The sequence below is a fragment of the Diadema antillarum genome, unplaced genomic scaffold (genome assembly GCF_040938485.1).
Source record: "Diadema antillarum isolate AM-2024a unplaced genomic scaffold, OU_Dant_1.0 seq00001772_RagTag, whole genome shotgun sequence".
Classification (NCBI taxonomy): domain Eukaryota; kingdom Metazoa; phylum Echinodermata; class Echinoidea; order Diadematoida; family Diadematidae; genus Diadema; species Diadema antillarum.
The window spans coordinates 32108-104196 of NW_027272453.1; the positions used below are offsets into that span (position 1 = coordinate 32108).

Consider the following 72089-nt stretch of genomic DNA (forward strand, 5'->3'; position numbering starts at 1 on the left):
CATGGCCAGATAAGGTATATGCAGTATACTTTGCAGTGTTTTCATTTTTGTGTTTTTTGTGAGTCATCCGTTATTTGCAAAATGAAGAACTCACAAAAATATTACCTCCTGTAATGCAAGTGTGGTGTGAATTAGAAGTTAGATAAATTACCTTTTTTTTTTTACATTTGATACTACAGTGAACCTTGCATATTGGTAAGTCAACATGCACGGAGCTGGAGAAAATATGTTGACTTACGCTAATGTCAGCGTACGCCAGAATCAACAAAATAACAGGACGAAAATTTGGGACTTTCATTACCTTGGCTGACATGGTTTGTTGACTTTCTCCAATGATGACTTGCATAATGTCTACTGTACTTTTTTCTCATTTTGTCCACAGTGTGACAAAATTGTCATACATGCACAAGTCCCAATTTGTTAAATATTTCACTCTCAAAATATGCGGGTATACAGTGATTCTAACAAAGAATTTGACAAATACATCATGAGTGATGCTAAGGCAACAGTCATTTACTGTCTCTCTCGTAATGAAGCAAAAATCCAATGATGCGTCTTCACCTAATCTTAGCAGCTGCATGCTCAGCGTCACCACTGTTCTTTCCCCTTGGCTTGGGACCAGATAACGATAGTGCAAGAGCCTCCACTAGAGAACGGAACAAAAAGGTTAAAAATGCTCTGAACAATATGATGCAATATCGAAAGATGGAGAAATAAAAGAAAAAAACAAAATGCACACACACTTGCAATAAAGCAAAGGTGTATAGTCAATGAAAAGTACCCTAATTCCTCCTGAAAAGTAAGAAGTTGCTCTTTGTACAAATGGGGTTATAAGCCTTGAAGGCACGTCTTGACCATTTCTAATCAAAGATAGGGAGGCCTAATATGTGTGATAGGGTATTGAAAGAAGAATAATGTTCCAAGATAATTAAAGTCACATTTGAATCTGGCCCAATTATAAAAACAAAAACAGAAACATAGAGGAAAAGAGACATAAAAAATTCATTTTAGATATTGTTCTATTGTGCTCCCTGTACAGTGAAAGTGGTAAGTTTCGTCTTATTAACTTTCAAATGAAAGATTTTTCAGCCATTTCTGCTCTCTGAATAAGACTTGAAGTATCCATCCATGACCAAACCAGGAGGAAAGCCAACGCTGCCCCCCCCCCCCCTTGCCCACTTCAAAGAAGTAAATCTGGACCACTGCTCTGTGCTCTCTCTATCAGGTTCACTGAAGAATGTCATATCTCCAATGTGGCATACAGTCAAATCAACATGAGTCCATCTTGACGGGAATAAGTAAAACGCATCTCTGTATATGCTAGATATTTTGCGAGGTTTTTATTTTTATGAATTTCGTGAGTCAGATGCAATTCGCAAAATAAGAGACACACGAAAATAATGACTCTGTTCCTGGTATAAATATGATGCACAAATATACATTTCACCATTCAGTACAGTACTCCATGATCGCGAAGTTAACCACTCTCGAAATCGTCAAGAAGTCCCAATTCCCCCAAATTTTGGCTTGCTAAGTGCATATATTTGGCGTATACAGTAACTTGGACGATATTTGATCTCTGTGTGTACAGAGAAATAACACACATAAGGTTATGAATATGAATCTGGACTCCTTTCCATAAACATTGCCGACTGATCAACATATGCCTCATGCCACTGACGTATGCGGAATTGACATGAAAGAGATGAAAGGGGGAAGTACTCACAATGGGGAAACGTGCCCCTTCTGATGATGTTGGCCAGGAGAGTTGACAAGAACTCGTTGCAGTTACTGAACTCCTCCTCCATTTTGGCAATGCTATCCTCACTGAAATTGCAGATATCAAATACAGTGGAACTTTGTTATAAGTAGGTCGAATATAACAAGATCTTCTTGTAACAGGGTAATTTTGTAGGTCCCAACTCTTGATATTTCTTTATTTTTGAAACCTGATATGAGAAGGTATAATGTCACGGTTTTTAGGTGAGCATTGTTTAAATAACTGGTTTCTCCCGTCACAAATTCACAAAATGCGACATTAAAGGAAGGTTTGCCAAGTCTCTCTCCTTTTCTTTTCATCCGTCACATACAATTTCTTGATACACTCGTACATGGCAATACTGCAGTTTACCTCTTTTTCTTTTCTTTTTTTCTACTTTTTATGAAAGAAATCTTGTGCTACACAATTTGCAATTTGAAATGCAAACAGCATGCAGGAAGTTTCATGGGAAGTTTCGCTGATAACTTCTCGAGAAGCAGGGATGCCATTTTTTCAGGCAAAAGCTCGAATTCAGGCCTTGGCAGTTTCAAAGTTCAAGCTTTTTAATGTACAAAGGAGCTTCATGTAGATAGATTTCAGGCCCTCTCTTTCACTCCAACTGGCATCCCTGGAGAAGAGAGACTAATCAGCAGTCAGATGCACTGACCTGATGGCCTGCAATCCTGCATCCCACTTGGTCTGGAAGCGGATGGCCATGTTGAGCACCTTGGCCACCGCCTCCCGCACGAAGGCCACCTTGTGGTGGAGAAGGCACCGCTCAGACACCTTGGCCAGGTAGCCCCGGTGGGCCCCCAGAATCTGGTCTAGGTCTGTGGCCTCCTCTACGGCTGCCGTAAACTCTAGGCCGGTGCTGTACAGGATCTTTAGAGGGGAGGGAGTGAGGGAGCATTGGTGAGGAAATGGTCATGAAAAAACAACATGTATATATTGCAGACTTCAAAATGGGCCCAAAAAACCTTGCAGAGAAACCCCGACAGATGATCACCTATTTCCATTGCCATGAAACAGTGGTGCATAGATTCTTTCCTACAAAATGTACAACGTATGTATTTGCTTCACCACAGTTCAGGTAACAAGCATGTTGCTCAAAGAGATAAGAATACTCTTCACCATTTTGACTATTTTACAGCTATTCCAAGAAAATGTCTTTCTGGCTTTTCTACAGTGCTTATAGAGCAAACTACTAAACACTGTAGTACTCACAGTTTTCTTTTGTTGTACAGAAATTTTGTAAAATCGAACAAATAAGCAATGAAAAGTAGAGAGTGATAATGTTGGGGCCTGAATTTCTACTTCGCTGTAACTGGAATTTTTTTTTTTATAACCATGTTTGTTATAAAAGGAGTGCACTGTAATGGAATGCCTGTACACAAATATACTTCAAAATAAAAGAAAAATATGCAAAATAATCCAATCATTATTTCCTTATGAAGCAGATAAATTAATAACTCAACACAGATAACCCTTTATTTGCCCAGGCACTTGGCTTAACTTGCCTACTTTTTTTTTTTTTTAAACCATGCAGCATCCCCTGCAAACTTGATCTAACTGTAAAATTAGCAAGCCCACTCGGGTGCAACAATGTGCCTCAGTCCAACAGGAAAGCCATGGTGACACAATAAGGGATTACGTAATCTCTATTCATTGAAAAATACAGTGCACTCCCGCTATAACGAACACGGTTATGATGAAATTCCAGTTACAACGGAGTAAAATTCAGGCCGCAACACTATCTCCTCTGTGTATTTCTATTGTTATAACGAAATTACGATGTAACGAAAGAAAACTGCCGGTCGCGAGGACTTCGCTATAGTGGAGTCCATTGTACTTTCAAGACATCTGTGGCAATCAACAAAGAAGGCGCAGTAAGGGTTCAAAGAGTGCCTTCACGCTTCCATGGTCAAAAGATAATGATCAAGAATACCCACCCTCGTCATGAGGTAGTTGTGCACTGCATTGACAAAGTGCATGAGGCGAAAGCGAAGGAGGTGGAGTCGGTGGACGAGGGGCAGCTTCTCTCTCAGCTCGTCGTCGCCTTGGAGACCGCGAAGTAGGGCAGACGTGGTCCTGCGGTCACCAAAGTCCATGCCGCTGTGGTCAAGGCTATTGTCCCTCATGGACATAGCCAGATCTAAACATTGCAAAAAAAACTAGACATATCGCTACGGCTACTGATATGCCTCCGCCATAATGCATGGTTCTCCTAATAGGTCTATAGTACAATGTCTTGACAATGTGTGATGACAGTTTCACACAACTGGCAAAATATTAAAAGGACAGGTTTGACACAAATGTGCTGAATGTACACTTTCCTAGAACTAGGTTCAATTGGATGAATGATTAAAATGTCAGAGTGCAGGTATTTGGGGAACTGATGATTTTTACTTGACTTTTGACCCTTTTATAAGTTTATGCATTGAGTAATTTTCAAGGTATTGAGGAAAAGTATAATTTCAGTATCAAATGGGAAAATAGCATTATCTAAACCTGGCCTTTGACCTTTGACCTCACAGTTCCAAAGAGAATCACTGTTAGGTTGAACATGCATAAATATGTAAGTTTCATGATGATACCTGGAGTTACTTTCGAGATATGGAGGAAAAAGTGCAATTTAGCACTTTCACTTGACCTTTGACCTTTGACCTTTTGGCAAGAAACTTCCCCAAAAATATATATTGGGTAATACATGCCATACATCAAGTTTAAAAAAAAAAAAAAACCTTCAGGCATATTGCATTCTAAGGAAAGTAGTGATATTTTGAGGAGTTGACCTTGACCTTTGACCCCCTGACCTTTGACCCACGACCCCAACTTCCCTAGATAATCACTGCCCATCAGTACAAGCATATGTACAAGTTCCATGAAGATACCTTGAACCATTTGCGAGATACGGAGAAAAACATGAAATTTCAATTTTTTTTTTTTCACAAAATAACCTGTGACCTTTGACCTTTGACCCTGTGACCCTAAAATCCACACAAAGTATTATCCCCCAAGGATATACCCTCATACCAAGTTTGATGTAAAACCACCACACGGTTCTTGAGATATCGACAAAAACAAAACGGGACGGACGGACGTACGGACGGACGGACGGACGGACGGACGACCCGAAAACATAATGCCTCCGGCCACTTCGTTGCGGAGGCATAACAAATTCAAGACTAAGCACAAGAACAAATGAAAACAGAAAACTTTATGAAAGTAAAAGAATTAAATAACACTCTGACCCTATCTTTAGCCATGAAAACTCAGAAACTGAAGTGTAGTAATTGATGACGCTGTGTTAAATGACATAAAATATGAAAATAAGGGTGGCACACACTGACCATACTGGAATATCTTACATAATTATGAAACAAAAAATGTATAATACAGTACCGTACCGCAAGATATGTTCCTGGGTCATACGAAGAGCTCACAGTTTTATTCTATCTACATCTGACTTGGCTTGCTGCAAAATGGACAAGGCTGTGGCTTAATTGAAAGCATTATTGTTCTTTGTGTGGACTTCAAACACTGAAGTGATGTTTCACATTCGGCTACCTGTAAGGTAGTGAAATTGAATGAGGTAAAATGGCTACATTGAAATAATGCACCCTCAGGGTTACAGGAGAATGCACAGTCATGTAATAACTTTGAATGGAGACTAAACTTCAACCCGAGTTGCTGCAGACCTAACCCACCTTGGAACCGGACTTGCTGGAGACAGTACTGGGCCCTCTTGACTTGGAGCAGGAACCGGAAGACTTGGTTGTAGACCTCAAAGGAGTGGCGGTTGATGATGATGTCAATCGGCCAAGGTACCTAGACATGGATGAAGTAGGAAAATCCATTTGATATTTTAAGTTACATGTGCACCCACCCTAATGAGACATGGAGGCTGCTATATGATGCCATTGGCAATTGTCCCAAGCCAGACATAGGACATGTTCCTAGTGGCTATATATTTATTTGTAGCAATACAATCAAACAGTAGTTCTGATTCTGACATTTCTGGCATGCCGAGAGTCGAATGATGTCTGATTTTGGGGGGTTGTGTTTGATGGCAAAGTTTCTAGCTCTATAGAGCTTGGGATCAGGATATGGATCAAAATCTGACCTTAATCTGGATTCCAATATACACATGGCTCCAAAGCCTACGAGTTGCCATATGAACAAATGCTGTGCCAATGCAGTACAAGATCTCACACAGCAGACTGCCAAAAACTGACTAACGTACTAATCAACTCTTCAGGCCTATTTTCTCTTCTTACTTATCGCAGGTTCATTGCACTGATATGCCCATGCACAACCCACCAAATACTAGGGGCCTTGCTGCTGGTAGGGGGCGCACTTTACCTTGTAATGAAGAGTCAGGCTTTCCAGAGCTCTAATTGGTTCTCCTTCCCCCTTGCCAGCCATCCTGTGTGGTTCCACGCTGATCATTATTCTTTGTAAAGTAAAAAACAGAAAGGACGCACATTTGATTGCTAGAAAGCACTTACAAGATACAGTGGACTCCTATTACAAAGTATAACAAAGTCCTCGGGATCAGCGGTTTTCTTTCATTATATCAAAATTTTGATACAACTGAACAGATAAACAAAAAAACATGGAGCATATAATGTTGCAGCCTGAATTTTTACATCGCTGTAACCGGAATTTCGTTATAACCGTGTTCTGTTTCAATATGTATGAGGCAATTAGAAGCTCTGAAAGATGATGATGATGATGATGATGTTGGCTACGATGATTATGATGATGTCGGCTACGATGATTATGATGATGTCGGCTACGATGATTATGATGATGTTGGCTACGATGATTATGACGATGTCGGCTATGATGATTATGATGATGATGGTGATCAGGTGGTGATGGTGGTGATGATGATGATGGAGGTAGTGGTTATTGTGATGATGATAATTATGGTGATGACGACGATGAGTAACCTTTTTCATTCTCATGGGCAACATGTTTACCCAAAATTTTAATAGGATAAGATTGTTCGTCAATCTCATCATATGTTTTAGGCAACATGTGCCGCATCAGCAGTCCGCTTGAGGGGATCCAACGACCACCACCGGAAGATAAAGAAGTGAGGGACTTTCACTCACCTTGCTGCCTCATCTGGGTATCTGGCACTCAGCGTCTCTTGGAGATGATAGTTTAGATTGAGGGCATCCATCCAAGACTCCTCCCTCCGCAGTTTGTTGAAGAGGACGGAGTAGAAGTCATACATCACATCGCCAGCTTCAAGCAGAAAGTAACGCTGGTTATGTGTCCAAAGAATGATAACAAGAACTTATCTTATGTATAAGTTTGCTTTTCGAATGGTCACACGACCTCAAAGTTTAAGTTGTACATGCATTGGGTCTGTTTTAATAGGTCACAGTGAGAGTGCAAGGACTTCCACGTGTATCATGGTTGCATGCCAGGGATGGGAGTAACAGTTACCATGCTCCCGTCACAAAGTGTGTCTGACATGAAAACAAATGAACAAACAAACAGAAACAAACAGAAACAGAAAAAGTTGATAATGACACAGGGAACAGATGATTAAATTCTTGAAATGATCCGGACTATCGTCTGGATCCCGGATTTTTTTTTTCTTTTTTTTTTCCAGCATGTGTGTATGGGTGGAAATAAGCGGCTTGATAGAGGTCTGCACTCTCTGAGAGCTTTTCTATGATATTACATGTATGTTCTTATTTCAATGTCTTTTGATAGTGTAAGATAACTGCATCCTCTAGACATGGTATAAATGTATAAATGGATGAATTCAACATACAATGACTGTATGTCTGGATAAATGAATGAATATATAACAGAACAAATGAATAGCTGTGGACAGATCAAGCAAATAGATAATTAATCATCTGATAATGACCAGATCAAGTATAAACAAACAAATACATACACACAAACATGATACATAAAGTAGTGCTACATATTATACACATACATAATAAATGAATAGATTGATTCACCAATCAATCAATCAATCAATCAATCAATCAATCAATCAATCAATCAATCAATCAATCAATCAAATATCAGATGCATTGTAATTTCAAGGTCCCTTACCCTGAGACAAAGCAAGTGATCTTGAAGCCTGAAGTCCTGTTTGAGGACCGAGGCCAGCTGGGTACAGACTGCCTGGCAGCGTTTGACGATTGTAGGGTACAGGTGGCGATACAAGATCAGCTCCAAGGGTTGGGACTGGATGGGCAGGTTGGAGTCATCCTTGGACCTGAAAGGGGAAGGCAAATCATAAAACATTGAGACTGGAGAACCAAGAGGGCTTCATCAAACTACAGTGACAAAAAGTTGTAGATTAATCTCTTTTATGCCATACTTTATATGCTGCTTTGAAGTTTTTGGCATGTGCTCTCATAACTGTGCCCTCTATCTATAAAATGATTTCATTTTTAATTCATGTGTCATCTTTATGCAGCAAATTGCTGTTATCATCTTCCAAGACAACAGCCAGAAAGATGTTGTTTGCACTGTCCACCATCCGGAGTATCACACAACAGTATTGTGATCAGGGCTACAAACAAAAACAACAACAAAACCTACATCTAGAAGAAAAAAAAAAATTAATCAAACATTTTTTAACTAGAAATGTCGCTATGGCGACTGGTATGCCTCAGCCATAATGCATGGTTCTCTTAATAGGTCTATAGTACATGTGGACAACGTGTGATTACATTTTAACAAAATTGGCAAAATATTAAAATGACAAGTTTGTCACAAATGTGTTGAATGTTCACCTTCCTTGACCTAGGTTTAATTGGATGGATAGGAGAGCATGCATTTGGAGATTTAAGAACTTTAACTTGACTTTGATCCACTCATAAGTTTATGCACTGAGTAATTTTTGAAGGTACATGTATGGAGAAAAAGTGTAATTTCTGTATTGAATAGTAAATTGTTGCCATTTTCATCTGGCCTTTCATCTGACCTTTTGACCTTTGAACTTTGACCTCATGACCCCAAACTTTCACCAGAGAATCTTAATTGGGTAATACATGCATACACTATAAGTTTCAAGAAAATATCTTCTGGCAATGCATAGATATGGAGGAATTAAATAGTGAAATTTGGCGTATTTGACCTTGACCTTTTGACCTTTGACCTTGAGCATGTGCACCCAAAAGTTGCACAACTTCACCCCCTAATACACATGTATACATGCCAAGTTTCATTAGGATTCCTCAAAAGGTTTTTTAGTTACGCTTGCCACAAAATTCATTACGGACGGACGGACGGACGGAAGGACGGACAACCCGAAAACATAATGCCTCCGGCACCACTTCGTGGCGGAGGCATAAAAATGCACAGCTAAGAATGCTGTTGCAAATTTTAGAAATTGAACATACCAAGGGTATTCTCCATTCCAATAGGACATTCTTACTGTTGATGCAGAGAAACACATGACAGATATCCCAAGAGCATTGGTGGCTACATATGATGCCAAGCTATTAAAAGCGATGTTATACTGTATACGCCATATATTTCGCGAGTCTAAATGTTCGCGAATCGGGACTTCCCGACAATTTCGCAAGTGGTTAAATTCGCGATCGTGGAGTCCTGTACTGAACGGAGAAATGTACGCGTACGCCACATTCATATCGGCACTAGAGTCAATATTTTCGTGTGTTTTTAATTTTTGTGAATAGCAGCTGACACGCAAAATTCGCGAAAATAAAAACCTCGCGAAATATTCGGCGTATACAGTAATACTGACATGAAAAAAGTAGAAAGCAAGCAAAAGTTTGCATACATTTGACTGGTACAATAAATTGTAAACAGACACAAAACTAGAAGCACTCTGATGGCTTTCTACCTAACCATGTCCTCGGATCTAATTCAGGCAGATAAAAATTGAGCCTTTCCAAACTTGTAGATCTCGTGTACAATGTTGACACAGAAGTCTACCTGAATGCTTAGTCATACTGTATATGCCATATATTCAGCGAATCTAATTTTTCGCGAATCGGGACTTCCCAACGATTTTGCGAGTGGTTAATTCGTGATTGTGGAGTACAGTACTGAATTATGGGTGCACATCTAATTCAAGTCGGGATCAGAGTCAATACATTTGTGTGTTTTTAAATTTGCGAATAGCACCTGACTCACGAAACCTGCAAAAAAAACGAAAACCTCGTGAAATATTCCGCACATACAGTAAATCATTCTATGCCAGGATATTCTGCCCTCAAGATTGGGTGGGTAGTACGCGTAATTTTTTGGAGGGCATTTTATTTGCTTACCCCTTGTATGCCATGCCTTCCACTGGTGAGGAGCCTTGAAGCTCCCCAACGCTAACCTCGCTGATCCCCCTGGCGATCAGCGGGTCGTTGTAACCGCGGAGAGACAGCTGCCGCTGCACGACTTCCACCACGCTGGTTTCTGTGGACAGAGAGGGCGGTGTCTCCTTCGCGCCCCTTGGAGTCATCCGAGGCTCTGGTAGTGACTGTTTGACTGGTTCCACGAGTGGATGACGGAGACGCTGGGTGTCAAACTTGAAGAAATCTAGTCATGAAAACAAGTTGAAGTATAATCATGAGACTGAGAAGACAAGCACCGAAAAAGAAAATGAGTAACTTGTTCTCTGTACTTCTACATGGCAGAAATGATGTACAAATATTTGTACTTGGTATCAAAGCATAATGCGAAAAAAAAAAAGAAATCAAGCATCTCTCCATGAAGAAAAATATTAAATATTTTGGCCACATTTGATCAAAAAGTAGTTCCAACAGCTTAATTCCTACGAAAAGTACCTCTTTCTAAGGAGAATACTGATTGCATAATCAGTTAATATTCATATCTTCAGAACAAATCATACCCTTCAAGAAAAACCACAAAAACAAAACAAAACAAAACACAGAAGCATCCCTATAGCACCAATAATCGGAGAAATTTAGTTTATCTTTCAGAGATATTTCAATATGGTGAAATGTGAATGGGATTGTCTGAGCTGATTTCCTCAGACACACTCCTATTTTTTTTTTCCACCTGATGTATAAATATGCTAAGTCTCTTATCAGCTATCTGTCATGATTGTCAAATCATTGATTTTTTTTTGTCTTTTCGCCCAATATTACAATTTTGTAATTTGTTAGTCTTGGTGGAATTGAACAAATAAATTGAAATTGAATTGAATTGAACAATACCTCCAGTTTCTGCCGGCCCAGCTCTGTTCAGCTTGCCTGTAGACTCCAAGATCTCCATTGACTTCCCGGCAAGTAAGACGTGGGGCAGGACCGGCTGCAGAAACTCTGGCACCGCGTTGGGTGGCTCCCTCCGAGACGATCGGGAGGACCCCCGGGCCGAGCGCGACCTGTGATTGGCCGGCTGTGAGTGGACCGTTCCATCTGTCTCTTCCGTCGGCGGGAGGGACTGCAGGCTGAAAGCTTTCTTCCAGTAGTTCTCAGACCTGATACGGATCTCTTTATTTCTGAGGGTGAGTCAAAGCAAATGCAAATACGAAACAAACATACGAGAAAAAAAAAGAGTAATATCTAGTGGTACATCTGTTGGCTGTTAGGTCTTCTTCTCCTTCCTCTAATACCTTTAGGCACTGGCTGGGTGCCTAGAGATACAAATATTAAACTCCCCAGCAGGCAATTGAGTATATGAATATAAGAACGACCCAAGTCCAATTTTTGGCCAAATTCAGTTTGACATGGGAAATTGTAGCTTATGCATGGACTCATCTTGTGTATAAATGATAAATCCTAATTACCCCCGGAAGTGCCTGAAATAAATGAGTTAAATCTTATATGAATGTAAGAATGAAGGACTTGGGTCATTCTTACATTCATATTATAGCGCCCTCTCTCATCCTCTCATCTCTATAGCAGAATATCATGTATATGAATCAAAGAACGACCCAAGTCCATATGAATCAAAGAACGACCCAAGTCCATCACACAAAATGGCCTCTCCACAATTAATGTTAATGTTAATTGTCATAATAATATATGTTCTAATTTGCATATACAATGTTGCCTTCCCATCACAGTTAAATAGAATATTATTGGACAAACAAAAAAGATATGAAGTTTTTTTTAGTTTACTCGAAATGGTCTTCCATGGACTTGGGTCGTTCTTATATTCATATACTCAATTGTATCATAGCAATAATGCATGAAATACTAGCACAAATCCATATTATAATGAGGTACTACCAGTCATCATACAATGAACCCACTTCAGTTTGAAATCTCCTTACCCTTCCAACCATGACAATGAAAAGGAATATCAACATCTTCATGACTATAAAATCCTTTTGTTTTTGATGTACCTTAATTGCATAACTGCAACAACAACAAAATAATAATAATAATTTTGAAGTTAAAAGTTGTAGTTCTCACATTAACTGTATCAGGCTATCTGTAACATTACCAGCAGTGCAAGCTTATGAATTACTTTGAAAGGATGAATTTCTAGTATTCCACCAGAAACACAAATAAGTCACTGAACTGCAGTACAGTACTCTGAGCTGGGAGAACTACCATGGGTATGCAGTGAGGTATAAAGTGCAATAAGATATTGGTAACACTGCTGAGTACAATTTAAAGACAAAAAAAAAAAGTAAAAACGGCAATGCAACCCATTAGGTTGAATCATAATTATCCTGAAAATATAACAGATAACAGATTCACTGGGGTGACAAAACCTTGTATCTCAAATTTCAGTGACAATTACTGTTTTAGATTAGTGGTCAGATAATCAGTTAAGGTGATGTCTTGTCCAAATCCTAGCTGTCTTACCCTCAAAGTGAAGCCTCCATCACAAGTCAAAGGAAAGACGATCGCATTTGATAAAGTGCTCTGACTGCCATCTTGTTTGTTTGTTTGTTGGATGGTTTTGTTTTTTTGCACTCCTGAACATTTGACAGTTTTGAGATATGAGGTCTTGCCGCCCTGGTGATATGCTTTTTTTTTGACAAACAACAAAAGAAAGATTTTAAATTATGCCTTGCCCACATAGACACCTGTGATGGATGAGACATTGTTTGCCTGCATTAAGTATTAAATGTTATAATTTGTTTCAGTGATTTCCTGTTTCCATTTGGGCAGTGAGGTAACGAGGAAGGGGGGGGGGGGTATTTTTACCTCCATCAAAGAAGGACATGCTGTAGGCATTATGTTGTCAGAATTTATTTGTCTGTGTGCAAAATAACTCAAAAAGTTGTGAGCGGATTAGATAAAACTTGCAGTAAAATTCAACAATGACACAAGAAACTGATGATTAAATTTTAATAGTGATTTGGGAATTTTTACGAATTTTTTATTTGGATTTTTAATTTTTTGGCAGAAAGCTGCGCACATTTGAGGTTTGCATACATGTACATATGCACACTAAAGCGGGTTCTCTGCTCGGGTGAGGCGCCGCGCAGCTGGAAGGTGATGACATAAACAGAAGGCTTCTATATTGGGATACTGGGCAATTTTCAGCATGTTCTTATCACTGGAAACGAACTGCTTGGCGGAGGTCTGCGCCAGCCGATTGCTTTTCTAGTTGAGCACGTTATTGAATGTGAGGATGAGGTAGAATCACTGCCATGTGGATACCTGTGTATGGCAAACTCCCTGGCTGGGTCTGAGAGAACACCGTGGGTCAGCCACTTGCTGATGAAGCTGATGTAGGGTCTGGTGGTCGCTGACCACAGGTCCCAAAGAAGGTCCAGCTGATGAGTGACCAACCACACAAACAGATCAATAAACTCTGACATCGAAACATAACAAACTATTAATACAGTATTACAACATAACTACTGTTCTATGGTAGTGCTGCACTGTAAAGTTTCACACATGGGAATATCTTTTCCTTTACCCCCCAGTGCACATTCCTCATTTATGTTGGTCAGTACAGAAGGAATGTTATTCTACTCCAAGAACATCTGCTCACATACACATAAGTCAATAACAATAAATCCTGTGGACATAACATCAAACAATAAGTAAGTCGCTTTAGCTGGAGCCTCGACCCCAAGCACTGCATACCACACTCACTTGTGGCCGTGATAATTAATGCTCGACTAGACAACACTGAGTAACACTGAGTGTAATGAAAATGAGTCCTACAGCTGCAACCGAAGGTGTCACAGGTACCAGCATGCAGGATCACTTTGTTCTGTTGGATACTCAGCCATTTCAAAACCCGATTTTCATCAAATCAACTTTGAATTCCTCTTGGAAATCATATGCTCTTTCAAATTTCATAACGGATTTTACATAATCTGAAAAAAAAAAAAATCATCATCAAAAAATGTTTGCAACCTGTAGCCCTATCTCAACCAAAACTATACCATTCCTTTAGTACACTGGGGATTATGGGGCATAAAAAGGGAGCTACGTATCTGACCAGGATCCTACCTGTTTCTCCGCCCCAAAGTCCAGGCAGTAATACTCCTTGATGGCAGCCTGTAAGACCTGGAGGAGGAGGAAGACCCGATGGGAGGGAATCGTCACGGCAACCTCTTCCACCCCTCGCCGACAGACATCGTAGGCCAGGTGGAGGCGCGGCCGCCACGAGCCCAGCCAAGCCACGAACATGGCGAGGGTGTACGTCTCCTCTGAGGGAACAAAACGGTGACAGGGATGAAAGTGATTGAAAGTGATTTCACACAAATCAGAAAACTTCTTGGCATCCTTTAGTAGTATTCAAACAGAGGATTTAAACCTCCAGAAGATCACTAGTTTTCAAAATACCATAAAAATCTAATGTAGATTAGCTGCAAGGGGTTATGAAAAAATCAATCTTCTTTACCTTGGGCCACAACTTTCTTCTCCTCTTTTATGAGGTCCTCTCGGAACGATGAAATGAACTCTGCAAGGGCTTCGGCAAAAGCCTCATAGGTCTGACACGTGAAATAGCCAGGCGTGTCCGGCGGTTGTCCAAAAACGTCTCCATTGCGCACTGCGGTGCTATCGCGGACAACGTCCGGAAGAGAGTTCAGCGGCTTCCCTGGGGCTGTTTCCAGATCACCCACAGATGGTATTCTACCAGAGGACCGCACTGGCCCGGGGACATCTTTGTGGGTGGACAGAACAAGAACAGGGGAAATTAGACTGAGTAGCATGTAAATCATGTGCACGATACAGCATTGCATTAATACTACAAGCAGACTTAATCTCATCTCTCTCACTGGTAATCAACATATTTACACAAAAATTTACCATATATCTATATGTGTGTGTGTGTATGTGTTTGTGTGTGCTCCTAGAACATAATGAATTTCATTCAATTTCATTACATTTTCGTTTTCCATTTTGCTCTTCTATGACATAAATGGTCTGTGAGTGATCTTGATGAATTTTTACAGAAATATCAATTACTTTTTTATTATCATATAGGGTCATATGGCTGTAGGTATGTACAATTTCAATCTTTTGTTACTGTAAATGTGGATATTTTCGTGCGAGTAATTTCTTGCGCTGTGCAGAATAAGAAGAATTTCACGTGTTTTTAATTCTGCAGAATCAAGACATTACACTGTAGTACATTAACAAGCAATAACATTTGCGGGCTTTTATTTTCAAGCTAGTTTCTGGTCGCGCAAAATGTGCGAAAATTTCCACAGCAAAAAAATTCTACTTTTACAGTATTCTATCATTTATAACATTTTCAAACGCATACAATGTACAATGATATCAAGTCTTATATTCCACATACTAAGAATGTTGCAATAGGATTGGTCCAGAGCTGATCACGTGATGAAGCGTAGTTTTGCCCATCACATCACCTGAGAAGAAAAGTTTGTTACACTCTACTTTGATAGTCCCTTTTGTTTCGCTAATCTCCACACAGTCCACATAGTCCTAACGCAACATGAGTACGCGCGAAATAAAAGTGCGTTGCACTGTGGACTATCATGTGACTTAGGTTACTTGATAGTAGACAGTGCAACGCACTTTCACTTCGGTGCCGCGCGGTGTGCGCAGCAACTTCATTGTTTTGTCATCTACGCGCACACGTAGCCTAAGCCCTAAGGATACCTAAAGACAGCTAAAACGGTTTCAGATGTGGAATAAAATGGGAATTTCTAGGACCCTAGATGTGGAATATGAAGCAAATAATCAACTTTTAGTTTCAGGCAATGAGACAAACTATCACCTTCAACAACGTTGATTATTTGCTTAATATCAATAAGAGATATTTTGTGTGTAATTGTCACCTATTTAGTATGATCTCCGTAGTACTGAATAAAAGCCATAACTTTAATATCAAAAACAAAACAAAAAAGTATTGTGGGTTTGTGCGTGTAGAAAGCGAGAACAAGAGAGAGAGCATGTGTGTGTGTTGAGAGGGATATACTACACATCAAGTACATACAAATTTCCAAGCAGTTTACAGTATCCAGTCGTGGATAATGTAATGTGGTATGACTTACTTTGTGGGGAGGCTTCCTCTTTCTCAGAGGAGACAGAGCCCAGCCGCGTGAAACTCCGTGACCTCTGACCTTGGCAGTAGGTCATGGGGAGCGCCCTCATGCGGTCGATGAAGGACTGCAGCCGCAGGAGCTGGGAGCCCAGCTGTGCCAGCTCTCTCGTCATGCCTGTCAGGGCAGCCTGAGGGCAAGATAAATGGACAGATCGATGCAGTCAGAGTAATGGAGAGGGGTTTTCAGACTTAACCCTAACTTACCTGGGGGGGGGGGGGGGGGGGGGCATAATGGCCCCCCCCCCCTCGACGAATTCCGCGACCATTCCGCCGCGCAAAACTTTTTGACCGCGCCGCTCGCTGACGTTTTACTTTCAAGTCTCGCGCAACTTTTGAGACCAAATTTGTTGCGCCCGGGCATATCGTTCCGAAGCCACGCCCCTTCAAAAAATTTTTGTCAACCAAAAAATTGCTCAAAAACGTTAATTTGTGTACAAAGTCAATACAAACTGTGTTTTTTCAATTAATTCATATAAAGATTCATATCTTAAATTTTAATGGCTGAAATAAATTTATTTTAGTATAATTATGCTTCTAAAGATGTGTATGACAAATTCTGCTGAAAAAAACAACACAAAACAAAAGTTCAAAAAAACAATGAAATACATAAAAAAAGATAAAACAATAAAAACATAAGAAATTAATTTTTATACTGATATTTTTTTTTTACGCACAAATGTTCGGAATGTCTCTAGGAATATACTAGTATACACCAAAAATCAGCATTCCATAAGCTTTTATAAGCCAGTTACAGACGAAAATGAGGTTTTTTGCATTTGCATAATTAATTAATCTAAAATAGAAAATGCAAATTTATTGAAAATTTAACTTAACAGTCTTGTAGATTACATCCGGCTTTATGTTCATGCAAAATTTTGCGGTGACGCGCGATCAACGGCCGAGATCTGAAGGGGGGGCCATAATGCCCCCTCCCCCCCCCCCCCACCCCCCCCCCCCCCCTTCCCCCGGAATTCAAGCTTGCTAAATAGCCCAGGTAAGTTAGGGTTAAGGAGGAATTCCCCTTCAAAACATAAACTTGTCTGTCATCATGCTTCGGAAAATCATTTGAATATGTGTCTACAGTTACGTACGCTTCGAGACACTGAAATTCATCCACTGAGTGAGTACTATATATATAAACTACAATGTAACCGATGATCAATGCAACAGCTCTGTCACAGGTTCCAGAGATTATGCTAAGCTCCACCTTTCTTATTATGTTTTTAGATGTCAAAGTGCTGAGACACTTACTAGGACCTCTTCTTTTCACTTTGTTTTTATATATCTCAGCCTTTTCAAAACTGATTAAACTATGCCATCGCTTTAACTATTTAAACACAAAATGCCTGAAATCACATTGATAAACGTACTGGGGTCAAATGGGAAACTTGCAGGTCATCTCTTGCTCTGTACACATTCTCCTCCAGCCTGTAAACAAAGGACTTGCCAGCACCAAGCAGCATCCTATCGATACAATAAAAACAAAACCAATAAATAACACGGAAGAAATGCATGAGTACATATTTCAAGGTTTGCAGTGGGGAAACACTACTCAGCAATGTACCAAGATAACCAAATTAAACTGACACACAAATATGAAGGTGCTCTTTCATCATCACTTTTATAGTGTATGTGGATGTGTCTAGTTGTTTGGGTTTTTTAGTAGTATCGGATCCCTTTGAAAATCAGCACCAGCTGACAGGGCTTCCAACCCAATAGTGGAAATAAATTCACATGATATGATATGATATTATATCATATCATATCATATCATATCATATCATATCATATCATATCATATCATATCATATCATATCATATCATACCATACCATATCATATCATATCATATCATATCATATATCATATCACATTATATATCATATCATATCATATCATATCATATATCATATCACATTATATATCATATCATATCGTATCATATCACATCTTCTGAGATCACGTTCACTGCCGCAACTACATCAACAAAAGCGATGAAAGGATGTTCTTGGTCGTTGTGTGCACAGTGGAGAACTGCCGACGCTCCACTCACCATACGGACTCCCTGATGATCTGGCTCTCTGTCACCTGAACCCTCTGGCTGCCGGAAGGGAACGCTTGCCTTGACTCTTCCACTACTTCCCTGCAAAGCAGTGAAGGAATAAATAATTGGCTGTAAAGGCATTGTTTAACAGTGGTTCCAGTTTAAAGGAATGGTATAATTTTGGTTGAGATGGGGATTCAGGTTTTAGCTTTTGGCGAGAAAATTAGCAACTACTTATATGAAATACCAAAATGCATACAATTCTATAAAGAAGACTTAAGATGAAAATAGGTTTTCAAATGGCTGAGATATCCAAAGACAAAGTCCTTTTTAATAGAATTGTATGCTGTTTAATTTTTCATATGGATGGTTTCTTATTTCCTCAAAAAAAAAGTGAAAACTTGAATCCCAATCTCAACCAAAACTATACCATCCCTTTAATAAGATCTCGCTGCAATGTGCTACATGCTATCAGTGCCTTAGTTTGATATTGTGGGAAACTGAAAGTGAAGCTGTGAAAAAGATTGCCCTTGATGTACAATACTTTTAATATTTCAACAAAGTGGCCTTTACAGTTTTACCATGCTCAATATTTTCCCAGAGCAAGAGTTTGAGAATCCATTCTGTGAATAAATGGAATGCTAGCATGGTCGAATTTCTTTACAGATCCCTCACTAGTGAAAGAATAACTTCAAAAATGTTTGTACAGCCAAGATGCAAAATAAAAATTAATTAAAAAAATACGAGTACAGAACATGTTTTAGCTTCATGATGTATTGATAAGATTGGTGCTTCTTGGGCTAAAGCAGCCAATCAGCAAGGATACATATTTAAAAACTCAACACCTGTCAAATATCTAAATCCAAAACTATTGCCAAATGTTGTATGTTTTGCTTACTTCACGACAGTGTCATTTTTTTGAAGGTGTTGACTACATCCAAAGCTTTTGAAATACTACATGTATGTCAAGCTAAGATAATACAGCACTCACCAATGCCTGGCCATCCTGTTGCTAAGGTGGTTGCTATGCACTGGGATGCCCTCCCTGTCTCCGTCCCAGTATTGGTCCACCACCAGATCGGCCAGCTCGATCCAGTCTGCGCTCTGCAGCCCCGCCCTGTCCCTGAACCTTCCCAGGGAGGTCGGGCGCTGCAGACCTGAAGCGGCTGGAGCAAGACGCTCTTGGCCGGCAACATTCTCTCCGTCGTCCTCCTCCTCCTCTTCCTCTTCTTCAGACCACTCCTAGAGACCAGAATGAACAGGGCAGGCAATCATCATTGATTTGTACTGTGAAGTACTGTTGGGTATCGGAAGTCATGGGTGATAATGCAAAAAAAATGTTCTAAATCAACAGTGGGGGTCATTAAACTGGAACACGCACACTCTGCAATCAGGTTTGTTCATTAATCAAGCTATCCCATCCCTTCAAAAAAAAAAAAAAAAAAATCTAAACAATGACACTTTGGCTGAGAAAATGCACAATCGTTTCATACAAGTAATGTATGGTTATAACAAAAACCAATTCAAGTAAATACAGGTGTACAAAGTAATGTGGGCAGGCGACTACTTGATTCATTCATTAATTCTTGAACCTGCAGCCTGGCTGGATTCACAATTTGAATGCAAGAGGAGGGGATACCTACAACACTTGTAGTCACCATGGCTTCAAACTGTATGTGTTACAACATCAACATGCATGGTAAAGTCTTGCCTCAACAAAAAAAGAAAAAAAAAAGGAGAGACAAAATCAACAACAACCTGCAACAGATATCTCTGTTTTCTTTGTTTGTTCGTTTGTTTGTTTTTGTCTCTTTCTTCTTAAAGCACTAATTTAAAAGTGCAAAATGAAAAGGTCCTTGGCTCACCTCATCTGAAGACTCTTGAAATGATCTGATTGGCTGCAACCCTTCCAGTAAGAAGCTGGCCCAGTCAAACTTCTGCTCAGGTGCTTGATTTATTATCACAGGCACAGAATAAGGAGAATTGTTGAGTGAAATTCTACACTACATTCAAGTTTATGCCAATGGACAGAGAAAATTGGATGAACAGAACGGTTGGGGTTTCATCAAGATCACACACACTATTGACAAGATAAAATGATATGAATTCCAAAGCTTCCTATATTTCTGTCAAACAGTAATACTGGTCAAAACTACATTTTGCAAATCAGCACAGGAAAAAATGTTGCAAACTCACATCTCAGTTGCAATGTGCACAAAAATATCATAAAGATCATCAAGGTTTGATTCAACAATTGGGAAAAAAAAATCACCCAACAGCCCTTTCCTATTCATTAAACAGATTACTTGGTACAGCATTCATCAATTTGAATAAATATATGCAGTACCTGCTCGCCACAACCAGCACTCAACATGGCTATTGGGCAAAAGCTTGGTAGTCTAGTGGATACGACACCTGCCTTACACTGTATGTTCAGGAGGTTGTGGGTTAGAATCCATCCTAAGTATGTATGCCCATGATTTTTATCATAGCTACTTCTAAAAACACTGAATAATGCTTTACATCTACAATGTATTGTCAATGAAGGGCAATTTGTCAATCAGTTGCATTTCCTTCCAACATACAAGGCATCACTGATAGAATGAAATTTCTCTAGAATTATACATGAGGAAGTTGAAACTATACCTTCTACTTTCGGCGGCCTCTCGTGCAAAACTGTGTTTGACGGAGAACGCGACAGATTGAGCAAGAAGGACAGAACCGCATAGTGAGCTTCACTCTGTAGAGATCATGACATCAAGAAAAAGGAATGGAACCCAAAATCATTCATTTTGTGTGTGTGTGTGTGTGTGTGTGTGTGTGTGTACAAAATGACACAATGAACAGGAATAATATAACGTGAAGACACAAGCCGTATATATCATAATAATAATAATCCCAGAAATGAATGCCCTTTAACCCTTACCAGGCTGGGCTTTTTGGGGTGTTCTGTGGCCGAGGGGGGGGGGGGGGGGGGGGGGGTTGATTCAACCCCCCCCCCCCCCCCCCCCGAGATCTCGGCCGTCGATCGCGCAATCGCCATGAAAATTGGCACATGCATTACCTGTGGCGTAATCTACCACACTACACAAAAAGAAATGGAAATTTTCATTCTAACAATTAATTATGCTAATATATGCATAAAATCCATACATTTTGCTATAAATCAGAAAGTAAAGTTCCTAGAATCCTAATGTTTGGTGATAACATTCTTTGTAGCATTCTTAACAATGTACTTGAAAAGAAAGTCCAATATCAAACTTAATTTCTTATGTATTTTATTGTTTTATGCATTTCTTATGTATTTCTCTGTTTTTCAACCTTTTGTTTTATCTTTTTTTTTTCGCAAAATTTATGACAGAACCTTTTCCAAGCATAATTATGCTAAAATTAATTGATTTCAGCCTAGGAAAGTGAAAATAATCATATCTTTATGAATAAGGTGAGAAAACTCCATTTGCATAGACTTTACACACAAAATCACGTTTTTGAGCCATTTTCGGTCTGACACGCATGTATAAAAGGTTGTGCAGCGTCATAACGGTATGCGCGATTTTCGCGAAAATGGTGTCAAAAGATGCGCGAGACTTGAAAGTAAAAAGTCAGCGAACGGCACGGTCAAAAAATTTCGCGCAGCGGAATAGTCGCGAAAAATGTCGGGGGGGGGGTTGTTTCAACCCCCCACCCCGGCCTTTTTAGGGTTAAAGTCTAAAACTGGTTACAGAAAGCACATTACTTTTGGCAACTAAAACAATGAATGAGAAAGTCAGTTTCACATTTTTTTTTCTATGTACAGCTGTAATGAGTCAGTATAATATACAGCTTCATTTTCATGACATAATGTGTTCAATGTCATCCCCAAGCAAAATTATAGGATTACCTTCCAACAGTTGTATAGATCTGCATTTTGAACTCAATGCTCAATAAATTCAGCATCGTTTCTTTTTCTGTATTTGTTCCCCTAAAAAGATATTAAGAAGTTCACTACACTAGAGTCAAAACCTGCCTCACCTTAACATCTTCAGATCTGTGGGATAAGGGATTATTCAGAATGAGTTCGATCCATCTCTTAAGGGCAGCTGCTTTCTTAGCCTGGGAGTGAATGAGAAGTTTTTCCTCTATGCTACAAAACAAACAAACAAACATCAAACAATCAATCAAATGAACAAGCAAGAATGGTGAATTTTATGGAAACTCAAGCATAACATTTAACAACAATATACATTTGTACAGTGCACATTGTATCTAATGAACACATTGGTCATTGAAATACAGCAATCATAAGTGTACAAGCATAAAAAAAAACACCAAAAGTTTACAAGAAAATTAATGTGATACAACATCAGACTTGATATCAAATGATACTGTTTGAAAAAGAAAAAGAAATAAAGAGTATAATAATAAATGAATGTCTATCTTTTAGGCTAAACATAAACAGAGATTTTTGTGCACTTTCTTTCCCTCTCTCTTAAAATGTGAAAGGGATCGTATAGTTTTGGTTGAGACCTAACCTCATGTTTCTTACATTTTGGGGCGAGATCATGAGAAACCTCTTTAAATGAAATATGAAAGAGCATGTAATTCCAAAAGGAATTCAATGTTTATTTGATGAAAATTGGTTTTGAAATGGCTGAGATACCCAAAACAGAGCAGTTCTAATAAAATGTGGGACCCAGCACGGGAATGATTTTCCTGGTATCGCATCGCAATTTGCTATGCACTTTTACACCACTGCTACACAAACTGTCTTTTGTGTAGCAGTTTTATTTCATAGAAGTGTACAGGATACCATTTGAAAAATTGTTCATCAGCTGAAATTGCTAATCAAATTTGAGTTGGAAAATTATTCCCTGCCAGCTTTTATCATGATTGCTTTGTTTTACTTTATTTTTGGATGTCTCAGCCATTCCAAAACCGATTTTCATCAAACAAACTCTGAATTCCTCCTTAAAGGTACGCTCTGTACTAATTTACAAACGGTTTCTTGATATCTCGCAAAAAGTTAAAAGCCCAATTCTCACCTCTACCAATACTGGATACCATCCCTAAAACTGCAACTGTGTGCAAAACATGAACAAAGCTGCTAGATATGAAAAACTCTTTAGTTTTAATAAAAGTTCTGAGGTGAAATGTAGGTAATTGTGTTCTGTAATCTATTCCTCAAACTTTTTTTTTTTTTTTGCGGGGGTGGGGGGGGGGTCCAGTAAAAAAGAAAATACCCCCCTACATATAAAAATATTTTAAAAAAACTTCCATCATCTGCTTCAAAGCAGTCATACAAATTTCATTTTTTTGAAGAGTGTAAACTCACCCATCAATAGTCCGCATGATCTTGTGACTATCTGGTGCCAGGTATCGATGAAATCTGAAGTTTGACTGCACAAATTGCACTGTCCTCTTGAAGTTTTCAGATCCATCCTGTGAAGACAACGACAAAGTATTGGCAGGTCTAAAACAGTAACACAAACTTGTGGTCTTATTAAAGAGTTTTAAACTACTTTATAGCCCTTGATCTAACGTTAGCAAGTACAACTACAATAATGTGTATAGCAATTATAGATCCAAAACACACTTAATATACATGTACCTATACATGTATGTACATACATGTACCTTGCAAGTAGGATCTAAATCTATAGTGCCAGTGGGTATTCAAATTCTAGATTCTGAAATACTGTCATTGACTGCGCACATGCAAATCTCAGTGCAGAGGTAGGGGCCTACATAATCGCTGTAATCACAATACACATGTAACCACTGCACAATCACATGTAATCATGGAGCTGTTACTTATGATGCAATCATTCAAATGTGAAATGGTTTCAACGAAAAATACAAATTTAGAACTGTCTACCACTGTCTACCAATATCTCAAAAGGTAACTTTTAAGTTTTAATCTAGTGGCTAGAAATCTGTTTGTTTTGTTTTCTTGTTTTGTGTGTGTGTTTTGGCCTTTTGCTGTTTGGGTCGTATTTTGATTTTTGTGAGGCATGACTCGTAGTCGTACTCGGCCCGGTACATGTAGACTAAAAACGTTAGGTCTACATTCTTGTAGACAAACATGTGCAGTGATGTGGGCTGTAACTGTTAGAACCTCTACTACTGTACATAAGTGCCAGCAACATGGTACATTGGTAGCCATCCTTGACCTTGGCCTTGTTTGTTGTCGGTTGCATTGCAATCTATCCATGGATACGTAGCTGGCCGGCTTAGAATACTCAGTGTAACAACAGTTAGGCATGTGTTAGGTGGTTGGTCTAGCCCACCACTCACCAGTCTACTCAAACAACAGTGCAGAACTAAATTGAACTTTATCAACTTGTAGGAAACCAGAAGGTTGTCAGAATCTCTGCAGATTGCAGGTAGACAGGAAAAGTCAATATAATGATTTTACCGATGATTTACATCGATTCGAGTTAATTCTATGGTCCACTTCTCCAAGACCAAACGCAAAGCCCAAAGGAACGATCAATGATAATCATATCCGTCCGCCCGAGAATGCGGAATGCTCACAGTCAGCCACCGCGCTGCGCCGCCGGGCAGAAACTGCACTACAGATTGCTACACTGCTGCTTGCTGGTATAAGTTTTACAGTACAACCGTAGACGTAGCGTGTTACAGAGAGCAGAGTACACGCACGCAACAGCATCAGCATCAGCATGCAGCACTAGCGTTTGGAAACACTGGTATTCAACTTTATTAATCACAAATGTAACCATACATACCCGAAACCCTGTCAGCTTCTTCACTAAGTTTTTGATTGTCTGCTCCATTTTCAAATCCGTTATTACCTTTTGATAATGGTTCTCTTTTTTTGAACGGAGCGGGGAAATTATCGCAACCTCTAAGGCGCCATCTTGGTTTGTTTGTTTGCTAAAAGCTGAATTGTGAGTTGCGTAGCAGCATGCTACCTGCAGCTGGCTCTGGGCATCGGGGAGCACCATCCTCCACTGAGTAATCACATCTATCCCATCGTACCCTGCTCCTAGAACTTCCTCTTTAACTTTGGCCATACAGTATGGGTATGGAGATTCAGATAATCATTGTTAAATCTTCTCAAATCTCGGCAATCTACACTTTTCTTCAATAAGCGTCGCTTCTTTATGAATAAGGACTTAACATTCTCTTACCACGATTGACTTTGTATTCACACTGTATGATTTTCATCGTAAAAAAATGAATATTTTGGTTGATCCTGAACGGAATAGACACATAACGCATCTCACTGTGCTCACACAACGTGAAATGTACACGCAGGAAATTTAACATTATAGAAATCGTCGTGCGCCTTCTGCGTAAAGACTACTGTGCTTGCTCCAGTACAGTTACTACAGATGATGGCTCACAAATTAGACTGAAAATATACTAAGCGCCTTAGCGGGCATTAAAAATTTCACATGCATCTTTTCATTGTTCGTAGAAATGACATTGCAACGTCAGTTACCGTATACCACTGCCAGTAGATTCTAGTCGCCACTTGCGTGTATTTCCTATGCACTCCCCGGGTTGGCGAACTACAGCTGTAACCACGATAAGCACTGTCGAACACCTGAATTTAGTAACCTAGTTCGGATTAGTTCGCGGCCCCATAGCACAGAGCTACCAAGTCTCACGCAGAATGCGTGAGACTTAAGCATTTAGGGTCTGTCTCACGATCTCACGCATGGCACCCATTTTTCTCACGCATCTGGTGAAGTCTGCAATTTGGGCCAAAAATAAGGAGCATAGCTCAAAGGATTAAAGTGATAGTTGCAATTGAAGGTATATTTCCCTTTTGCCTTTCAAAATTAGTAAAAAATAGTCACTTAAGTATGCACCAGATAGCATCAAGACCTAATAATTAAAAAAAGCTCTCTAGCAAGGGAGGGGGACACCCTCCTCTTTCACGTGCGCATGCGCGTGAGCGCCGAGACGCCGAGTCATAAAAATCTCACTCATAAAAGTTTTTTGAACTTGGCATCTCTGATAGCATAGGGAAAGGGCGCCACGCCACGTAAACCTTAGCGCGTGTGTCAAACTTTACACACACTTCAATGTAGGATGCATTGTGCATCATCGCATTTGAAAAACTTTGTTAATCTGTCACCTGAAATCTATTCGAAATAAAAAAAAAATTTCGCATTAAAAATCGTTTTGTCACCTGTTACATATGGTAAAGACAAAGGCGCTAGATATTTTCTAACATTAGTAAAATACATATGGATTACACCGACACCCTATTTGTGTTTTGATGGAGGAAAAAGGTGCATTACAGTCCGGGAAACCCGCTCATGAGGACCGCTCCCACGTGTTTTAATGGGCGCTCTGCATCGGTTGATTAAAACTCGATTTTTGAAAAAAAAAAAAACAGATAGGATTTTTTCTTCTTTTCATCATGGATAGTGGACATGTGTGTGTAACAAAAAATCACCGTGCAAAGTTGCGACAATTTATACATCAGATGTGAGATGAATAGAAGTGAATAGGGGGGCCTCGTGAGGCGTTCCCCCCGGGCCTCATGAGGTATGGGGGCGGTCCTCATGAGGCGTGGGGGTGGTCCTCATGAGGTGGGGCAGTCCTTGTACGCAGGAGCGGTCCTCATGAGCGGGTTTACCGCACTGATTAGGAATGTCTTTTGAGAGGGATGAAAATCCGTCGCCCCAGCTGATCTTCGATCGCGGCGCGCAGTACATGCGATGGGAATCAATGTCTGGCGACTTTTAGGTAGTGGTGACTTCAATGGTAGATTTTAACATTTTCTGGTCCATCCGGGCATTATGGAATTAATGTCGATTAGCTACAATATGTAATCGACATTAATTCCATAATGCCCGAATGGACCAGAAAATGTCAAAAGCACATTGTTAAGTTTGGCACGGGTTGATGTTGATACTGATCGCTACTAAACATTAGTCTTTAGGCTCCTCCAGCAGCTAGCTTGAGACAGCTAGAGTAGATTTAAGTGTTAGATGTGGATCTACTAGAGTTTCTACACCCTGGAACTGTGTTATGGTGCTATACCTATGTATTTTTTTTTTTGTATCCATGTCAATAGCTCACATTCTGCCAACCCAAACTCCACCAAAATCACACTATATTCACAGGAAATATTTGATACTAATAGCTTCTTGTTGTGTCTTAAAGGACAAGTTCACCTTCATAAACATAAGGATTTAGAAAATGCAACAATATTAGCGGTCAATTCCATGGAAAGGTTGCATTTTATGAAAATCAAACTATTGAGTATAGATGATTAATGAAGCTTAATTAGATGATCTGGTATTGTTTACTCAAAGCAGCCTTTCACAACGGATATTTTGATACCTCATTTGTGAACGTCGGTGAACGTGGAGTGGAGTTATGTCCGAAAAACCTTCATTTTTCATGAAAATTGCCAATTTTTGCAGAATTTATGTATCATTTCTGATACACTATTATGACCATAATACAGCTTGTGTAATTCTAAGATGGCTTATTTTCTGAATGTTCTTTGGTCATAGATTGGTTTTATGATGTTCTAGAACTTGTTCCGCCATCAGTAAATATTATTCTCTCAATCTCAAAATGTGGTAGTTGATAGCGTCCCATAAGTCACGTTTTTGTGTCCCATCAGTCACACTGGTTTTCCCTATCCTGCTACTGTACCAATGAGTAGATATTCATATCACTTGGCTCAGGGTAAGCACCAACCTTTTGCTACATTCAGGAAAGAAAATATCTTTCCAGAGACTCTGTGTGTAAGAATATTTCAGAACTTACTTTCCCATGTGAAAAACGGTGGTCCTCAAATGTCCCATAAGTCACGACAGCAATTTTTCGTTGCTGTACGTAATGCAATGATACTTTTCAAACTAAGTATGGTGTTTTCATAAACTGTGATATGATGGATCTAACCATGAACTGAGAAAAATGCATTTGATGCAACTATTTTCTCAAAATACTGGTTTGAAATTGCCGACAATTGTCACTTTGTCCCATAAGTCACAATGGAATTGACCTAGCAGAACACATCAGTGAAAGTTTGAGGAAAATTGGACAATCGATGCAAAAGTTATGAATTTTTTAAATTTTTGTGTTGGAACCGCTGGATGAGGAGACTACTACATCTTGTGAGTCATATGCGTACAACAGTATAAAGAAAATGTAAAAGAAAATTCAACATATTTTCAATTTTTTCGCATAATAAAAGAGCACTTGACTTGCCTTTTTCTAAAGGCAGGGGAAATAATATTACCCATAACATTTGTCGGTAACGAGTCAGGGGAATATGTACTTTTTTCAAAAGATGGAATTTTGTGAAATTCTCTTTATATTTTCCTTATATTGTTGTACGCATGTGACATCTAAGTTATTTATACACTGCAGTAGTCTTCTGATACAGCGGGTCCTGCACAAAAACTTCAAAAATTCATAACTTTTGAACGGATTGTCTGATTTTCCTCAAACTTTCAATGATGTGTTTTACTAATATTGCTACATTCTCTCAATCCTTATGTTTATGAAGGTGAACTTGTCCTTTAAAGAAAGAGAGAAAAATGGGGCCCTATGCAACAAATAGTTTGCCCCAATAGCCCTGATAGCTTATTTCCAATCATTGACTTTGAAGCAAATCAGTTCTCAGGAAGCGTTGATATTGATGTTGACTTTCTTGTTCTTGCTCAACACGAAGCAACTCCCTCTTCGCTAGTGATCGAGGCATAAAGTAGGGGTTCTAAGCCATCCAAAATCCGACGGCCTGTCAGAATCTGACTACTTATCACTAACGGTAATATAATAGGGCAACCTACCTCATCATCATGATCATAATTGACCTCTAGTCTAGATCTATCTTTTCTAGATCTAGACCAATAGTATGTGTATCTACAACAACAGCAAATTCTGTTGTTACAACATAAACAAATCACATCATTTCACACACTGCCACTGGCATTGTCATCGACTAACATATTCAAAACAGGAAATTCCCTTGGTCACCTCTGAAAAGCTATTGAAAATCCCAAATTTCAGTTTCACCATCAAAAAGCAAAATTGGCACCATGTGTCCGAAGCATGTGGGGTTCGAGTTCAGTGTTCAGACATTGTTGTTGTTTTGTTTTTGTTGCATGATTTGTGACAAAGAAAGGACATTGATGATTCTGTTCAGTTAATCAGTATGGCAGTTGCAGTACCAGGGTGGTCCACGAGGGGTTTCAGCATGGCGCTGCAACACGCTCAAATTCTTGTGCAACATTCTCAAGAATTTGCAAAAAGCTCCAAAAAAAAATGTATTCAAACATGTGGAAAGCATAAGAATCGTCAAGCTACCTGACACTTAGATATTTGTGTGTAAAACAGAGAGAACATTGAATCAGAAAACATAAGAAACATCAAACTACTGTACCTGGTACGTGGATATTTGTGTGCAAAACGTAAGAGAGAAAATTGAATGCAAGCAGCACAAAAAGAGATGAACTGTGAATATTGCGTACTACGTGCTTGTGATGTGCGTTCCGTGCACATACAATTCTGCAATATTCTCAGATTCTGGACGTGCAACATGCTCAAATTTCAAGTTGTGGACCACTCTGCAGTACATGATTAAATAAGTGCTACGCATATCACATTTCAGGGTTATGTCTCATTTTGTGTGTCTCTCCCACTCCCATCAGGTATCTCACGAGACAGATGGCACAAGAGACGAAAGACGGGAGGTCGGTGTCCTCCCATTCGCATGAAGAGGAAGTTTGAGCTTGGACGCCCACCAGCAAACACCAGGGTACGTTTCCAAGATCAGTGCAAATGATGCTTCGGTCTCCTTGCATCTTGTAATTTAACATGTAAACATGTTTTTCTTCTAAAGTATGCCAATGCTGCTCCTCTTCATAATTGCATCTAATTATTGGCAGTAAATAGGACATATCAACCAGTGTCATTTTTAGTTGACCTGGAAAATGATTGCTATTAACCCGTTGAGGACGAGTCCCAAGTGTACTTGGGCAAGCGTCTACGGGAAATGTGTGTTGTAGCAAAATCGAACCTTCCTCAATGGGTTTAGCAAAATTTGACTTTCAACATAAAAAAAGCAAGGTACCCGTTTAGATCTTTGTTGCATGCATATAAATGATGTTGATAGTTTGTCTAGTAGCTTCAGTTGTAATCAAAAGAATTTATATATTTTGCCCATGTCAAGATGTGAAGGTGCAATTTTTCATATATTGTCAGTTCCAACAGACGATATCAATGTTGAGCTTGGCTGTATTTTTCAATCGGCAGCTTGGCGCCAAGAGGATTCATCTCGTGCGATGCATGGGTGGAAACATCAAGCGCCGTGCCCTTCGTCTGGACGCTGGCAACTTCTCGTGGGGCTCTGAACGTAAGTAGAGCATTGTACAAGCTTTCACAGTTACATACATGTACATGAAATGTTTCTGCTTTTGATTGTTCAGTAAAATCAGACCATCTGGTCCATTATGGTTTGCTATGAAAGTAACATGCATTTGTAGATCTTTCAGTCTCCCAGCTGTATTCCATTTGAGTGCCCATAACGTCCTTCATTTGTTTGAACACAGCTGTTCTCACTTTCTTGACTCTAAATTTTTGCTTGATTTGATCACAGTGCACTGAGAAAAATATTTCTCAGTTCCCATAAAATGAAAGAAAAGAGAGACTTCACTCAGGATTTCATTTTTATTAGAAAAGTGTTTATCTTTTGTTCCATTATATGCTTATCGGCCTTGAATACTGTATACGCTGTTATGTTCGCGTACAGATATTTTCGCGAAAGACGAGGTCATAGACATTTTTCAGAGATGTTGTTTTTGCAAATCGACGCCGACCTTTACGTTAGTGCTCTATTAACGAAGGTCATGTAGACATTTTCAGGTGTTGTTAAAGTCGCGATCCAACTGATTCGCGAAATTCACAAAAATTAAACCCTCGCGAAAATAACAGCTTATACATTGCTGTGCCAAACTTGTTGAGCATGAATGAATCTATAAAGAGAGGGAGGGTTAGCATGGCTTCAGAGATATATTCCCACCCCACCTCACACTCCCTTAAAAATGTCATATTTATATTAAAGCAGAGTGATGTCTTTGATTAGTCTTTCTGATGGACTGAAGGTTCTCGTAACATCTCAGTTCCATGAAGGCTCTAATGTCATAGATACACTGACTGCTTTGTCAAGTTATTAGTATGATGTAAATGAATGCCCACCCTTCTAAAACTAACAATTCAGATTAGCATGCAGACCTCCCAACCATTCTGAATTTGGAGAAAGAATCCAAATTTTACTCATTCCCAGCTCTAGTTTTAATTAAGATTTGCCTATTTTCTTGATATTTTTACATCATATTCCTATGGGAACTGCTCCTTCTTTCCTACTTTTTAGCCAAATTTAGCGCTACTTTTCAGTCTGAGGTTAGGAGGTGTGTAAAATAATGAGATCTACCTGCCATTTTTCCATGTGTTTACCTTTTTTTCTCTCTCTCTCTCTCATTTCTCTTATGGCATATTCATCACAATCGGTTTCAATTAGCAGAAACATTTTTCTCTTTCCACAAGCATTATCTTTGTACTGTATAAAAGGATGAGTTGAGTGGAGCACAATTTGCTGTCTTGAATTCAAAGTTATTATGCGATGATTGGCATTCTTTGAATTCCTCTGCAGAGGTAACCCGCAAAACCCGCATCATCGACGTCGTCTACAACGCCAGCAACAACGAGCTGGTGCGTACCAAGACCCTGGTGAAGAATGCCATCGTCCAGGTGGATTCCGCACCTTTCCGCCAGTGGTACGAGTCCCACTACGCTCTCCCCCTCGCCAGGAAGAAGGGTGCCAAGCTGGTATGCTGTTGTGACACTTTCCTGGAAGCTTTTAAATCATGATATGTATATTGTTGTTTTCATCATATAGAAGATTAGCAATCAACTTATCAGTCAAACTTGTTTCAAGTCAAGTGATCGTATGGCAATTCTTATACTTAGAAACGGGTTAATGGCTGTATGTTCCATTTCAAAAGGAGCATGATATTTCACAAGTCACAAGTGTGATTGAATTTGTGATCTAGAACCACAGCGTAATGTTGAGGCAAGTATAATCCCTATTGCAGAGAAGAGGTACTCTGCGTTTGTCACACTTTGAGATGATACATTCCATTTCTGTTACAGGAGACCCAACGCATTGTTAATTTTATGAGTATTGCCAGACTTGAAAAATTGGTGTGATGGATGGTGATTGAATGAGTCAGGGTTTGTCAGGAACCCCCTCCCCTTGCGTACCAATATCAATACAGTTTTAATTTTGTGTTGCCAACACTGAACCCCAAACACTTCCCTGAATAGACTCCTGGGGGGCGTTTCATCAACGAGTTCGTCGGAGTTTTCACCGACAAATTTGCTATCAGCCAATCAGACCAAGGATTTCATTAGCTTTAAACAGTTGTCAGTATAAATCCTTGCGTCTGATTGGCTGATAGCAAATTCGTCGGTGAAAACTCCGACGAACTCGTTGATGAAACGCCCCCCTGAACTTGCAGTTCACCCCCAGAGATCCGTCGGTGGGCGCAGCAGAATGATGCCTGAGATTAGTCTTTCTGATTGACTGAAGGTCGTCTTGACCTTGATACAGTCTCTAGTGAAGACCTAAATGTCATAGTTACACTGACTGCTGTTTGCCATCAACACTGGTACTGTCCATAAAGGTGTCTAGTACTGGTATAAGGGTAGTGCCCTAATTGTATGTAAATATTAAACCATTGTGCGCAGGGCTCAGCATTGGCAGTGGCGTGGGACCACTAAAAGTTAATGTCAGGCCACCAAATTAAAAAAATAAAAGAAGAAATGCTGTCTCTTGGTGGCCTGATCAGGCATCAAAAATTCATAATGAATTTTCATATCGCTTTAAATGTTGGGCCAGTACATTTCTTTTCTGGGCTCACAGTAATTTAACAGATGGCCTTGCTTGAAGGAAATAGCAATTCAGCTGCATATTCTGTAGACCTATCATAGTCGTGAGTTCAGAAGCTGCCAAAATTAAGTTGTACAAAATTATATGAATGGACTGGATGGGTTTGAATTACTTCTTTATTATGCCAACCAGTATTTGAGATTCATTTGTTAGTCTGTGCCCTTACACCTGGTATCATTATGACAAGCTCTCTCCTCCCCTCATCCCATGTCGTTTCTCTATCTCCATGTCAGACTGAAGAGGAGCAGAAGGCCCTCTCCCGCACCGGCTCCAAGAAGGTGCAGAAGAAGTACGAGGAGCGCAAGAAGACCGCCAAAGTCGCCCAGGCCCTGGAGGAGCAGTTTGGCACTGGACGTCTCCTTGGTAAGCACCACTCAATTTCAGCAGGATCATCTTTTTACACCTTGCCTGTGTTAGCTTGGTGAGAGAGTAACATTTAAAAGCACACTTCCATTTGGAGCTGGTTTGTTGCCATGTGGGCTGTTCATGGTACACATGACACTTGTGTCATATTTGTTTCGTTGTTTGTCTGATGTGCAGTTTCGAAACTTGTCAGAGTGACTCACTAAGTATTACACATGTATCTATGGAGTTAAAAAAAAACCTGTGGAAGTGGGGAGGACAAGAACACCTCTGTCCAACCTTGACAAAAGGTAGCAAGTGACAAGTTACTAAAATCAGAGTTCTATTTGTTTGGAGATTGGTCTCCTGCATAAATGAATGAATGAATGATGACTAACTGGAGAACACTTGTCTTGTATCAGTTTTATGTGCATAGTCTTGAAACAAAAAGCGCGAGAAGGCACTGTTGTCAACACCATAGTAGTTGGCCCTGTTTTGCATGGAGAAAACAAAAGCTGGCCAGGCAGAATGATGTACAAGATTAGTCTTTCTGATGGCTTGTGGGTCGTTTTGACATTAACACAGGCCTGTGAAGACTGAAATGTCATAGTTACACTGACTGCCATTACCCAGCCCACGGAATGTCCAGACCAAAACATATTCAAGAGATCGAGAGGGGGGGGGGGGGGGGGGGGGGGGGGGGAGTTATTGGGCCATCTGTAAGATGTGAATCAGTAATGGTGTGAAGTATCAATTGGGGTGCACAGAGAGCTAAAGCAAAGAAAAAGTAAGGCAAAGGCAGACCTTCCAAACATTCTAATTTTGGAGGAAAGAATCTGAATTTTGACTATTCTCGGCTGTTGTTTCAATAGGAATTCCTACTTTTCGTGATAATTTTACTACACACTCCTAAAGGCCACCGCACACTACACGATCCGACTGGTCTTAAAGTCTTAAGCCAAGCTGGGTCTCAAGACCAGTCGTACGACCGGACACCGCACACTATACGACCGAGTAGGCTTACGACTGTAAAGCGCGCGCAGTGCGCACTGCGTGCGCTTGCATTTTGCTGCATTGTAAATGGCTGAAAGCTCACGACTGGTCGTAGAAATTCAACATGTCAAATCTCTACGACTGGCGCTAAGACCCAGTCGTACGACTAGAAAATGGCAAGACTGTGACGTCACACTTCTAGTCTTAAGGTCTTAAGACCGGTGAATCGGGGCAAAATCGTGTAGTGTGCGGCGGGCTTAAGGGAACTGTTCTTTCTTTCGATTTTGTTTTTTTAGCAAAATCATCCCTATTTTTCAGTCAGAAAGGTTGGGAGGTCTGCAAATGGCTTTTCTTGGTGGGAAGGTGCTTGATGGAAAATTTGAGGATTGTGGTAGCATGCATCATAGAGAAAAAGAGGGAGGTCTCTGAATTTCTTTGAACACTAGAAGAGCAAAATTGTCAGAGATGCTGTTAATCAGAAGTGGAACTTCGGAAGTGGTGCATTGTACTATCCCTAAATCAATATTGTCGCCGGCTGATGCAAAGTGTTACACAAAAAAAAAAAGAGAGAGAGAGAGATAAAAGTTATTTCCTGTGATGTAAAGTACACTGTATCTAATGTTTTCTCTCCCCCCCCCCCCCAACTTCTATTGGTCACTCTCTTGCTTCAGCCTGCATCTCATCCAGACCCGGTCAGTGTGGACGATGCGACGGCTACGTCCTGGAGGGCAAAGAGCTGGACTTCTACGTCAGGAAGATGCGTGCCAAGAAGGGGAAATAGATCCGTGGTTCTCTGTAGGCCTGCCAACTCGCAAGACCTGTTGTAATTAAAGTGATGTAACAAAACATTCAAAAACACAGCACAATGGCAGTTTATCGTCTTTTTTTTTTCTTCCCTCTCTTCTGTCGGTTTTGTGAAACACAACAAAGTAGACTTGGACCGCGATGAGATGGGTGTGAATGGCTATGTCAGTGTGTCATGTGGAAGAGCAAGCTGTACATGTACTGGATGTGGTGTGTGCAGAGCGCTCCAGTTAAAATGAACAAGGTTATAACAAAATTTCATGACAATGAAGTAAAAATTCAAGTCCCAAAATTATAACCTGTGTATATGTATCTTTACATACAAAACTTCTTTGACTACAATAAAATTTTGATAATGAACAAAAGAAATCCAATCCAGCAGCACAACCCAAAATGGATGTTGTGATGCACTGAAGAGTTGCTGTAAGCAATAGGTCGTAGATGTATTTTAGCGTAGCTGGGATTGTGTTTCTTGGATGTACATACAATGTAGTAGGGTGGAAGTCCAGTGGCCACGTATGTACTTGAGGTTTATGTTGTGTGGTGTGTCAGATTCCTAGCCATTCCAACTACATGTACACTATTGACAGGACTACATTAGTACAGAATGTTGGTCATTATAAGTGTGTGGATATGTTTGATGGTGTGTACTCTGTATGTCTGTGTGTCGGGGTCAGGAAAAATGATTAGTCCGTAGATGAGTGTAATGGGCAGCAAACTGGGAAACCGATTAGCATAGATTGAAGGAAGCAGAAAGACAACACCTTTATGTAGAATTGCATTTACACACGCACAAGTTTAATTTTCATGCTTTTAACCCTAAAAAGACTGGGCTATTTTGGTAGCTCGAAAGACTGGGGGGGGGGGGGGGGGGGGGGGGCCCTAAAGGGCCCCCCCCCCCTTAAGATCTCGGCCGTGGATCGCGCGATCGCTGCGAAAATTTGCACAATGGTAGTGTGCGATGTCATCTACAAGATTGTATATTTAGATTTTCCAAAATAGTCTTCTTTTATTTTATTTTGATTAATTATGCTAATTTATGCGAGAAATCAGACTCTTTGATCTAAATCAGTAAATAAAGCTCCAAAAGTGCTCATTTTTGGTCTTATTATTCTTTGTGGCATTCTTAGCAAATGTACTTGAAAAAAAATTCGGTATCAAAATGAATTTCTTATTTTATTGTTTTATGAATTTCTTATGTATTTCTGTGTTTTTTCGACCTTTTGTTTTTGTTGTTTTTTTAAACAAAATTTGTGGCAGACACTTTTTGAAGCATAATACTCCTAAAACAAATTAATTTTAGCCATTGAGAGTAAAAATAAGCATATTTATATGAACCACGTGAAAAAACTCAATTTGCATTGACTTTGTACACAAAATCACATTTTTGAGCCATTTTCAGCCTCACGTGCATGTACAAAAAGTTATGTAACTTCAGAACCGTACCCCCGGGCGTCACAAATTTGGTGTCAAAATGTGCGGGAAACTCGAAAGAAAAAAGTCATAGAGCATCGCGGCGAGAGCATTGCGTGTTGCAGAGTAATCGCGCGAAATGTTGAGGGGGGGGGGCCTTTTAGGCCCCCCCCCCCCAAGTCTTTTTAGGGTTAAAACATGTGATGATACTCAATGCTGTATACAGTCCAGAAACTCCAATTGTATATCATAGGTATAGTACTATGTATCAACATACAATTACATTCTTAAATGTGCTCTTTGAACATCTACTTGAAAAGCGTAGATTAAATTCCAAATTGCAAATTCTGTACTGCAAGGAAAGTTGGATGTCGGCATGATACTCGTGGGATATATTACATACAATTACATATTGGATACAGGTACAAGTTTGTTTTCTTTGTGCTACTACTTGTTGAATACAGGAGTCATACATACATGTATTTCATTTCATTTTATTTCACATCTTGCACAACTGGTAAAAAAAGAACGAACAACACTGGACAACATGTCAATCATAATGCAATACAGAGTGTGGAGGAAGAAGCAAAGGCCATTGATCTGTCAAGGCTTCTCCCTAGTAAAAGGTAACAATTACGATTATAAACACCAAGATGAAACAATACAAAAAATACCCCCCCCCCCCCCCCCCCCCAAAAAAAAAAAAGAAAAAAAAAAGAAAAGAAAGAAATACAGTTTGCTATATTTACTAGCATCAATGATAAGGGGTCTATTGCAGGAAGGCACTATTGCACATACTGTATGTGATTTTACAATATACAAGTGTGCTTTTTGTTGTCTCTTGAATAAAGACATAGAATCACACTGTTTTAATACCTGGAAAGCTATTCCACATCTTAGGGCCCGAATATTGTGTGTAGTGAAAACTCATTTACTATTGACAGTTGGGTAATCTATGATCTTCCACCTGTCTTCTACAATGTCTATTTACATTGTACCTCACTGTTCTGTACAAAATGAAAATCAAAAGAACATTGCAGTTTGTTATTGATGATCAAATACGTAAAACAAACAGCCTGGGTCTTATTTATGTCAAATATTTTCAAAAAAAAAAAATAGTAATGTACATGCAAGTATTGCAGTCTCCAAACAATACACAGGTATAACTTGACAGCAACCCGACTTGGCGACTTGCAGTAGTCGGATAAAGAGAAATCCGAGCAACAAATATGCATGAAAGAAAATGACGCATTGATAGATCCTTGTACAACTATGATTCATCACCACCCGGAGTCTGCTATTAAACGTTCTAATTCAAAAAGTTGGAGTAATGAGTAATGAAACTTTTTAAAACAACGCACTGAAACAGTCGATACATAGATACCAATGTATTTAGACATTGAAAAGCGTGAGTAACTAATGCAAGTGCATGTAGATTAGAATTACACACTTTCCCACAAACGGAGAAACAATTTTGCCATTGCCGTCTTTAACACAGTGTATTACATAGCGATCATTTCATAGAAACACTGCAAATTGAAGAAATTAACTACTATGTGTTCTGTTGTCATTTTACTGCATTCAAATCCCAACTAAATCAAAACAAAACAAAAGAGTGACAGTGCGTTCGTTAAGATACTACAAAGAATATTGAATTAAAAAAAAATAGCCAATTTGAAGCTTTGTTTCGGGATTTAGAGCTTAAAATCTGATGCATAAGCGTAAATTAACCGAATTTAGAGAAATCCATGATTTGGGAGAAAATGATGTTTCATTCATGGAGATAGCATAACGAGCAAAGTAAGCGCATGTCAATTTTCGCCACAACCTCACCCCCCCCCCCCCCCCCCCCCTCCCCCGCGTTACAATTTCAAAATAGCCCGGGCTATTATGACTATGATTTTCACCATAATACAAAAAGATTTTGATGTGTGATGATACTGGATCAATCTTACTAGGATTTTCCATGATTATACTGACTCTTTGTTGGTAAGATTTCTCCAAAATTCAAACAGTTCTTTGATAAATTAAAAATCCCTACAATAAATTGCACATGACAGGAGGATATCATCCTCTATTTATTGTGTCTTAGCTTCTTCTTTCTTTTTATTTCGAAGACAGTTGACAATTTTGAATTTCCTCTTTCACTTTGCTCAAAACATAATGTTACAGCCGAGACCTTTCTGCACATTTGAACGCAATGCATTATTCAGCATCGTACATTGCCTAAAGTGCTGCTTCTTACGAAGTCCTTTTTTTTCCCGTATTTAATAGTGAAGCCACGAAATTGTATGAATTTCACAAGCCGCCCGTTCTTCGACGCTTCAGAAGCACATGGGACCATCCTCTTAGTGCACGTATAAACATTTCACTGTAGATGACTTAAAATATCACCTGAGAGAACCCGCTGAGTTTAAAATATTAATGACGATGGCTTAAGCAGATAATATGTCATAAAGACTGAATTCAATGCAGTCAACGGAAGTAAGGTCCATTTTCGTTATGGCGAGCTAGCCATTGGAAGCTGACTTGGCGTTCAGGGTCAAAGCTGAGGCTGTCGGTGCAAATGTAAAATTATGGAATATATATAAATGTTTTATATAATTCATTACTGTATAAGTACTCCACATTATCTTAGAAGTTACAAAAGTAAAATAACATAACGATGTTACATGCACTGTACTATTTTATCCGATACCATACTACATGTACTTACAATTATCAGTACAGTGGTACAAGTACGTGTAATATAGCAGCCGTGGTCGATATAGATCTGTAATTATATCAAAAGTTCATGCGGATAGAGTGTCTATTATATTTTTGAATAAAAAATGTATTCTCTATATAGTGATTGGTTGAAAGAGCTTCACGTGAATATAAGTATTTTCAGCTATACCATGAATGTTGGCATGCTTGACATTCCATGGCATAGGCTTCTATTTGCAAAATGACGTCACTATTACGACATTTTCAAAATATTACTTTGCCTTGACAGTTTCTTGTTTAAACTATATGGGCACAGGTGATTCAAACAGAACTATTCACTGAGGGCACAGCCTCAAAGTGAATAGTTCTTTTGAAGACACCGAAAATAACAAAATAACTACAAAACGTATAGATCAACATTCCCTTCAATGACGATACTTACGCAACAAATGTAAGTTCTGGTCAGTTTATGACAACAATTTCTGGGGTGGCACCGCTCGCGTCGTTTCTGTAAGCAACCTGGGTCTATTGCCGAAGAAGAAGAGAAAGATAAGCAAATTGTACTATTTTTTGCAATTACATTATATCATACATGCGCTCTGTACTCCCATATGGAAATGTAACTTTGGTATAATCTTGATACACACACACTTATACACACAATGCACTTAAGTCGCAACACCAAGGACATAGTTAATTTCGATGAAGTAATCTAAAATCCTAAGCTTACAGGCAGTAAACTATAGTTTGACGTCACTTGATCGCTTGGAGTCCATTCCTTTGGCCGATATACAACAAAAAAAAAAAAAAAAAAAAAAAAAACGTCCCCGTTTGGTTGTTTGATCGTTTGTTTGTTTGGCTTTTTTTTAATTCCAATTGACACTTAAGCCGTGGACCTAATTTATCTTTCGTTTGTTTTATCATAATGACATTGATAAGAAAAATGTTATCAATAACAATCATGATGATAATGACGATAATGAAAATAAGGCATTTCAATTTATGGTGACAATAATGAACTTTGTCGTCATTGTAATCATGGAGAAAAGAATTTTGAATCAGCTTTTAGTCCGAAAAGCACTTAAAGAAAAAATAGGAGAGAGAAGACGCAAAAGAAGAAGGAAATAGCTGAAAAAAAAAACACATTTATACTACCGAAAGATAAATTGTGAATGCTCCTCTAGTGATATCTATTTCTATTTCTTTTTGAATGTGACTCTCTTTACTTGCAGGCATACAAACATTGTCTGTTTAAAGGGGATGGCTAGTAACTGATCAGTGGGAATCAGTGGGAATGCTGGGGGATGATTGTTCCAATCCTTGTGGGATTCATTTAAGAGTACATTATATATCTATTGTTGTGTGAAAATTATTTGCTTCAGAATGGTCTCATATTCAAGTAATGTGCAGTTCAATGTTTCCAGGTTAGCATGCCTGTAATGCAGTGACGGGGCCATCGTTAACGGTCAGTTAACGATCGCTGTACAGGCATGCTAACCCGGAAGCATTAATCTGCACTTTACTTGAATATGAGGCCATTTTGAAGCAAATAATTTTCACACAACAATAGATATATAATGTACTCTTAAATGAATCCCACAAAGATCCCCCAGCATTCCCACTGATTCTCACTGATCAGTTACTAGCCATCCCCTTTAAATATGCACGAATTATCAAGGTTTCACAAACCAGGCCTTTTTTTTTTTTTTTTTTTTTTTCGGTTAAGTTCCTTTATGATGGTGCCGTACTATACACGTAGTTCTGTACAATAAACCAACTTAGAGAGCAACCCTAAATCTTTACCTCAATAGGGGAGGCTGGTGTGCAGCAGCAACAACAACATCTGCAACAGCAGCCGCATACTCCGTGGCAACCGAAGGCGGCCCCAATAATGGCGACAATGATTTCTACTGATGCCACCACCCAGAGGAGAAAAACCGATAGGGCTTTATCTTCCTGGATATGGTGAATTTATTATGAAACGGGAAAATTAAGTCAGAGTTTCGAAGCGAGATACCACTTTCTATTAGGATAATAAATGTCGTTGAATTTGAAATGGAGCAAATTCAAATTAATACACTGCAAAAAGTCCGGTGTTAAATAGTGAACACCGAGCTGGTGTTAGATTTTCGGTGCTCATTTATGGTGTTAAATTAACACCTCCGGGTGTCATTTCCAAATTTTAAACTGTTTTTTTGAAGAGTTTCTTAGTAACTGCACTTCTTGTTGATTTTTAATTTAAACAAGACGATCATGAATTTTACATTAAAATACTAGATTTTTGAAAAAATGTGAAAATAGATTTACACCAAAGCAACACCAGCTGGTGTGGTCTCTTATTGAAGCTGGACGGGTGTGAAACCATTGATATTAACACCAACAAATATCAAATCAACACCATGTGGTGTCATTTTTGAATTAACACCAGTACAGTGTCAAAATAACACCAGGTACAGTGTCAAATTAACACCACGAAGTGTCAGGTGAACACTTTTCAACACCATCACAGTGCATTTTCTACACCTGTGGGTGTGGTCCTTTATTGAAGTTTGATCGGTGTTAGATTTAACACCCGTGGTGTTAAATCTAACACCGATGTTTTTACAGTGTATGATTATGTAATTGATACAAGTTTTATCAGAGTGTGATATATAATTATTAGAATAAAGTCCTGGCATATCAAGGGCACACATTGTTTTCAGCAACAACAGTGGTCGCAAACTCATTTAAATATCACGTAATGATGGTAATCACCCCGTGAGACTACTAGTAATTAAAACGTAACTTCCAACTGAATTGTCAAAATAGAGGGGGACTTATTTTTCAAACGTACAATGGAGCTTAAACGGGAGACAAAGTCACGATGAATTATATATGGCTTGAAACACAAACACACACACACACACACACCAACTCTTGCTTTCGTATATGAATGTATAAACATCAAGCAGAAAATATCGGATTTGTTTATTGACTTTCCTCGAGCTCGGATTTATAGCATTTTTAGATAATTTGATCAGTAGGCCTCATTGAGAATTTCATACGACAACTACACTATTTAGTTTGATTTTTCTTTTTGTTTTTTTTTTTTTTGTATATGTCTCGTGTTTGCTAGTACAGTATTACATTTATAGCATGCCGTTATATTACTGTACGTGTGACGCTATCGTGATGTTTGTCACCGTCCACTTTATTCACTGGCGCATAATATCTAGTCGCTGTCGGTGAGTGCTATGCACCTCCACTCAGTGGCGTATCTAGGGGAAACGGCGCCCGGGGCAAGCGTGAAAATTGCGCCCCTATTTCTGAAAAAGTGTTCAACCCCAACCCCATCCCGGTAGGGACTTTAAACAAAGTCTACATGATATGCTTTTTTCAAGCACTTAAAATGGGTCTTTTGAGGGTGATTTAAATGTAGCGAATTTTGATAAATTTTGGCGAGCGAGCCGAAAATTTTTGTATTTCAGCTTACAAAACATGGAATTCTTGCCATTTTTTGCTTATTAAATCTTACAATTCTAATCAAGATATAGGCTAGTGACGGCCTTATAGATAACGATTTATACCAACAAACTGAGGACTTTAAAAAAATACTCTAAATTAGTGCGCGCGAGTGAGCCAAAATTTGTATATTTCTGCGTCATCATCACGTTTTGTTCTTATCTCTCTTTTTTATATATATATATAAATTTTGGCGAGCGAGCGCAGCGAGCGAGCCGAAAATTTTTGTATTTCAGCTTACAAAACATGGAATTCTTGTCATTTTTTGCTTATTAAATCTTACAATTCTAATCAAGATATAGTGACGGCCTTATAGATAACAATTTATACCAACAAACTGAGGACTTTAAAAAATTTAGTGCGCGCGAGTGAGCTGAAATTTGTATATTTCTGCGTCATCATCACGTTTTGTTCTTATCTCTCTTTTTTTATAATAATATATATAAATTTTGGCGAGCGAGCGCAGCGAGCTAGCCAAAAATTTTTGTATTTCAGCTTACAAAACATGGAATTTTTGTCATTTTTTGCTTATTAAATCTTACAATTCTAATCAAGATATAGTGACGGCCTTATAGATAACGATTTATACCACCAAACTGAGGACTTGAAAAAATACTCTACATTAGAACGAGCGAGTGAGTCGAAATTTGTATATTTCCGCGTCATCATTGCGTTTTGTTCTTATCTTGTTTGATTTGGGGGTTTTTTGCGCCCCCCCCCCCCTATGTTCGAAACCGTTGGCGTCTTTTGATCCAATTGGCGATCGCTTCAGAACGAAAGAAATTGCAGCCCCTGCTCAGTGAAAAATTTTGCCTGCTAAATATTAAATGACATGTGTGAACCCAATAGACATTGTCATTTTGTCCGCGTCATCAAGTTTTGTTCTTACCTTCTTTTTTATATTTATTTGGCGAGCGAGCGCAGCGAGCGCGCCGAAAATTTTTGTATTTCAGCTTACGGACGGAACATGGAATTCTTGTGTGAACACAATAAACATTGTCATTTTGTCCGCGTCATCATCATGTTTTGTTTTTATCTTGTTTGATTTGGTTTTCTGCCCCCCCCATCATTCTCCCTCCCCCCCCCCCCCCCTTTCCGGGCGAGTTTTTTTTTTTTTTCTTCTTCTTTTTTCTTTTCTTCTTTTTCTTCTTCGTTTTTTTTTTCTTCTTTTCTTCGCTTTTTTTTTTCGTTTTTTACGCCCCCAAGGAGTCCTCCACTGACTTTGAACGGTGAAACCACATGAATAAAGTGAGAGATATGCATACCTTAGCCATTCAGATTGTCCTGCAAAATAGATTTTTCTTGCTTTTTTAGATTAAAGATGTTATTAACATTTCATCAAAAGGTTGCCTAAATCACTGAATTTTAGTTCAAACGATGCAAAAGTGCCCTCGTATTACATCTTTCCCTGCTCGTTCATATTATTTCAATCATTTCATTTCATTAATTCATTTTATTTTTAAAATGCAAATAAGGTGAGAACAGTAACATTGCATTGGATTACAGTGTGCATGTACACAAAAAAAAAGTATAACACATTGACAGAGAAAAGTGAAATTCTACGAGAGAAAATGGAGGAGGCAGCAGAGGTCAGTGGCCTTTCTACGGCTGGACTCCCACTTGAGGTATAGAATAACCTCTCTCCCTTAAAATGTACATATTGCGTACATTTTAAGGGAGAGAGAGAAAAAAATAGATCAGGTAAACTATGGTAGGAAAATCAAACATGCTGCAAATAATAGGGCCTAGATATTTGGATAAATTTCAGCAAAACCTTATTACAATGTTTTCATTTTTTTTATTTTACGCTTAAAAGAGGCAGGAAATGGACATAACTTCATCCCATCAGGCATGGAATTCCAAACATGTACTCCTTTGTATTTAACAGACTTATTCAATGTAACAATAATTATAGAGGAGGTAAATATATATAGGTCACTGGTTTGCTTCTCTTTCGTATATTTGAATATGTCATCAAAGAGTGCTAGGCTATAACAGAGGCTTTGAGTACCACACATAATTATACATAAATGAGGCGGTTTGCATTATTCATCATATGTCAAATAGTTAAGAAAAGAACTTTTTTAACAGAGGTTGAGAATGTCTTGTAGAGTGATGGTTTCTTATTGCACTTAATGACCTTTTAGTGAAGTTTTTATACACGATTCAGGATATATTTTGCTCATTGGCCCCAGATCATTGTACGGTAGAACAAGGAGGTTCGAGAAATGGAGTCACAACAGCCTTATTCGCTTTGATCCCGTGCTCGAAGCCGCCACTCAAAAACATTAAATTTGAAGTATGTGTCAAACTGGATCTGCCGCTCAGATGCGAAGACAATATTATTGACTCGTGTCTCATTGCATAATCACCAGCCACTTTCCAAGGAAGATATGTCTTTGTGATTGTAATTACTTTTCGCTATCCCTACTTACAAACGATGGGCGGTAGACAATGGTAAAACGCGAATAGAAATTGCTCAAATATTGCTGAAATAGATATTAAAATTACTCGACTGTACATGTCTGCACGCTAATCTGACATATTAATTTATAAAGAACTATACTCGAAGATAATACCATGTAGTTTCATTTGGCGGAAATAGGGAGAAAAGTGATAAAACCGGCTTTCCATGAGGGTAAAATTTCAAACATTTTCACAAAATACAGCTCAGATTTACACTTTTGCACATATTTTTGAACGGAATTGATTTTTTGTTTTATATGCTTTATCATCAGGTGAAATTTCATTGCATTTGATATATAAACGAGCAGCATATATCCGATATTACGTTAGCGTTAAAAATAAATCTTCAGATTGCTCAGAAAGATGGCGGCTTCAAGCATCGAACATCAAAGGCACAAAAGGTGATTGAATAATTATAGTCAGTTGTAACTCCATCTCTCGAGCCTCCTTGGGTAGAATAAATGCGGCAATATAGCAGATGTAGTGGCATTACAGATAATATTATGTAATAAAATCCCTAACGATAACAAATGTCTCATCATAAAGATTATGAATGTTGCACGAGAAATTTTCTGTGGAACATCACATTTTAATTATGTGGCCCCCAATTAGGGAGTATTTAGCCGGGGGAGTGGGGTAATTTCCCTGATGCGCCTAAAAATGAGGAGCTACCACTATAACAATACACACAAATTATTTTCTTTAATAAAGAAAAAAAAACTCTATCCATTCCACAGAAATTGCACGAATACCATAAACATGTAATTTTACAAAACAACAATACAAAATGAATGATCCAGAGTGTCAAAAATTTTGACAGATCTAAAAAAAAAAATTTCCACTTCCACATAACCAGCTTAGAATGCTGTATAAAGAGATTATTAATGTTCAAATGTCCAGTTTACCTTTGGGAACAGTGATTTTTTTTCCTCAAGATATCACATTTGATACATAGTGTAGGTCTGTTCTATCACAAAAATCCTACCATATAAAATTTTCAAAATGAAAATTAAAATGTAAGGAGATGTATTTTTCTTAATGAACCATAACTGGAGACGGTTTAGTCGGGAACATACAACTATTGTTCACATTTTATTTTTTAAGCTGTTCTTTCTTTCCCTAACTCACATTTTAGAACTATTTTAAAGCAATATTGGTGCTTTTTTGTTTCATCTGCACATGGTAAATTTTGCCTTTAAGCACAAATAAAAAGGATTTAGCCATTCACATTGCAATCATAAATATTTATGCAATGCTTAATATTTAAGCATTGCCACGAATGTTGTGTTTATCACGTTTTTTAATTAAAATGTCTTAATATTCTCAAAAAATGTGAAAAGCCCGCTCGTGTTGAAGGAGGTTATCCAATCTTACACCCTCCCACGCTACAGGTCTATCTCTGCACACATAGATTTACAATTTGTACAACGTAAAGATGCACACATGGAAAAGGAAGTGACAGATAACTCAATTCAGAAACTCACATTCTCATTAGAAATTAATTTTCTTAATTTGCGATTGAAAATATTCCCAATATTCCCCAAATGTGACCGTGCACCTCAAAACGAACAAAAAGTCGCACACACTGATTTTGCGTGAGGACTGAAAATAAGTGAAATGGGTCAACCTAGCCGAACTTGACATTTTCATATTTTCTAACAGAGCGGGTCTTCTTTTACATTATGCTAAAATTTGGTATCATAAAACGGGCAGGAAAGTGTGTTTTTTTGGCAGTTTATCTCGAACACATTTGGTAGAATAGTGTCAGTAGGTGTGTCTTAAGAATCCCCTTTTCATTTCTGAAAAACCTTGTCCACACTCTTCATTGTCAACTATAACAACTTTTGAAAGGATAGTGCTACTGCTTTGAAAGTTGGCATTGATTATGGACAGAATGTGTTATTGAGGCATGCTTAATTTCAGTTTAATCTGATAATTCCTTCATTGTTATTACTCTGGTGGCTTACCTCCTGTTTTTGTCCCATTCATCCCACAGCCAGCACGGTTTAGTAAAGATTAAGCGCTTGAATAGACACTGTACTTCAGAGCCTCTTTTCTCAGTTCACACTTTTCCTGAGTTTGTGCTTTCTTTCCAATATTTAGATAGGTTAGGAGAGTCTATTTGATTTGAGTTATACATCATTTTCAAGCTTAAAGTCTGCTTTTTCAGAATATGGTCTTAACTAAAAATTCATGTCTGGCGACTTTTTGTTTGTTTTGAGGTGCAGGGTCACAAATGCTCATGTCTTCGAATATCCATCGCATTAAATGATTTTGTACAAAATATAAACCATTGCCGTCCTTGTACACATTCAGCATTACAAAAATTAACTCATGCCTAGTCGATATAACATAGTGGATATGCCTTACCCTACTTGGATCATGGGAAACCAAACTGCTGAAAACGAGGGCAATTGCCGACAAAAAACTCGTGACGAATACAGCTACCCCTACCACGGCAGATATCGTGGACATTGCCAAGTACGCCTTAATCTGTGTAATGGGAAGATCGGACAAAACAAGCAAACACATTTTTCAATGAATGTTCAGACAATTGATTTGTGATAATAATACTAAAGGTTTTCCCGTTAATTTCTAAACATTATCCTTCAGATTTCTAGTTCAATTTCCTCCCGAGAAATCTGGAATATGTCAATCCTATAATAGTTTCAAATTCGTCTTTTGACGATCATTTTCAAACAGAGTGTATTCAATTTAGTAATAGAAATTATGGCACACATTCTCGTCATTTACAATTCAAATTCGTCCGTGACACTTGCTGCACACATAACACGTGACTAAAACAGGAATTAAAGCAATGTCGTCTTTGAACGATCATTTTTGTCAAATTTTCCTTCAAATTCATCTCATATCTTTTCCGTTGTGATTTCCTAATGACACCTTTCCCTACAATCGTTCATTATTTCCACAATTTTAGGAATAACATACACAAACGTGTATCCCACAACCACACAAAGAAGACACATACACACACATACACACATCCGCACGCACACATACAAACAAAAAATCAAAACGGCAAAATATTGTCTTTTAACATTAAAACATTAAGTTAACTTTAAATCATATGTGCTTTGAAACCATGGAATATTGTTTTTGTTTGTGAGAGATTCCTATGTTTGTTTCCGTGTGTACTCTGACTAAGGTGTGTTTGTAGGAGTGTGTGTGTGTGTGTGTGTGTCTGTGTGTGTCTGTGTGTGTGTTTTCGTGTGAGGGGTTGGGATACTGTATAACACGTGTGTGTATGCTATACTCTTAAACGTGGAAAAGTTGAGCAGTTGCAGGAAAAAATAAAACAATGTAACCAAGAAATCACAACAAAAAGATATGAAATGAATTTGAAGGAAAACTTGACGAAAAAGATCGCTAAAATACAAATGAATTATTTGCTTTTGTCGTTATGTGTGCAGTGAGGGTGAAAGATGAATTTGAAATGTAAACGACGAGAATGTGTAACAAATTACTAAATTGAATAGACTGTTTGAAAGTGAGCGACACTAAAAGACGAATTTGAAACAAGGATTGGCATATTCCAGATTTCTCGGGACGAAATTGAACTACAAATCTGGATGAAAGAAGTTTGGAAATGAAAGGACATACCTACATAATTGCGTGTCTTGTACCGAACGTCCCATGTTTATTTTAAAATATACTTTAGGATTTCCAATTTAATTTCAAACTTTCCCCAGTCAATTCAGCATTTTGAGCAATCAGTTTCGTGCGAAGTGCATTAAAAAAATCAGCAACCAAATTTGCCTCTGGGCGCTCAAAATCAAAAACACAGGAATCATATTTGCAACTTGCGCCAATCACTTTGACAAATCGAGCAACGGCATTCCTCGATAGTCATTCAAATTCGTCCATGCCTAATATTTCCGTTCTTTCGGTCATTAAAATTCGCTATAGAGCAAGCATTATTTGCAATAACTGCACACAATTTAAGAATGTTAGGTTCATATGAAAATGGGGAAAAATGGGGAGGGGATTAGGAAACTCTAGTTCGGGTCAATACTTGGCCTTGATCATGTTATACTAGTTTCGTAAAAACATGAAACATTCTCCTTTTTTCGTGTAAAATCTATAAAAAATGTGGGAAATCTGAGCTCTGATGGTGTAGTGTTTTGATATCGGGGGTCTATGCCCCTGTTGCCCTGTTATTAACCATAAATATTCTTAAAAATCATAGCGTAAGATCTGTTTAATGCTGCTCGTCATCAACAGCAGGTTAATGGAATATATATAGGTCGTTACATATTTGATAATAATATGAGTATAGTATAGGTTTTCCCGCTCATTTTCGAATTTTTTTCATTCAAATTACAAGATTTCGAATTCAGTTTCTCCCCGAGAAATCTGGAATATTTCAATCCTACTTTCAAATTCGACTTGCGTCGATCATTTTTGAACAAAGTCTATTCAAACGAAATTATTCATTTGCCACACATTCTTCTCATTTGCAATTCAAATTCGTCCGTCACAGTCGCTGCGCACACTAACAGCAAAAGAAATTTTGTCTTTCAGCAATCATTTTCATCAATTTTTTCTTCATATTCATCTCATATCTTTTCCGTTGTAATTTCATTTTCTTTTCATTTTATTTTATTTCCAACAACACAAAACATTTACATACACACAATATCAATACAATTTAGTAACAAAGAAAAATACTGTGAAATGAACAACACTTAGGCATCACTATCTGCATGATGATATCAAATTAGCATTACATTTGAAGGAAATGGAGGAAAAGTGCTGATTTCTTGGTTATTTCATTTTTCCTGCAACTGTTCACCTTTTCCACATTAAGGAGTAACATACATACACCTGTACCCGACCTCCACTCACACACACACACACACACACACACACACACACACAAATAAAACAACCCAGACACACATACTTACATACGCACACATGAAATTGACAAATTCTCAAAGTCTGCAAGGAAAATTTTATCACACTCTAAAATATAACACTATTTAGGTAATTCTGCAATTTGTGTTATGAATGTTACATATTGCTTTTGCTTGATTTTCTTTTTTCTTGTTGTTTATTTCATTAAGAAAAAAAAACGAGATTTGAAATTTGAGATCAGCGATGTTTATAGCAAGATGGAGAATTCATTTCTTGATTCGTTTTTGCCACGTTACCACACGAATATTTCTGCGATGAGCCACCAAGCCCAGGATTCCCGTAGGCAGAAATATCTGAAGAAAAAAAAAAGCAGCAACTAAGTCAAAGTTCGACAACATTCAGGCAATACCATTGTATTCTTTCAAAGCACCGTGAAGAATTTCACAGGAGATGCATGCTTTAAACTGTAAGACCAGGTCGATTATTGATATATTATTGCGGAGACTATTCAAAGTACATTGTATTACTGAATAACAAACATTAAGTTTTAAGAAGATTGAACAACAACTTATTTGACCTTATCCAACAATATCATCTTTTTATTTCAGAATTTAACGTATCCACCAGAATGTGAGGATCTCAAACATTTGAGTCATCAGCAAACGGTATAAGAGATAAAGTTAGGAGCATTTGTTATAATATTTTTGTACAGAACGAATAAAATAGTTCCAGTAAACTACACTGACATGACTGAGGAACACCACAGATGACAGATAGGTTGCAGGAGTTTTGACCAGAGAGAGAAACGTACTGTTTGCAATCTGTAAGGTAGCTCCTGAACCACTCCAAGGCCTTAACGCGAATACCGTATAGTGACATGATACAAGAAGCTTCATGACATAACAAAGGAAAATAAGTGTGCAATATCATAGATACATTTTATTAAAGTTCATAACAGCTTAATCTGAAATGTTTCGTATATTTTGTAATGATATCTTCTGGCTATGGTTGTAAGGCATACAGCTAAAAGTGGCAGCTTTTGAGGACAATTTCCGAACGTAAGCTAAAGATAAGTTCAGTTCAGCCAAAACACCTAAAGAGTAATACCAGCTGAACAGACAGCAAGGTCCCTGAAGTACTTTTCTTTACAAGTTACAAGTTAGATAATCTTTGAACTTTTATCCCCATGTAAGTTTGTTTTAATTCTACTGTTCTTGAACTGCACGCGAGTAACTTACACACAAGCCAGTCCATATTCCGTAACCAGCTACGCCGAGTGGCGTGCCAATCACTATCTGCCAGATACCAAGGCTGCACGATGCTAATCCACAGACGATCTGAAAGAAGCCCGTTACCACGCCGCCGCAGGGAATGAACCGTTGCCCTTGTACAGGCAGATTTCCTTCTTCTCTTGTTTCCATTATTTCTGAATTTCGGTTGTCTTCAAGAGGGAATAAATCTGCTGGGGAATTCCAGTGATAAAGATCATAGCTAGGGTAAAGTTCCTACATCTCGAACGTTGAGACACATTGCAAAAGGCAGGGCTGCCGAATCTCATGAGACTCACGTATTTCAACAAATTCCCATGCTCCCTATGCTGATATTAGAATCCCTCCCTCAAAAATCAATTAACAGATAGATAAATCGATCAATGAATAAATAAACATAATTTATATATAACCTTTCGGTAACTTGTCATGTAAAATAATGTACAAATATACCTTCTTCCATTTAACTTGTAAAAGTTACTCTTAATTACGAATTTATCACAGTATGCACTAGATTGCATCATATCATAAGATGAATACAAAGAAATAAGCTTTCTCCCTCTAGAAATAAGATAAATAAAATGTATATATGCTCCATTTAGAATATGATCAAAATATACTTTTAGAATGGGGCATTGAAATAAAATTTAATCATGTAATCAAAACAGCGGAAAAGGAGGGATCAGACATGAAGAAAATGTGGTGAGAGCTACATTGAACTTCACAGTCTATTTACCTTGAATAAATTCGAACAATCCATGGCGAAAATGTGTTCCTACAAATGAAACTGAAATTTCTATTTGGGAACAATGGCCGGTTATCCAGCCGGCGCGAAATTGGATGATAACTTCTCCTTGTTAGATTAAATACATTTCTCCATAAACTGAGTTTTCAGAACATGGAAATTATCTATAGGAATAAAATGCGGAGAAAATTGTTTGAACTTGATGCTTGTTGATGAATTTTAATGCAAATCTCATTCAGAGAGAGAATATACATGTATGTTAATTATAACAGTTATAGTACTATTTTAGTAATAGGAAGTCATTTGTTGAGCGCATGTCTGTAGATTCTATACTGTTATGCTTGCCTGCTCTTTATTGCCATTTAGTTGCGCTGTTCTAAAGAATTCCGAAGTTTGCTCAGCACACACAATAAATATACAACAGAGGAATAAGTAGCTTTTTACAGTAAAACAGTATTTAAAAAACAATGCAGGAGACATCGCGAATAGTTTGAATATCACCGGATAGTTTCAAAAGTGCCGGGGACGAGCGGCTGATCTAATGCACAGTCCTTCAGATTAGTAAAATTGCTCTCAAAAGCTCTAGCAGTAGGTTATACAGGCCTTAACCCTAACAGGACCATATCCTGCATGTGCACCCCCACCAAATCAAACACAATGATAAAAACCAAAGTACGTATCTCACAATTCTCTTTATCTTTATGAAAAACTCACGATCCCTAGACTTGTTAACATTGAGGCACTGATAGAGAATTAGAACACTATAGAAGGCTACCAAACCGTTGGCAACGTAAGTAATGCTTAATGCATGATGGGATATTTGAGATGAAAATAATAGTATAAAATGCAATAATAAATGAGAAAATTATGGCGTCATTTGTACCTTTTTCCAAAGAGTACAAAACTCTACAACCATGAATAACAATTATGTCAGGCATGATAAGCGTATAATATATAAACTATACCAGTGTGATATATTATACAACATTACTGAAATAAATGGGATTTTGAATGCGTTGAACAATAAACTGGATTGTATTTTGACTAATCATAGCGTAATACATTTCAAATCTTTCTAAACAAATATTCACGAAAAGATATTTTGGAATGGTTGCGATCACAGGAAGTTACGAGGAAGAAGTCATAGTGATGACGATGACAGTCTTTGATGAAAACTATATAAAATGATTCATAGAAAAGACGCAAACAGATGTTGTAGGGCGCACTGAATTATTTGCTTATCATTTTGGAGGGTAATGATAAATGCTTGTAGTAATAATTAGGCCTTCTTCATGTGTTAGATAACGCTTTTAGCAACAAAATTTTCACCGTTACAGAAATCACCAACTTACAACTTACCTTAATTTTAGTCAACTTAACCCTCGACAGGAAAAAGAAGTCGGTAACTTGTCAACTAACACCAAAGATTACACTGATGGCGTTTGTATCGTTAGGTGGAGCACTATTTATATACAATAGCAGTCTATAAAGTACTAATTACAGTCCTTGGTATATGCAAGGCACCACAACCCCAGCATTTCCATTTGGATGAACACCTGGAAACATGTCAAGTCAACAGCAAGAGCTGAAATTTGATATCACCAATATTTCTTCTGTTTTTGTTTTTGTTTCTTTTTTTAAACTCGGAGTACGGTTCCGTGAATAACGTAGTTTCCTTTTTCCGGTTCCAGTCGGCAGCAATGACGTCTCTGCATTTAGATTTGTATCTTTAACGGTACCTAAACCAGATAATTATTTTGTCCAGCGGCTCAAATCATCCTCTGTCCTCTAGATACATAATGTAGATTTCAACATGGGTTATCTGCTACATAAAGGAGCAATTGATTATATCCTGATTGTACTGACACGGTGCATCATCTGAAAATTGCAGATACAAAATTAATGCGAAAGATGACGAACATTCTCAGGTATCCAACCTTTCACTGTTATTTTCATGGTTATCGCGTGACAAGCATTAAATAATGCTTGAAAAGGTTTACTTAGATACATACATCCCATCTTTCGTCTGAATGGGTTCAAAGGTAGACCTTTTCATGGCAATGATACAAAATTCATAATCTGAACTCGCCCACGACTATGATGATGATTAACACCTTTTGTTGAGATATAACTTCCTCACGTCTTTATTTTCAATGAAATAAAAAAAAACAGAAGGAACGACTGCTACGAATAGTGTACGTGCCAGTTTACAACGTTAAACAAACACGGGAACATCTTAAAGTGATGGTATAGTTTTGGATGAGATTGAGATTCAGTTTTTAATTTTACGAATTAATTAGAAACCACTTTATATTGAAGAGCATATCACAGATGAATTGAAAGTTTATTTGATGAAAATCAGTTTTTAAATGACTGAGAAATCCCAAAACAAAGTGGTCCTATAAAAGGTGGGACCCACCTTTTATTATTAGGACCGCTTTGTTTTGTTTTGTTTTGGATATCGCAGCCATTTCATAATCGATTTTCATCAAATAAACTTTAAATTCCTCTTCGAATTGTATGCTCTTTGATATTTCATATTGTAAGGGTTTTCTAATTTCATCAAATAACCTTTTAATTCCTCTTCGAATTGTATGCTCTTTACAACAATTCATATTGTAAGGTTTTTCTAATTATCTCGCAAAAAGTTAAAATCTGAACCCTCATCTCAACCAAAATTATACCATACCCTTTTAATTTTGCACTAAAGCAATTAATATAATATATCAAAATAGATATATATACATAACCATATACATACGAACACGCAGTCACACACAAACACACTCATCATGCATACATATGGTCCATGTACATATCATAAAATGGAGGAAGATTGCTAAACCAATAAGTCTATAATTTTCATGCCGCTATAAAAAACGGTGAACAAACATGGCAAACATGTTTGATTTTGCGCCAAGAATTAAGGCAATTCCTACATGGCACGCATTAACATAAAACTTTACGATCATTAGCATCATACCAGGGAGAGGATTACAATTTTCAGTGAAAAATCTGAATACTCAGATTAAAACTGAACAGTTGGCAGGTATGATAGAGGAGTATTTGTTATATTATATATATTATTATTTTACATCGACATCGGTGCAAAGTTTGGTTCAGATATCTATGAGTATAGCAGTTTGTTGGTAAAGTATGAAATGGCTCTGCAAAATCAGGGTAATGACAGATTATAGAGCCAAGTACGCAAGAAAAAAAAATCACTTTTCAATGAAAATCAAAATAATAACTTGTTAAAGTATGTCAGGGTTAGGGATACAAGAGTTTATTTCATGTCTGTGATTTCACTAGGGCTTTGATAGGGTTTTACCATTTTACGAAAGAAGCCTTTTTAATACTTTTTTTACATAAGAGGCTTTTGTTACGGTTCTCAACATCATGATACCGGCGCGGCGTTCCGAAGCACTTTGGTTTTTAAACACCACATGGAAATTCGATTTTTTTTTTTCACGTGTATAACCTCGAGGGATTTCTATATTACCACCAACTCTGTATATCTATCACCATTTGAAAGAGAACTGAAGAAAAGAGCGTTAAGTAATCAAAAAAAAAAATCAAGTTAAATATGCCGCACGATATCACGGCCCTTGTTCATTAGCAATTTCCGCTTTATGACAAACCCATCTCTCGTTAATGGGGGGGGGGGGGTCAAGATAATTACACTCACAAAGTTGCCAGCTCTAGAGAGTACATGGTATTATGACGACAACCTTTGCAGAACTTTAATCACAATGTATGAAGTAAGACCCGATAAAGGCTTGAATGACTCAATTACTCTAAAGCCATAGAGTGATTTCAAGAGTAGTGTGCTTCACATAGCTGCAGGCCCTGTCAACGCAGCTTGCAACGCGATTTTTCGAGGCGTTTATAATACATCGAAGAATGGTAAGTTCTTTTTTTTTTAATTCATCAGACTAAAAAAAAAAAAACCGTGCTTTTCATGCGTCCGAAAAAAATGAGGAAAACAATAAAAAATAAAATTATCCGTAGACAAATACTCCTCTATCATACCTGCCAACTGTTCAGTTTTAATCTGAGTATTCAGATTTTTCACTGAAAGAAAACGCATTAATTTCAGTGTGTTCTGATTTTTGGAAATATCTGAAATAGCAAAGTATGAAATTTATTAAAGTTCAGACTTCTGAATAATTTTTCCCTGTTTGTTCAGATTTATTAAGTCTCAGGGTTGGCAGGTATGCACTATGTTTAAAACAATTGTCTTAACAGAACGCTCACTTAGTCAAACGCAGAAGCTATAGTTATATTGTATAGTTATGTTATATTAGTTATTCGTACTCTAGTAGTAGTTTGGTAAATAGCTCGCCGTCACAACCAGAGACACACGGAGAAAAGATAATGATCATGATTTCTTTCTTTTTCTTCTTTCTTTTTGTAACTCTTTAATTTGCATTAGACCAAGGTTTAAATTCGTTTTGAGTCCCACCTTTTATTAGGACATCTTTGTTTTGGATATCAGCCATTTCAAAATCAATTTTCCTCTCATATTTTAAAGTCTTCATGGGTACACTCTTTCATATTTCATAGTATATGTTTCTCATTAATTATCTAATCAAAAAGTTGAAAACCTAATGCACCATTTCAGTTCAGTTCAGTTCAGTTCAATTCAGTTTTTATTTCTGCATTTCAGAATCAATACAAATCAACAAATCAACAAAATACTTACATAGTCATTTACACAGCTAATATTCGTAACATTTGGATCTTACATACATTTTCTTTTTTTCAAGAACGAATATCATATATGAAAGGAAGCAATAGGAAATGATAAAAATGAAATGCAGGGGACCATCATCATAAGCTAAGCTTGACGAGGAAGATGGCCCCAACCAAACTATGCCATTCCTTAATTTCATCATCATCACGTGACTATATCATGCTAAATTGAATGAACGATTTGCGAAATGGTGCTTGTCTTACGAATTTGAACTGAAAAAGTGCTGATACAAATTATGTTAAATGGGGGCGCTGTGGCATAGTGGATAAGACTCTCGACTCCCAATCGGAGGACCCGAGTTCGAATCCCGCCCAGTGCTTACGTCCTTGGACAAGATGTTTTTGCCCACAATGTCCCTCTCGACCAGGTGTATAAGTGGGTACCTGGCAACGCTGGGGTAATAATAAAGGCAGGGCCCTCTGGTAGAGCAGTGGCAACGCTGAAGAGGCTACCCTGGATAAATAAGACCTTATTATTATTATTATTATTATTATTATTATTATTATTATTATTACTATTACTATTATTATTATCATTATTATAATTTGAATGCTCCAAAATGAATTTGAATGAAAAGATTATAAAATTGAAATACCGAACATGCCATCTAGGATAAATTGTGCTAAATTGAATGTAGAAATTAGTGTTATTGGAATGAAAAATGTGCGAGATTGGCCGGGAAAACCTATATCATATTTAAGAACCAAATGATAAGAATTGCAACGTACATACTGTCAATGATAGCGGAGCTTTTTTTATCCAGTATAACTCGTAGTTTAATATATGTATATATATATATATATATATATATATATATATATATATAATATATACGTATCTATTATGTATATCTATACATATATGTATAGATATATGTATCTCTCTCTCTCTCTCTCTCTCTCTCTCTATATATATATATATATATATATATATATAAGTAAGTATATTCCGAAGCACTTAACAAAGACAAAAAGTAATAGGGCCAAAATGAAGTGAACATAGAGTCTTATCCAAATGTCAAGTGCTCTAATCAACAGCTATATTCTCTAATGATCTTGATTCTGGGAATATCATTACTAATAAAACGGTAGATGGCGCGCCCATTGAGGGCGACAAAACAGACTGATGCACCCGGGCTTGAACTGGATAATTACCGCTCTCAACGGTGTTTATTCAAGCTGAAAAATATAAATGAAAGCATCCTTGGTAATGCAGTTCAACGCTCAGATTACAGATGAATGTAACTGTAACCATGTCGAATACACATACACATGTAGTATACTGCATGTGTGTCTTAATATACACTTCATAGGGAGCCTGTACTCAATGCATAGTGCATTCTTGCACTTATGAACACAACTTTTGTCACTTTAACTTTGTTCAACATATTTATATGTTACTACAGTATTTTCTGCATAAATGAATAAATACAGCAACAGCGCTGTTCAAACCCTACTACGCTATGGTGAATCGAGTCATCCTTTCTTGTATCTATAAGTGTGGTGTGTTAAATCTCTTCACACATTCTTCATGCAATAATTCGTCTTTATACCATATTTTGCCACTTGTACATTAAAGACTAAAGGAGTAATTATATGCATGCCATAGACATGTGTGGCATTATAACACAAGTTTTGGGTTTAAGTATTATCCATAGAAACCCGATACAATTTTGGGCAAAACAGTATAACAAGAATAACGATTGGCATCGCTGTTGTAACGATTTACCTACACCGTATGGGTACAGTGTACATCATAAACCAATGAGCAGCAAAGACTTTACATCTGCACGTGAATTATCTTATGCTTTGCCTCGAATATCTGAATAAATTATACGCCTGAAGTCCAATCATTTACGGGACTAAACCTTATAAACCTCCCAATACAGGGGCGTCACCAGCTTTTTTTCAATGGGGGTGCGTTTTGACACTAAATGTTTACGATATTTTTTGGACAGACATTTGGAATATAGGAAGCTCTCAATCCCTAGACTTTTACTGAGGGAAACCAAGCGGGGAAAGGGCACGGGCGTAGCTAAAGATTTCATCTTGGGGGTGGGGGGGGGGGGGGGTGGGGGGTGGGGGGGGGGGGGGGGCTTGGGAGCGAGCAAGGGTGTGGAAGTGCCGGAGGGGGTTGTACCCCCTATAAATGGATTATGGAATGACGGTGTGAAACGACAAATTACTGGCAGCGATATCAGGAGAATGGCATAACGACTACATGCGAGCGAGCGGAGCGAGCGAGCTTGAAAATTTTGACATTTTACAGTCCGAAAACTGCCATTTGCAGCCATATTTTTTTGCTTTGTAAATTAAGGGGGGGGGGAGGTGCACCGGGCGCAACTGCTGGCAATTACTGGCAGCAACATCAGGTGAATGGCATGATAATTAAATGCGAGCGAGCTAAGAGAGCGAGCTTGGAAATTTTGACATTTTACAGTCCAAAAACTGCCGTTTGTAGCCATATTTTTTTTGCTTTGGAAATTAAGGGGGGGGGCGCACTGAGCACAACTGCTGGCAATTACTGGCAGCAACAGCAGGTGAATGGCATAACAATGAAATGCGAGCGAGCAAAGAGAGCGAGCTTGAAAAATTTGACATTTTACAGTCCAAAAACTACCATTTGGAGCCATATTTTTTCGCTTTGGAAATAAAGGAGGGGTGGGGGTGCAATGGGCGCAACTGCCGGTAATTACTGGCAGCAACATCAGGAGAATTGCACAACAATTAAATGCGAGCGAGCGAGCAAGCGAGCTTGAAAATTTTGACATTTTACAGTCCAAAAACTGCCGTTTGTAGCCATATTTTTTTTTGTTTGGAAATTAAGGGGGGGGCACCGGGCGCAACTGCTGGCAATTACTAGCAGCAACATCAGGTGAATGTTATAACAATTAAATGGGAGCGAGCGAAGAGAGCGAGATTGAAAATTTTGACATTTTACAGTCCAAAAACTGCCGTTTGTAGCCATATTTTTTGCTTTGTAAATAAAGGGGGGGGGGCGCATCGGGCGCAACTGTTGGCAATTACTGGCAGCAACATCAGGTGAATGGCATAACAATACCAGATGCGAGCGAGCGAAGAGTGCGAGCTTGAACATTTTGACATTTTACAGTCCCAAAACTGCCATTTGGGGCCATATCTTTTCGCTTTGGAAATAAAGGAGGGGGGGGGGGCGCACCGGACGCAACTGCCAGCAATTACTGGCAGCAACATCAGGAGAATTGCGTAAAAATTAAATGCGAGCGAGCTTGAAAATATTGACATTTTACAGTAAAAAAACAAACTGCCGTTTGTAGCTATATTTCTTCGCTTTAGAATTTAAGATGGCGCATCGGGCGCAACTGCGGGCAAATACTGGCAGCAATATCAGGAGAGCATATGATTACATTCGAGCGAGCGGAACGAGCGAGCTTGAAAATTTACATTTTACAGTCCCAAAACTGCTGTTCTTAGCCATATTTTTTCGCTTTGGAAATTAAGGGGGGCGGGGAGGGGCACCGGGCGGAACTGCTGGCAATTACTGGCAGCAACATCAGGTGAATTGCATAACGATTAAATGCGAGCGAGCGAAGAGAGCGAGCTTGAAAATTTTACATTTTACAGTCCAAAAACTGCCGTTCTTAGCCATATTTTTTCGCTTTGGAAATTAAGGGGGGGGGGCGCACCGGGCGCAACTGCAGGCAATTACTGGCAGCAACATCAGAAGAATGGCATAAAGATTAGATGCAAGGGAACGGAGCGAGCGAGCTTGAAAATTTTGACATTTTACAGTCCCCAAACTGCCGTTTGTAACTATATTTTTTCGCTTTGGAAATTAAGGGGGGGGGGCGCACCAGGCGCATCTGCCGGCAATTACTGGCAGCAACTTCAGGAAAATGGCATTACGACTAAATGCGAGCGAGAGGAGCGAGCGAGCTTGAAAATTTTGACATTTTACTGTCCAAAAACTGCCGTTTGAAGCTATATTATTTTTTTTTTTCGCTTTGGAAATTAAGGGGGGGGGGCGCCCGGTGCGCCCCTCCCCCTGGATCCGCCACTGGTAGTCAAGAGTGTGGGTTTATGTTCATGACTGGGGGAGGTATGACCAGCGAGGTGGCGTCGAAGTGACCAAGCGGGGAAAGGATGTCCAAAATCTGCACTTTAGAGCATCCCCTAAACTAATTGTGCGTGTTTGTTTATGTGTGTATATTATATACATGGAAAAGTTAGGAATTAGCCCAGGTCAAGTCTTTTTGAACAATGTTTCACACTATATACCTATTTAATTATGGTTAAAAGAAATCATAGAAAAATATCTTATTTCTTGATCACCCTTTCATTCAAAAGCAGTTTACTAACACTTGAACTACTATTTCGGTAAGTCTTTTTTTTTTTACCAGCGGATTGGGAGGGGGCGCACCCCCCCCCCCCCTCCGTAGTTACCCCACTGCTTTTGGGTGAAATGATTGGACAGATTTCTTGAATTCTAACAAAAAAGCAAGAAAATCTTTTCATCGCGGGAATTATGATTATGTGGGGTGGGGTAAATGGTGCGCTTGTCCTCCAATATTTCAATGGGGGCAACATTTTTGTTTTCTTTCAAAAGCAAGAAAATCTTCTCATTTCGGGAATTATTAATTAGGGGGGGGGGCAAAATTAAAATATGCTTGCCCCTCCAATATTTTCATGGTGGTAACTTTTTGTTTTTCTGTCAAAAAAAAAAGATAAGACAATCTTCTCCTCTCTGGAATTATGGAGGGGGGGGGTGGGCAAAATGATATGCTTGCCACTCCATTTTTTTTTTCATTTCTTTTTTTAATGAGGCTAAGGCTCGCTCTTGGGCTGGCAATATGGATTGGTCAGAAGTAACGTACATAGTCCCTACATACTTGTAAGTAGCACACGTACATGCAAACGTGTACAAGTGCTCCGTATCGTACGGATGTACAGTACGGTCGATAAATAGTAAACGCTGTAGAATACTAATAGATATGTATAAAATCAGTGCTGCCAGAACCAGGGGTGCGAATTGTTTTTGCCGACGATTTTTTTTTTTTTTTTTTTTTTTTTTGTGTGTGTGTGTGTGTCCCTGGTGCAAAATATTAAAAAAAAAAATAGAAAAGAATAATTATTTAGCGTCCGGCGTTGAGGTCGCTTGCAGACTGATTTTTTTTTTTTTTTTTTTTAAGGATACGAAGGGGGTGCGTTCGCACCCAACGCACCCCCCCCCCCCCCCCCCCTGGTGACGCCCATGCAATATCAATTTGGCAACCACATATCATGCATTGCAATCAATAGTCTGATTGGGAATATAATCCACTACTTTTGGATCAAATGTGCACTAATATTCTACATATACCTCTTATGCACGTCATGTACTAATTTCACACTGTGCATGAATTAGCTAAGTTACTCACTCCAATGTGTGTCATGAAACCGCACATACAAATATTGTACTCATGTAACATAACTCCCTTCTGCATACCTTCCCTGCATGTAAATTCTCCTAAATGCAGGAATTGACTTTTACCTTGTAGTTCAGATTTGGCCACTTAATCAGCCATTGTATGTGTGTCCAGCTAACCTGGGTTATATAGCCATCTTTAAATCCTGAGACCAAATGAACTGGATTTCACATCAAATATCTATCACATGTGCCAAATGCACATGTGCTTCAACTCTAAACCAACTTCAATATCACTTAGAATGTGCCACCTGTATGACACCTTATTTCCAGCAACTTAACAGAGCTTGGTTCATTTCTTGCCTTATATTCAAATCTACTGAGTATAAACTTCCATGTCAAAATGTGGTTTATAATAGAAGCAAAATGTTGTATCTACAACATGTCTGCACTGACCGTACATGACAACCCAGTTTATGCACATTCAACACTACTGTAACCGAGTGTACCTTCATACACACTCAACTGTACTGTAACTGTGCTCTTACATGTGGCACTGACACACACACTAGCAATACACTCTGTGCACTAGCTATGCACTCTGTACACGATATTTGTGACCGTGACCGTGACATTTCGGCCTGTGAATTTCACCTTTTATAAAGTACATAATTTGACATGACTTCACTCTATGAATCTTACTCACTTCTTTGGCCGAATACATCAGTAAGCTTGACCGTTTATGGCATGTAGACCTCTACAAGCCCATAAAAACTCTTGGACCTGATGGACCACTGCATGTCTGGTACACATACATGGATCCCCTGGAGCCAGATCAGAATCTGTACTATAGGCCTCAAGCTCCTTTTCCGGGCTCCCATATAAACCTGTGTTAAATGCAGCATATTCCATGAATCATAAAAAATCAATCGAATCATAGAATTTTTTTTAAATTGAAGTAGATGAAGGGAAATTTTCTCTGCTTTCAAGCAAACAACATATTTTGGGATGTTGTCCAGCTCTAAAAAAAAGTTAAGAGCCTCCATACGAGACTAGTCATCCAGTCACTCTCAAAAATGATAAAAATAGCAAATTACCTCATACATCAATAAAAAATCATTAAAAATACAAAAACCCTGATTCATTCAACTTCTTCATAACCTGCAGAAGCTCCTGTCCTCAAGCAATGTCAAACACTACCAAAAGTGGCAATTTTCTACTTGACTGATTTTTTATGATTTTTTTGGTAAAAAATAACATTACCTCATCTTTGTACTGCCTTCCCGGTAGGCAATGCGCGAGTTGAATTAGGAGCGTGAGGCCTATAGAGCAGTCAAGTGCTTCCAAACACTTTTTGAACGCTTTCATCTTGTAGAGATATCAATTCCGACTACAACGATGTAAAACTTTCTACATTTCATGCTTGTTTTCAGCAGAGTGGACCCCATCAAGCTACAATGCACCATGTACTGAAATCCAATCAATGCACCCTTGCTGGCATTATACCTTGGGTTCGGTGAAATTGGATGTAGGGCCCAAATAGACAATAATTCAATGACATTCATTCAGTCCAATTTGAAGGTTTAAATGCTGGATACCCTGAAAATCTCCCAAAATATCAAAATAATTATTCATATTATATCAAGGTAAATATTTAAGTTCAATGAGCAAGAAAGGGAAGTTCAATTTTACTGTTCCATGGAGCATTTGAGCCCACCACCAGGCCATAAATATACTATGATGTACTTTTAAAATATATATCACTGTAAAACTCGATATAAGGTAGGGATTAGAGTTCACAGAGGTTAGAATATGAAGGATAGAATAAGATAGGATGGGAAATGTGTGGGGGGGGGGGGGGGGGTTCCAGGACATGCCTACAGAATGGCCGTACATAAGGGCAACAACAGAGAGCATTAGTACAGGTATGTTTTGTGGGGTTAGTGAGATGCTTGACTGCTTTGATCTGGAGTCAGAATGCAAGTGTTCTTTATTCACTGTTCTCCAGTATTATTATTCCAACACATTTACATGGTCACAGCCTTATTGACTCGGCCTGTAAAAGGCCAGCATACCACTGGATCATCACCCGCACTCTTGTCCATCTTAATTTCTAACTGTTTGGAATAATGTTTGCTCCACTCTTCCGCATTCATATCCAAATCTTCTTGCTTGTCGCCATAAAACACCCCCCCCCCCCTCAAAAAACAACAACAAAGAAAGAAAAAATTACCTCATACATCAATAAAAAATCATTAAAAATACAAAAACCCTGATTCATTCAACTTCTTCATAACCTGCAGAAGCTCCTGTCCTCAAGCAATGTCAAACACTACCAAAAGTGGCAATTTTCTACTTGACTGATTTTTTATGATTTTTTTGGTAAAAAATAACATTACCTCATCTTTGTACTGCCTTCCCGGTAGGCAATGCGCGAATTGAATTAGGAGCGTGAGGCCAATAATGAATCTGCATAATGAGCAATGTATGGTGTAGCCAAAGGGCAAACCTCATAATCAAACAGAGTGAACATGGTATGGTATCTTTAAACTGAATATGCAATGTTAAATCAAGTGTTGAAGGAAACAGTAGATATAAGTTTTCCCTTTCATTTTCAGATTTTTTTCATTCAATTTCACAAATTTTTACTTCGATTTCGTCGCGGGATGTCGGGAATATGCCAATCTTACTTTCAAATTCGTCTTTCGTCGTTCATTTTCAAATGAAGTCCATTCAATTTATTCATTATGCATACATTTTCGTCATTTACAGTTCAAATTCGTCAGTCTCAATTGCAGCACTCAGAGCAGCAGGATCGATTTTGTCTCTTGTCAATCATTTTCGTTAAATTTTCATTCATATTCGTCTCATATCTCTACCCGGTGTGATTTCTCAGTCATTCATGTATTCTTCTTTTTTTGTGACCGTTCACATTGTGCATTCGGGAGTTAATATACACACAAGTGTCCCCCCCCCCCCCACACACACACAGAACCACAGATACAGACACACACACAAGCAATCCGAGTGCACACTGATACAAACAGACGTACCGTCTCGCATACGAAAACAATGACAAACGATTTCTAAGCAAACATGATTAAAGACAAAATTTTAAGTGTAGAATTGTAGCTTGTTTAATGTCAAAGAATGGATAACATAATTTTTTTTGCTGCTCTCCAGGGTACAGAATTTAATGTAACGAGAGAAAGTAAAAATATGTCGGCTTAAAGTTGGTTCACCCTCAAAATAAAGAATCGACTACATCTGGCTAATTTGAATGAAAAAATTCATGAAATTGCGAGAACAAAGACGAATTTGATCTTCACATTCTGCGATCCGTCAGCAGGAGGGATGAATTTGAATGACAACTGACGATTTTGAATGCTATGTCTTCGAAAATGTTTGACGATAAACGAATCACAATGACAATTGACGAAATTGAATAAAAAATCTTCGAAATTGAATGACAAAAGTGCGAAAATGGATGGGAAAACCTATACTAATCATATTGAGGACAAATTTTCAAATGTGAATATCACATTCATTCATAAAAATAGGAAACCTTTCATGTTCTACCCCTGTTGAATTCTTTCGATTTTGTCTACATTTAGAAATGCTACTCGCTTGGTCAGTATTAATTGTAATTCTATTATAAGAATTATCAGATTATGATAGCACCATTGGGGGCATTACGATCTTAATAGAAACAAGTAAAGCTTCCACACATTTTTCGACTTTAACTTTTTCCTCAGGCACGCTGATACTGTACTTTCCAAAGCAAAAACGGATGATGTATATAGTCCGGCAGCCGAGGGGGCTAAGTACTTTTTCTCTGATATAGTTTTTTTCTTTGTTGATTATTCATCTTTAAGGTCTCAACAATGATATTCAGGTGGGTGTGGAGCTCTCACCCTTGGGCAATTTTAATTATTCAAAATGGCGTCCAAAATGGCCGCCATGAAGCCTTAAAGCCAGAAAAATGTCACTGAAACACTAGTATTTCAATTAGAACACTTATCTAAAATAGTAATATTAGTATAATGTCTTTAGTTGAGCAGAGTGTGGTTGCCATGGTAACCATCAAATAATTGGAAAAAACCTCAAAACAAAGTTAGAAAAGTATGCAAAATACACAAAAATGCTTGTTATTTGTGCGACGTGCACAAAATATCAATTACCTGCATACCCCTTAATGAAGTAACCATTAATCTAGCCTTTATTTATATTTATAGTTGCCATAGCAACCTAGACTTGAATTTAATTGTGAATAAGTGCCGAAGGATTGAACCGCAGTATAGCAATGATGTGAAAATGTGACATATCATATTTCAGGTCTTTTCTCCACACATGCCTATATCGGTTACACATACCGGTACCTCCCTCTGTTATATGAGGTTGATATGTCCTGGTTGCCATGGTAACTGCTCAATGTCACTTTCAAGGACAATCCCATAACATTCATACATTGCAACAAAATTGTTTGACACTATTAAAGTTAGATGGCAAGATACTAACATCTTTGTGTAATACTTATTGGTGGATAAACCGACTGTTAGCAGGGATGTGCATGGTTTCATTTGTTTCCAAGTTGTAATATAAATGAAATCATTACAATGTGAAATAATTTCATGGTTTTGTCAAATTATTGGAACATACATTGCAATATTACAACCTGCATAAATGTTATCAAAATCGTTCATTAAGTGTTATGTGAAAACAACATTTCAAAATGAGACTTCCTATGTGGTACAAGGTGAAGGCTATAATGAAATAACTTTCACATTCATGACATTGACATCGATACATGCATTGTTCGTAATAAACTACAATCCTTGGGAATGAAATAATCCAGTTTGTTTCATGATTTTTGTTAATTATCTTACTGTACTTGCCTGTAATTTTTATTCATGAGTCATGCATATTAATTTAACCGAAGTTGATATTATACAAGTGTAGAAGGCAAAAACACTCTGAAAAAGAAAATATGTGTTTGTTATAATTTTCTGTAAAAAAAATAACATATTATGACTTACTTTTCTTATTTCATTTCTGTAGTACATGTAGGTTTCTAAATTAGGTCATGTTAGTTTTTATGATTCAGGTTCCAGTAGCTTATTCTTACTTTGCTTGATCATGCGAGGGATTATAGTATCTAAGACATAGGGAGGGGATTAGCAAACTTAAAGAATCTTAAATATCTTACTTGATTCTCACCATATTCTTCCTTACCACTCTCTCTCTGTTCCCTTCTCTACCGTCTCCACTTGTACAACTTCAACTTCCAACCCATTACTATCCTCCGCTCTTCACTTTTGCCCTCCTTACTATTCCCATGTGTCGCTTGCCTCTTCAATACTCCTCTTTCTAGTCTCTTCTGCCAAGCAACGATGTGGTTACGTACACATGTTGTCACCGCAAACCTTTCTCCTCAAACATGAAGAAGTTCCATTGCAAAATATCATTACGCAAAACTTTACTTTTCACTGTAATACACAGAGCCGACGCAAACAAGGGGTGAGGTTTTTGTTTTTGTTTTTGTTTTTGTTTTTGTTTTTTTGTTTTTTTTTGGGGGGGGGGGGCATAATACATAGGAATATATATAGGGTCTTACCACTAGGATCCCTACACTTTTTTATATTTAAGAGGCACAAGAAAAGTGGGATAGGCCCCCCTCTCCTTTTTTTTTTCTTGTCAGCTGATTCAGCCTATATTAACCCCGGAAGTAGCATCAGAAAATAATAGTTAAGCCCTCTTCCCCCTTTGCTTGTCAGTAAAACCCAGAAGTGGCACCAGAAATATAAACTGGGCCGCCTCACTTTTAAAACATAGCGCCAGCCCCGATATGAGTGGTTCTTATAAGGGATGTTTAAGAATAAAGTGCATTAGGAGTGTTTTAACTTCTTAAATTTTCATATCTTTCTATGCTTGAATTTAGGATAAAACCGATTATGTTAGCTAAGATTTATTTCTGGCTACTTGTAAGCCGATTTTTAATCTAATCTTTATGGTTTGACATCGTGGTTTAAGTCTCAAACAAGTAGCACATGTCTTCTAAAGGTGGCCCAACTCTCCTCAAGACATGGCTCAACTCTCCTTACACTGCAGAGTGTTAACATTTATTTTTCTACAGAAATTTTTTAACTTAGGCAATGACCTAGAACAGTACATGTATAAGAAATTTTCATAGCTACAAGACAGGTTTATAGTTGTACTTCAATTTGGTAACAGACACTTGTTGTGAGCAAGGATTGATTAGGAAACATATCCAAAAATAGAAAAAGTGGCTCAATTCTCCTGCATCTCCTCTACTTGATATCATAAGATTTTCTTTAATGTATAGAATTTTATGATGTTTCAAGACATCGTAGGCAATTATCTCTTCAGATGATACTCTCATGATAACATGACAACACCAAGAAAAAGGCAAGTTCCCATGGCAACGATGTAGTCAGTTTCGTTTACGGATTGATAAGCTTCCTATATACACAGGTTACTCATATACATTCTGAGACATCCCAGGACTATACATTCGTATGTTAAATATCATGTCTGCAACCAGCCAAAGAGCAAGTATCCATGGCGACCATCTACTCAGGTCCTTTAAGTAAAATAGTTTCTATGATTTTCTGCCAAACATTCAGGTCACCATGTCCCTCATGCAACAATCACACACACAAACCCGATTCCATATCATTTTGTATTTATATTGTGCATTTTAGGGATTTTAAGCTAATTATTCAATGTTTACCATAGCAACTGTCTTGCAACAAATGTAAAAAAATGTCTTATTCAAGTTGTTGGACCTTTGGACAAATGCTCCAATCCAAACATTGGTATAGTAGCACTTAGAACACATGATTAGATACATTTTCCTAGTTTGAGGGCTGTGTGGCGGCCATGTTGGACGTCATTTTGAATAATTAAAATTGCCCAAGGGTGAGAGCTCCACACCCACCTGAATATCATTGAAGAGACCCCAAAGATGAATAATCAACAGAGAAAAAAACTATATCAGAGAAAAAGTACTTCGGCCAAAAAATGGCTTTTGGCTGCCGGACTAATACTGCATTTACTCGTACTACATTTGCAAACTTAAAGAAGAAAACAATTGCATTGGATTCCTGCTGCATGATGTTGAGGTAACATGAGACATACACACACATAGTTTGCAAAAATTACAACAAAAAAGTAAGTTAACGGCCGAGAGCTATATAACAATTTCAATGAATATCACGTGCTACAAATTCGACCAGTCACAAATCTTGTTATGAGTGTACATTATTACTATTGTTACTATTATAATACATAGATTGCATGTTGATACATGCTATCTTGTGAATGTGAATAACCACGGTAGTAGCATTTTGTAGGGCGGTCCTGAATGGGCTTAGACCACTTGAGCTTCAAACCTTTTGCTCGCATATCACGGAGGCACGGGAATTGCATCTTCGTCGATAGAAGATGATACCATCGCCGAGTCTCGCCCTTGTGAAGACAACACAACTCCCATCACGGTCATCCTCTTCAATACCTGTGGTACCCCAGACTGTGCAGAAATATCAAAGAAGAGAGCTAAAGTAACAAGGAGACAGTGATATGTCTCTATGCATATGACATTAGGGGATGAAAAACAGAAAAACACCTCAACAGCTTCGCATCTATTGTTGCCTTGTTTTGTGCCATAACCATGAAAAACTAAAGAGTCTAGGCCCTTCATCACACAATCATTTCCGCGGAAGCTAAGTGGGTTTGCTGCGTGTGGTGATTTTTCAAATCGCAGGATAATTCTCTGCGGGCAGACGAGGATTTTGGCTAGTTTCGCGTGCGTCTTACCTGCTGGACGCGTGCTACGATAAGTTGCACTTACGTTCTAGATGCGGACGATACGCTAACACATCGAAGTACAGGAGCACCTGCGTTACAGCTACCTGTATGGGAGTTGCCTGCAAGGTGCGGCCGCTACGAGCCTCCTACTGGTCTTCTGCGTAGACCTCTGCAGCTGGCAATCCTCGCTATTGACCCGGAACAGTTTTTACCATGCTCAAGCTAGGGCCTGTCCCATGTGCACCTTTCTGGGCAAGCCACGCTTGTGACTTGCCGGGGGTGGGGTGGGGGGGGGGGGGGGGGCAATTTGCTACCCGAAGGCCTCTCCACAGATGACACGCAGCCGACAGTACCTAGCACGTATCTCGCCCGCAGTTGCCAGACAGTGCTCACGCAGGTGACACAGGTCCGATCTACCTTGTAAACTTGTTCCGGATGTGTCGTGGGGATTGCAGGTCCACGCAGAACATCAGAAGAAGGCCCGTAGCTGCCGCAAGTCACAAACAGTTAACCCGCTTGAAGTATAGGGCCTACGTTTTAGGTTGTCTGTGGATCTGTGCCATTCTGCGGCCATTCTAAAAACATAATACGGTTGTTATACTGGCAAGGAGTGGTGTCGATACTGATCTGCGGCCCTGAAGCGAGCAATACGAGCAAATTACGTGCATGCTGCGGATCAGTTATTGCATTTCTGCTGGTTAGTTGAGAGTCAGCTGCGGCCAAGATAATGACATTCTGTGTGGAACCTTTGCCACATCGCATTCCTTCAGACGGATTCCTTCACCGAGTTGTCGGCCCTCACTCGCCAACCATGTGCCTGACACGTAGGTTGCACGGAATACACGTGAGTAGAACGTAAGTAGCACGGGTCCAGCAGGTAAGACGCATGTGAAACCCACCCAAATTCTTGCCTTCCAGCAAAAAAAAAAAAAAAAAAAAAAAAACAAAACTGTCCTGCATGCTGGAAAATCCCCACAAGCAAAAAGCCCGCGTATAGCTTGCCAGTAAAGGTGTGGCTGCTCGGACTTATGTAAATTTGGCTGCGGATAAATAGGACTTGCGTGCGCAAATTCGGGCAACTACGGGCGAGATACGTGTTAGGTACTGTCATGTGCGGGCCATTTGCGGATACCTCCGGGTAGCATTTCTTCGCAAGTCATACGCAAGGCTTGCCCGGAAAGGTGTGACAGTGCTTTTACTTCTACCTTTTCATACGAACACCTTTTCATTTGCTAACAAACAATGCAGACAGAACATTGTATATAGTGTATATGATCATATAAACCATAGTAAGAGGGAATGAGAAGAGAAGGAAAGGAAAAGGGGGCCACCCTCAGAAGTAAAAGAAAGCAAAATTGTCTACTCAACAGGCATCCATGTTGTGAGCTTCAACACGCTTGCAGTGGTAGGCCTATTAACCGGAGGGCCAAACCCCAAAAAGTCGCTTGCTTAACGAGTTGCACTCTCTCTACAAACTAAGTAGACCATGCTTATTTTCAAGTTTTTATTGTTACAAACAACATTCCACTGGTCTACCTCAAAAAATTTGTTGCGAAAGCCTCCAAATCCAAGATGGCGTCCAAGATGGCCGCCATATTTACTGAATTTGTTATTTGAATGATAGAATTTGATTGAAACATCAGATTTCAACAAATTTGATGTCATGTGAAAGAGAATACAATTTTCTACAAGTTGATACCATTTTTGTGGGTTATTGTGATAATTGGATTGAGATTTTAAGGAAAAAACACTCATTTTTTGATATTTTTCTGAAAAAAGGAAAATCATGAAAATGCTTGATTCCGCATAAATCAAAG

The 72089-nt window shown here is 38.4% G+C and overlaps 2 protein-coding genes across 2 annotated transcripts; one reads left to right on the forward strand and one right to left on the reverse strand.

Annotated features, from left to right (window-relative positions):
• Positions 1–524: 524 nt before the first annotated feature.
• LOC139712196 (gamma-tubulin complex component 5-like) lies at positions 525–25097 on the reverse strand. Its single transcript, XM_071624036.1, has 22 exons — positions 24991–25097; positions 23577–23683; positions 22277–22388; positions 20912–21005; positions 20131–20213; positions 19257–19507; positions 18275–18364; positions 17593–17686; positions 16173–16350; positions 14549–14812; positions 14155–14354; positions 13351–13466; positions 10945–11228; positions 10042–10303; positions 7850–8015; positions 6880–7034; positions 6122–6212; positions 5467–5587; positions 3709–3911; positions 2427–2641; positions 1727–1827; positions 525–646 (listed from the first exon to the last, which is right to left on the reverse strand). Exons 1-22 carry the CDS (start codon positions 25036–25038, stop codon positions 558–560), a joined length of 3324 nt encoding a protein of 1107 aa, XP_071480137.1. The 5' UTR covers positions 25039–25097; the 3' UTR covers positions 525–557.
• A 163-nt stretch (positions 25098–25260) lies between these two features.
• LOC139712195 (small ribosomal subunit protein eS8-like) lies at positions 25261–35392 on the forward strand. Its single transcript, XM_071624035.1, has 6 exons — positions 25261–25287; positions 29893–29999; positions 30497–30596; positions 31893–32068; positions 33425–33554; positions 35198–35392. Exons 1-6 carry the CDS (start codon positions 25284–25286, stop codon positions 35305–35307), a joined length of 627 nt encoding a protein of 208 aa, XP_071480136.1. The 5' UTR covers positions 25261–25283; the 3' UTR covers positions 35308–35392.
• The last annotated feature ends 36697 nt before the right edge of the window (positions 35393–72089 follow it).

Bases quoted from the DNA above. Each gene is read 5' to 3' on its own strand.
- LOC139712196 (XM_071624036.1), bottom strand. From the start codon at position 25,038: ATGGAGCAGACAATCAAAAACTTAGTGAAGAAGCTGACAGGGTTTCGG. The intron at 16,351-17,592 runs GTACGTTTATCA...TCTTGCCCTCAG, and splicing joins AAGTTTCCCATTTGACCCCA to GCTGCCCTGACAGGCATGAC. The intron at 1,828-2,426 runs GTCAGTGCATCT...CTGCAATTTCAG, and splicing joins GCAGGATTGCAGGCCATCAG to TGAGGATAGCATTGCCAAAA.
- LOC139712195 (XM_071624035.1), top strand. The intron at 30,000-30,496 runs GTACGTTTCCAA...TTCAATCGGCAG, and splicing joins GCCCACCAGCAAACACCAGG to CTTGGCGCCAAGAGGATTCA. The intron at 30,597-31,892 runs GTAAGTAGAGCA...ATTCCTCTGCAG, and splicing joins CTTCTCGTGGGGCTCTGAAC to AGGTAACCCGCAAAACCCGC.